The 72,089-nt window shown below is 35.7% G+C and overlaps 1 long non-coding RNA gene across 1 annotated transcript; it reads right to left on the bottom strand.

The window, feature by feature from the left end:
- Positions 1-18,367: 18,367 nt before the first annotated feature.
- LOC126956632 (uncharacterized) lies at positions 18,368-62,858 on the bottom strand. Its single transcript, XR_007726436.1, has 4 exons — positions 62,827-62,858; positions 57,515-57,554; positions 29,383-29,486; positions 18,368-18,517 (listed from the first exon to the last, which is right to left on the bottom strand). It is a non-coding gene; the product is annotated as an uncharacterized LOC126956632 (long non-coding RNA).
- Between the last annotated feature and the right edge of the window lie 9,231 nt (positions 62,859-72,089).

Genomic DNA, 72,089 nt, shown 5'->3' with positions numbered 1-72,089 from the left:
ATAAAGCACATTAGCAATAATACAAGTGATGTTCCAAAATTCTTGTCTATGTTTACAAGGTCAGATGAGAGCCATACTTCCTAGCCCCCACAGTGTGAAATAAGATTTTAAGGGAATTTAATGTCGTCGTCTTTGTTTTTTTCTTAAACAACTGACAAGGACCCCAAAACACCCCCATGATAATTAACATTCAATTCATTTTTTCAATTTCCTCCTTCATTTTCTTTATCTCTTTGCATGAACCAGACAAATCCTATTTCTGTATGTTGGACCTTTGTCTATGCACCTAAAATTAAAATTGTTTCAGACTGTCTTAGCACCAACTAGTTTCCTATGAATAATATGTCTTCTCAAAGGGTCCATTCATCCAAAATATAACACTTTGTGGAATCAAACTTTTGACAATGTCGCTTTGAGTGTTATCAAAATAAATGTAATGATAATAAAAGTAACTACAACAGCACACTTAAGACTGTAAATCATGATATAAAAATCTTGAGTATTATACAGTATCTAATTTGACAACAATAGGGTAGGTGGTTCAGAATCATCCTCCTGCTGAAAACTAGTAAAGCTAGACTATATATGTGTGTATATGCAACACATATGTACTCACATACAGAAACAGGTGTGTCTACTTGCATGGCCTTAAGAATGAGTCCCGGCTTATAACTTCAGGTTCCATGCCTCGCTTGCCTTACCCTCATCTTGACCCCATTAAAACTTCAAAAAACCAAAGACAAACTCATAAAATCATATAGAACAACAGGACAGATTTTCATCAAATTATTAAAAAAATGAGTTTGTCAGCTTATTAATTGACATTAAAAATTAGATCACAGACAATAGTAATATAAAATATTTAAAGTACTAAAATGAACTATCAACCTAAAATTCTATACCTATTGACAATATCCTTCAAAAACAAAAGAAACAAGAAAATATTAACAAACAAAACCAGATTAACTTTTTATTTTTAACCTCATATTATTATCTTTAAACCTCATATTACTATCTTTAAATGAATTAATATGGAAGTTTTGAGATGCAACATAAAATAAAGGGCAGCAGAAAGTATAAAATGTGCTATTTCTGAATGTATACTACTGTCAAAACAGATTTGTGGAGTTTAATGCACGCTCACATAACATGACACACATACACATAGGTGCACACTAGATGGATATAAATACAAAGATAGACAGGTATAATAGAAAACAATAGTACCATATGCAATGGGAGAATGGAAATTCCAATCGAAATTTTGTGATGTTATTTAATTACCCAGTAAGTTGAAAAAACTATAGAGGCAAATTAAAAACTACAATTAACCTCATTAAGAAGCTTAAAATAATGTATAACTACAAAACCATATCAAGGTAAAAAGCAATTTAACAATCCAAATTAGAGTAAGGAAATAAAGGCATATGGTAAAGATGTGGCAAATAAAAAGTAAATGTTAAAAAAAAATCCATAATTATAATCCATTCAATTAAGTAAATTTTATAATTAAATCAAAAACATTTTCCAGAGGGAATATAAAGAAATAACTAACTCTTCATAATTTATAAGAAACCAACTACTACAAGATAAGAAAAATGGAAAACAAATAGGCTTGAACATATATAGCATGTGAGCACTAATGAAAGCTAGTTTAACTCTTGTAAGTGTGATGAAGGCGGCTTTGGAGAAAGATTTAACCAAGGGAAAAGCAATGTTACACCTTAATGATCAAAACTTAATTCTAACTGGTTTAATTTGGCATGTACATGCATTTAATATACATAAAAAATTTGAAAACTAAAATAAATATTCAAACACATAAAAGTTAGTTTTTAACATACTTCTCTCAAAAATTTTTACAGCAAGCATATTACAATATTAAAAAGACGTAGAATTTTACAGCCTAATACACAAATTGACATATATGAAATAATGCATCCTACAACTGAAAAGTACGTTTTTTCAATGTATTCAGAATATTTAACTGTAATTTGCTTGGCCACAGAGTCAGCCTCATTTAATTACAAATATTTTAAAATATGTGCTATGATCTCTCTATATATGGAATTAAGATACAAGAAAAGTAACAAAAAGTTGACTGAAAAATAAATCTCCAGCTGGGCGTGGTGGTTCACGCCTGTAATCCCAGCATTTTGGAGACTGAAGCTGGTGGATCACCTGAGGTCAGGAGGTCAGGAGTTCAAGACCAGCATAACCAACTTGGTGAAATCCCGCCTCTATAAAAAAAACACAAATTAGCTGGGCAGCATAGCGGGTGGCTGTAATCCCAGTTACTTGGGAGACTGAGGCCGGAGAATCGCTTGAACCTGGAAGGCAGAGGTTGTCGTGAGCCGAGATCATGCCTGTGCACTCCAGCCTGGGCAACAGAGCAAGATTATATCTCAAATACATACATATATACATACACACATACATATGTACATTCCCATGTGTTTGGAAATTAAGCAAAACAGATGACTAACTTATACATGAAAAATTTAGCCGCCATATATACACAAAATAATTTGAACTGAATGCTACTGATATTATTTTATGAGGCTAATATAAATTTGATTTAACAAGCTAAGGCATTTTAATTATTAAAGATAGATGAAATATACCAAAGAAAACATTAGCAAATCTAATACAGTGAAACACAAAATTGTGAAAAAAATCTTGCCCAAATTTATTTTAATTTAAAAGTCCACATTTGACTTGCCACAAGAACTGAATGTATTCACCCAGTTAATATTATTAAAATAAATCTATCATCATCTCAATATAAGCAGACAATGTTGATAGTTAACATCTATTTATGGTTTTTAAAAAAATATTAGAACATTCAGAGACAAAAGGATCTTTCTGTATTGAAAACAAACTAGGTATCTATTAATAACCTATAGAAAACAATTTTGTCAGCAATTCATTTATTCTCTGAAATCAGGCAATTTTAAGAATGTTAGCAATCTATGAATTTTACCAGTGTTAAATATTTTACATATGGTCTCAGTGTTTGTAATGAGAAAATAAAAAGAAATCAAAGTTAGATAGATTGACCAAGAAATGTAACTATCTATAACTATCATTGTTCTCAGATAATTGTGATTACAGTAGCAATATTATTTACAATTTAATTATAAAAATTCAGTTAATAAATGACTTCAACAATATGACTGATTTTTTTTCCCCCATAGGGTGGAAACAAAGCATTGGAAAATAAAATTTTCAAAAATAATACTGCTCATTTCATTATTAAACTACTGGGAAACAATCTTATGTCTCTACTAAAAATACAAAAAAACTAGCCAGGCGTGGTGACACGCGCCTGTAATCCTAGCTACTCGGGAGGCTGAGGCAGCAGAATCACGTGAGCTTGGGAGGTGGAGGTGGCAGTGAGCTGAGATCGCGCCACTGCACTCCAGCCTGGGGGACAGAGCAAGACTTCATCTAAAAAAAAAAAATTATGAAAGATATGGAAGATATCTACAGAGAAAGTTTTGAATTATCACAAAGTTAAAAAGAAAAATAACTGAAGAATTTACAATATGTGTGAATGAAAACTCAGTGTTGTGATAATTTGATGCTCCTCAAATTATTTTAGCAATTCAAAAAATCCTAAATTCCCGAAGTTTTTATTGTTGTTTATTTTTCTGTGTTTTGCATAAAGAGAGTGGCTAGTTCTACAATTTACATGGCAATGTAGAGGGATATGATTATTCAAGACAGTATTGAAAAAATACAACAAAATCAGAGGATTACCTCTTCTTACAAATACTACAACATGCTATAATGTCACAGCAAATATTGAGTATTTGCTATCATTTCATGAGTATCAGGAGTCTTGGTGCAAGAAGCGACAAATAGACCTGTGGAACAGAAGGGAAAGTGTAGAAACAGACCAATGCATTTATGTACAGACAGCCTATATCATAGGAGGCACAGAAGAGCAGCCTGGAAAGGACCGTCTTCTCAAAAATGATGTTATATCAATTAGATATTATATATCTATAAAATAATACAGAAAAAATAGCTCCTATCTCACAAATAAACTAAATATTTTAAGTGAATTGTAGATCTAAATGTGAAAAGTAAACAAAAACTTCAAGAAAATAATTTAAATGATTTCACAATTCTGAGGCAAAAAATGACTTGAGACAAAAAAAACCCACAACATCAAACAGAAAGAACATAATTGCAAATTACACCATATTAAAGAACGTTGACTCTTCTTCAAAATAAAATAACTTTAACTCAAGAATAAAGGCTATGAGAGAGTAAAACAGGTATTTTCCTGTTCCATTAAAGATGGACAAATATCCCACCACTTTGGGAGGCTGAGGTGGGCAGATCACGAGGTCAGGAGATCGAGACCATCCTGGCTAACACGGTGAAACCCTGTCTCTACTAAAAATACAAAAAAAAGTTAGCCTGCATGGTGGCAGGCGCCTGTAGTCCCAGCTACTGGGGAGACTGAGGCAGGATAACGGCGTGAACCCGGGAGGCGGAGCTTGCAGTGAGCTGAGATCCAGTCACTGCACTCCAGCCTGGGGGACAGAGCGAGACTCTGTCTCAAAAAAAAAAAAAAAAAAAAAAAAAAAGGACAAATAAATGCGTTACATTAATATCATAAAATACTATGGAAGTAAAAATGGGAAAATGAGTTACGCACAACCACATAAATTTCAAAAATATATTAAGATTAGAAAAACAGATGCAAAGATGCAAAGGTATGCATGCTAAATATTTCCAAAAGTGTATTTTCAAAACGGGAAAAACTTGTCTATCGTATTAGAAGTCCAGATAATATTTACTTTGGGCAAGCAAAGAACAGATAGATACTGGGAAGAAGAAAAGGGAGAATTCAGTATTATTGGCATGAATGTACTTTTTGACCTGACCTAGGTGATGGATAAATGTCAATACTCAGGCTGTTATAACTTATTGATACTATTCCTAATGAACTTTGTACTTTTTATATGTTATAATTCAATAAAAATAAATTAGTAAAATATCAAAAACTACTATTTCCAGCCCCTGTTCTATGATCCTCTACATATAGTAACTCACTTAACACTCACCGATCTATGAGGAAGATGTAATTATGCCTGTTTTAAAGAGTATAAAATAAGATACAGAATATTTTAATAAGGAAGTTGCTGAACCAGAAAGTAAATCTAGACATTTAGTTGCAAAATATGTCCTGATAGCGACAATATTTTACTATATTTCAAATTAAAGGTTTTCATTGATAAAAATCTTTCCAGTCTTGTGTCCCATGTCCTTTGTCTCCCAAGTCTCAATTTGCTTATTGGAGGAGATAAGTTTTAGGTCATGCTTTTCCCTTTCTGTACCACCCACATATCTGCAACACTCTGTGTTTATACATGCTTATAGTTTTTTTTTTTTTAATAATGGCATCTCAAATATAATTTTCGTAATATTTAAGTTTAAATGCTTTATATAAAATCATTGGCCATATTTATACTTGAACAAAAATACTTTCGTATCCCAGGAGAAAGCAAACAACTTGGAAAACATATTTCGGGAAATCATCCATGAAAACTTCCCCAAACTTGCTAAGGAGGCCAACAGTCAAATTCAAGAAACACAGAGAGCTCCCACAAGATTCTGCACAAGAAGATAATCACCAAGACACATAATCATCAGATTTTCCACTGCTGAAATTAAAAAAAAAAAAAAGAAAGAAAAGAAAGAATGTAAAAGGCAACAAGAGAGATACAGCAGGTCATCCACAAAGGGAACACCATCAGGGTAACAGCAGAGCAACCAGCACAAACCCTAAGGCCAGAAGAGATTTGGGACCTATATTCAATGTTCTTAATGAAAAAACATCGTTAACCAAGAATTTCACATTGAGACAAGCAAAGCTTGTTAAGCGAAAGAGAAATAGGATCTTTTCCAGATAAGCAAATGTTAAGAGAGTTCTTTACCTCCAGACTCAACCCACAAAAGATCTTGAAAGGAGTACTAAAAATAGAAAAGAAACATTGTTACCAACTAATACAAAAACACACTTAAATACACAGACCAGTGACACTATAAAGCAACCTCACAAACAAGCCAGCATAATAAGCAGCCAACAACACAATGACAGGATCAAAGCCACACATCTAATACTAACCTTGAATGTAAATGGCTAAATGTTCCAGTAAAAGACAAGTGACAAACTTCATAAAAAAGCTGATCAAATGGGGCCGGCCATGGTGGTTTATGCCTGTAATCCCAGCACTTTGGAAAGTCGAGGCGGGCGGATCATGAGGTCAAGAAATCAAGACTATCCTGGCTAACACAGTGAAATCCCGTCTCTACTAAAAAAAAATAAAAAAAATTAACTGGGCATGGTGGCAGGTGCCTGTAGTCCCAGCTACTTGGGAGGCTGAGGCAGGAGAATAGCATGAACCTAGGAGGTGGAGCTTGCAGTGAGCCGAGATTGCGCCACTGCACTCCAGCTTGGGCAACAGAGCAAGACTCTGTCTCAAAAAAAAAAAAGGTTGACCAAATGTCTGCTGTCTTCAGGAGGCTGATATCACATCAATGACTCTTATAGGCTCAAAATAAAAGGATGGAGGAATTATCTACCAAACAAATGGAAAACAGAGAAAAGGGTTTGCAATCCTAGTTTCTACAAAATAGAATTTTATTTTTATTTTTATTATTTTTTTGAGACAGTTGCGTTCTTGTTGCCCAGGCTGGAGTGCAATGGTGTGATCTCGGCTCACTGCAACCTCTGCCTCCCGAATTCAAGCAATTCTCCTGCCTCAGCCTCCCGAAGTAGAAGTAGCTGGGATTACAGGCATGCACCACCATGCCTGGCTAATTTTGTATTTTTAGTAGAGAGGGGATTTCTCCATGTTGGTCAGGCTGGTCTCAAACTCCCGACCTCAGGTGATCTGCCCACCTTGGCCTCCCAAAATTCTGGGATTACAGGCATGAGCCACCGCCCCCAGCCCAAAACAGACTTTAAACCAACAAAGATCAAAAAAGGCAAAGAAAGGCATCACATAATGGTAAACAGTTCATTCAAAAAGAAATCTAAAGATCCTAAATATATATGTACCCAACACAGGAGCACCCTGATTCATAAAGCAAGTTCTTAGAGACTTGCAAAGAGACTTACACTCCCACACAATACTAGTAGGAGACATCAACACTCCATTGACAGTTTTAGACAGATCGTTGAGACAGAAAATTAACAAAGATATTCAGGACTTGAACTCAACACTGGACCAAATGGATCTGATTGACATCTATACAGAACTCTCCACCCTAAAACAACAGAATATGCATTCTTCTCACTGAAACATATACATACTCTAATATTGACCACATAATCAGACACAAAGCAATCTTCAGGAAATGTACTCTTAGACTACAATGCAATAAAAATAAAATTCAAATATAAAAATTTGCTGTAAGCCATAAAATTACATAGAAATTAAACAACATGCTCCTGAATGACTTTGGGGGTAAATAATGAAATTCAGGCAGAAATCAAAAATTTCTTTGAAAGTAATGAGAATGAAGAATCTCTGGGGCACAGCTAAGGCAGTGTTAAGTAGGAAATTAATAATTCTAAACGCCCACATCAAAAAATTAGTAAGATTTCAAATTAACAACCTAAAATCACAACTGAAAGAATTAGAAAAGCAAGGACAAAGCAACCCCAAGGATAGCAGAAGACTAGAAATAAACCAAATCAGAACTGAACTGAAGGAAATTGAGACATGAAAAGCATTCAAAATATTATGGAACCTGGTCTTTTAAAAAACAATCAATAACATAGATAGGCTACTAGATAGATTAATAAAGAAGAAGAGAGAGAAGATCCAAATAAATACAATTAGAAATGACAAAAAAAATGTTACCATTGACTCCACAGAAATAAAAATCACCATCAGAAACTATTATGGGCCTGGCGCGGTGGCTCACGCCTATAATCTGACCACTTTGGGAGGTCAAGGCGGGTGAATCACTTGACCTCAGGAGTTCAAGACCAGCTTGGCGAACGTGGCAAAACCGCATCTCTACAATAAAATGTGAAAAATTAGCTGGCATGGAGCTGAGTGCCTATAATCTCAGCTACTTGGGGACTCAAGGTAGACGATCACTTGAGCCCATGAGATAGAGGACGTACTGAACGACGATCATGTCACTGCACTCCAGCCTGAGTGACAAAGTGAGAGACCCTGTCACAAATCAGAAAGAAAGAAAGAAAGAAAGAAAGAAAGAAAGAAAGAAAGAAAGAAAGAAAGAAAGAAAGAAGGAAAGAAAGAGACTACTACGATCACCTCTATGCACACAATCTAGAAAACCCAGAAGATATGAATAAATTCCTAGACACATACACACTCCCAAGACTGAACCAGAAAGGTATTAATTCCCTGAGAAGACTAATTATGAGCTTTGAAATTGAGTCAGTAATAAATAGCCTACCAACCAAAAAAATTTTAAAAATAAATAAAATAAATAAACAAATAAAATAAAAAAACACCTCAGAACCTTAGGACAAGATGGATTCACAGCTGAACTTTACCAGATGTATAAAAAAGCATTGGTACCATTTCTACTGAAGCCTATTCCAAATAACTGAGAAGTTCCTCCTCCACAACTGATTCTATGAGGCCAGAATCATCCTGATACCAAAATCTGGCAGAGACACAACAATAAAAGAAATTTTTAGGTCAATATCCTTGATGAACATCGATGCAAAAATCCTCAACAAAATATGGGAAATTGAATTCAGCAGCACATCCAAAAGCTAATCCACCATGATCAAGTAGGCTGTAAGTTTGATTCTATATATGCAAATCAATAAATGTGATTCATTGCATAAATAGAACTAAAGAAAAAAAAAAAACTCATGATTATCTCCATCGATGCACAAAAGGCTTCCAATAAAATTCAGCATCGCTTCATGTTAAACATTTTCAACACACTAGGTATTGAAGGAACATACTTCAAAATAATAAGAGCCATCTATGACAAACCCACAACCAACATCACACTGAATAGGCAAAAGCTGGAACCATTCCTCTTGAAAACTGGCACAAGACAAGGATGCCCTCTCTCGCTGGTCCTATTCAACACAGTATTTGAAGTCCTGGCCAGAATAATCGGGCAAGAGAAAGAAATAAAGTTCACCCACACAGAAAGAGGGTAAGTAAAGCTATCACTGTTTGTAGACAAGATTATTCTATATTTAGAAAATCCATAGTCTCAACTCCAAAAGCTGCTTAAGCTGACAAACAACTCCAACAAAATTTTAGAACACAAAATCAAGGTACAAAAATCGCTAGCATTCCTATACACCAACAGTCAAACTGAAAGGCAAGTCAGGACTGCAATCCCATTCGCAATTGACACACACACACACACACACACACACACACACACACACACACACACACACAAAGATAAATAGGAATACAGCTAACCAGAGAGGTAAAAGACCTCTACAATGAGAGCTACAAAACACTACTCAGAGAAATCAGAGATGACACAAACAAATGAAAAAAACATTTTATTCTCATGGATAGGAAGAATCACTACCATTAAAATGGCCATATTACTCAAAGCCATTCATAGATTCAATGCTATCCATATTAAACTACCAATGATATCCTTCACAGTACTAGAAAAAAAAACTATTTTAAAATTCATATGGAACCAAAAAAAGAGCCTGAATAACCAAGGCAATACTAAGGAAAAAGAACAAAGCTGGAGACATCACACTACCCAACTTCAAACTATACTACAGGGCTACAGTAACCAAAACAGCATAGTACTGGTACAAAAACAGACACATAGTCCAATGGAACAGAATAAAGAGCTCAGAAACAAGGATACACACCTACAATCATCTTATTTTCCACAAAACTGACAAAAATAAGCATTGGAGAATGGACTGTTTATTCAAAAGGTGGTGCTGGAATAACTGTCTAGCCATATGCAGAAGATTGAAACTGGACCCTTCCCTTACACCATATACAGAAATTTTTTAAAAGGCTTAAATGTAAAACTCAAAACTATACAAACCCTGGAAGACTACCTAGACAATACTATTCTGAACATAGGAATGGGCAAAGCTTTCTGTACAAAGACACCAAAAGCAATTTCATGAAAAGCAAAAATAAATAGGATCTAATAAAACTAAGCTTCTGCACAGCAAAAGGAACTATCAACAGAGTAAACATACAATGTACAGAATGAGAGAAAATATTTGCAAACTATGCATCTGACAGAGGTCTAATATCCAGGATCTATAAGAAATTTAAACAAATTTACAAGGAAAAAACAACCTCGTTAAAAAGTGGGCAAAGGACTTGGACAGATCATTTTCAGAAGAAGATATACACATGGCCAACCATCATATGAAAAATAGCTCAGTATCACTGCCCATTATATAAATGCAAATCAAAACCACAATGAGATACTATCTCGTATCAGTTAGAATGCCTATTATAAAATAGTCAAAAGTTAGTATGCTGGTGAAATTGTGGAGAAAAAGGAACATTAATACACTCTTAGTAGTAGTGTGAATTAGTTCAACCATTGTGGAAAGGCACATGACAATTACTCAAAGAGCTAAAACATAACTATCATCTGACCCAGCAATCCCATTACTGGTGTATACCCAGAGGAATATAAGTCATTCTACCATAAGAACACATGCACACTAATGTTCACTGCAGTACTATTCACAATAACATCATCATGAAGTCAACCTAAATGCCTATTAATGACAAATTGGATAAAGAAAATGTGGTACATACACAGCATGGAATACTATGCAGTCATAAAAAAGAATGAGATCTTGTCTTTTGTGGCAACATGCATGGAGCTGAAGGCCATTATTTTAAACAAACTAAGACAGGAACAGAAAACCAAATACTACATGTTCTCGCTTATTAGTGGGTGCTAAATAATAAGAACACATGTAAACACATGTTGCTAACAGACACTGGGACTTACTTGAGAGTGGAGAGTGGGAGGAGGGAGAGGAGTCAGTAAAAATTACTATTGGCTACTAGGCTTAGTAACTGGGTAATGAAATAATATGTACAACAAATCTTCATAACATGAGTTTACCTATATAAAAAACCTGTACATGTACCCCTAAACCTAAGACAAAAGTTGAAAAATAAATAAAAATCAATATATGTCCCTGAGAATACTACCTTTAGAATTCAGCTCATTATATTGTTAAAAATTGGTTGAATTTCTCTTTCCTAATAATTCATTGAGCAGGATATGTACAGATACACTTGCTGCGTGAGTTACACTAAAGTTATTGGCAAATTGCTAGTCCGTGGAAGTTCTGGAGTTAATAACACGTGCCACACTACTTATCCAATAGAAAGTATAACTGTGCTCTAGTGTTTACCTATTTCTCCGTGTGACTAATAATACATACCAGTGTAGCATTTGCAGAAAACAGGATTAACTTGTACAACCTCATCTATAATTTGAATAGATTGCACTAAACAATCTTAATAATAACTTTGAAACTGAACTTCATAAAATTACAGGCTTTCGAGCCTCATTATCATGTGACTGCAGTTTCATCTAGTTGACACTAGGTGGAGTATATATTAAATAAATAACGTTTGACTTGCGGCCAATATTTTCAAGTGCTTTGACTTTCGGAGAATCCCAAGACAGCCATTCTTCAAATATTTGATCATTTTTGATTTATATGAACTTAATTTAAAACCAAAGTCAGAAATAATTAACATACTTATAATTACTAAATTTGAACTACAAGAATTATAAAAAAACTATATGATGAACTCCCAACAGAACATATTCTGAGCACTTTAAATTATCTCTGTGATCTTGGCGAGATTTTTTGCATATCTAGGACTCTCTTGGGTAAAGTTACATTAGTGTTTTTTAAAGATATTTACTAGGAGAATGCTTTTGAAGGAAAAAAAATAATATACCCACACACAAAGCTATTGATGTTTAGGCTAAATTGGGTGTGGAGTATACTTGCTTCTCCCTTTCCTAGTCTTCCATCTGATGTCATTTCAGGTGCTGCTGCTAAAATCAAATTTTCACAAAACACTCTAAAAATCACTGACCCTCACTTTTCCCTGAAGATTTCTGATGAAATATTGTTGCATTTCCTAGGTAATTGCTGCCCAAACCTGCTAACTTTAGCATTATCTGGAGCTTTGTAAAAAAAAAAAAAAAAGATAATAATAATACTGATGCCTGGGTCTTACATCAGAGTACATAAACTGAATATGTGCAAATGGACACCAAATATTGTTACTTTAAATACTTTCTCCTCTAATTTGGGTGTATATTATATACATGTAATATTATACATGTAGCTTTAACTCTTTAATGCCTTTAGAAATCTGACTTTTTTATTAAGCTCTTGTTTAAGTCCATTCTCACACTGCTGTAAAGAACTACCTGAGACTGGGTATTTATAAAAATTAGACTGAGGAGTCCTCACGAAACTTATAGTCACGGAAGAAGGTGAAGGGGAAGCCAGGTACATCTTAAATGGCAAGAGGACAGAGACAGAGCAAAGAGGAAGTGCCACTTTTAAACCATCAGATCTCATGAGAACTCACTCACTATCAAGAGAATGACATGGGGGAAACTGCCCCCATGATCCAATCACCTCCCACCAGGTCTCACTCTCAACATGTGAGGATTACAAATCAAGATGAGATTTGGGTGGAAACACAAAGTCAAATCATATAATTCTGCCCCCAGCCCCTCCCAAATCTCCTGTCCCTTTCACATTTCAAAACTTCTAGTGCCTTCACAACAGTTCCCCAAAGTTTTAACTCATTCCATGATTAATTCAAAAGTCCAAATCCAAAGTCTCATTTGAGACAAGGCACGTCCCTTCCACCTATGAGCCTGTAAAATCAAAAACAAGTTAGTTACTCTCAAGACAAAATGAGAGTACAAACATTGAGTAAATGCTCTTGTTCCAAATGTGAGAACTTGGCCAAAACAAAGAGGCCATAGGCCCCATGCAAGTCTGAAACCAATAGAGCATTCATTAAATCTTAAAGTTCCAAAAAAATTCCCTGTGACTCTAAGTCTCACATCCAGGGGACACTAATGTGAGATGTGGGCTCCCAACATCTTGGACAGCTCTGTCCTTGTGAGAAATAAATCAAAGAAGATTATTTTTACTCTTCAGAGTACAACCCCCACAGTTGCTTTCTTGGGCTGGCATTGAGTGCCTGTGGCTTTTCCAGACACATGGTGCTAGCTGTCAGTGAATCTGCCATTCTGAGGTCTAGAGGATGGTGGCCTTCTTCTCAGAGCTTCACTGGACAGTGCCCCAGTGGGGGCTCCAACCCCACATTTCCGCTCTGCATTGCCCTTGGAGAGGTTCTCCATGAGGGCACCATCCTTGCAGGAGACTTCTGCCTGGACTCCCAGGCATTTCATACATCCTCTGAAATCTAGGCAGACTCTCCCAAAAATCAACTCTAATCTTCTGGATACCCACAGGGCTAACAGCACATGGGAGCCACCAAGACTTGCATTCACTGAACCAACAGCCTGAGCTGTACCTTGGCCCCTTTTGGCCACTACTAGAGTTGGAGCAGTGGGATGCAGGGTGCCTTGTCCCAAGATTACACAGAGCAACCAGAGCCTGGCCCATGAAACCATTTTTTTTCCTCCTAGACCTCCGGGCCTATGATGGGAGAAGGTTCCTGGAAGATCTCTGAAAAACTCAGACGACATTTTCCCCATTGTCTTGGCTATTACCATTTTTTTCTTGTTATTTATGGAAATTTCTGCAGCCTTGATTTCCTCCCCAGAAAATGTTTTTTTCTTTCCTACCACATGGTCAAGTGGCAAATTTTCCAAACCTTCACCCTCTAATTCTCTTTTAAGCATAAGCTCCAATTTCAAACAATCTTTTCTTGAACACATGTGACTGTATGCTTTTAGAAAAAGTCAGGTCACATTCTGAATGCTTTGTTGCTTTGAAATTTTTTTATGTGAGATATGCTGACTGAATCATATCTCTTAAGTTCAAAGTTCCCCAGATCTCTAGGGAAGGGGAAAAATGCTGCTAGTCTCTTTGCTAAGGCATGGCAAGAGTCACCTGTACTCTAGTTCCTAACAAGTTCTTTATCTCCATCTGAGACCACCTCAGCCTGGATTTTATTGTCCATATCACTACCAGTATTTTGGTCAAAGCCATTCAATAAGTTTCTAGGAAGTTGCAAACTTCCCTTCATCTTTCTTTCTTTTTCTGAGCCCTCTAAACTGTCCCAACCTGTGCTGGTTACCCAGTTCCAAAGTCACTTTCACATTCTCAGGTATTTTTATTGCAATGCCCTACTACCTCAGTACCAATACCTTATATTAGTCCATTTTCACACTGCTATGAGGAACTACCTGAGATTGGGTAATTTTAAAAGAAAAGAGGTTTAATTAACTCACAGTTCTGCATGACTGGGGAGGCCTCAGAAAACTTACAATCATGGCAGAAGGTAAAGCGGAAGCAAGGCACATCTAATATGGCAGGAGGAGAGAGAGAGCAAAGAAGAGAGTTCCACTGTTAAACCATCAGATCTCATGGGAACTCACTCACTATCAGGAGAATATAATAGGGGAAACTGCCTCCATGATCCAATCACCTCCCACCAGGTCCCTCTCTCAATACATGGGGATTATAATTTGAAATGAGATTTTGGTGGGGACACAGAGCCAAACCATGTCACCTCCATAAATGATTACATTGACAAATTTACATGTAAGAATATATAGAAAAGATTATATCTCTAATTATATTATTATTATTTTCTTTGACACAGAGTCTTGCTCTGTTACTCAGGCTAGAGTGTGGTGGCACAATCAAAGCTCCCTGCAGCCTTGAACTCTTGGGCTCAGGAGATCTTCCCCCCTTAAGCCTCCCAAGGAGCTAGGAATACAGGTGTGCCATCAAGTCTAGCTATTTTTTAAAAATTTTTATAGAGATGGGGCCTCACCATGTTGCCCAGACTGGTTTAGAACTCCTAGCCTCAAGCAATCCTCTTGCAATGGGCACCCAAAGCACTAGGATTACAGAGATAAACCACCACAACTGGCTTCCATTTATACAATTTATGCCCAAATGTGGACTGCTGAGAGACTTAGCTAAACATGTGACTATCCATGATCAGGTAAGCCTTGTCATACATAATAGGAGTAGAAAGAAGAGGCTAAACCCAAGCCTTTTTAAAGAGACAAAATGACAGCAATTCTTCCTTTGTACTTCATTTACATTTATATGCCTCATATATGTTATTTCATATTGTTACATTTTCATGCACCCTATTATTTTCTGGAATTCTTTTAAATCAAATTTTAAGTTTAATAAAAATCTTAAATTACTGGTTTTGCTTTTTGTTTAGGTGATCAGATAATTTTAAGACAGAATTATAAGAATATATACATTATATTGGGAAAGTTATTGCTTCAGTCACAAAATATTGAGCAAATTTCTTCATATTGGATCATGTTTTTCTCTTCATTTTAATATTTCAAGTAAAATGGTTCCTTCAAAAATAATAAAATTGACCCTAAATATATTGAAATTATTACAGATTTAACTATGACAGAATAATATAATCAGATGTCAAAATGTTAAGTAATACTAGTCACACTGACATGTGAACATATAAATAGAATGTATTAATCTTTATTATGATAATTTTAGTATATGAACCATCTTTTAGAAGCAATACACACTTGCCTTTTAAAAATAGTCACTTTTGAGATTTTTAAAGCACATATCTCTTAAATTACATTGGATAAATTTATTATACCTGTTTTTTAAATTCAAATATGTATTAAATAAACGCAAAGTATTGAAATATTTGGAAATTATAAGCAGTAGAAAGTGTAAGGTGATAAAATCTATTGATATGGTTTGACTGTGTCCCCACCCAAATTTAAATTATTTTGTGTCTCCCAGAATTCCCTCGTGTTGTAGGAGGGACCCGGCGGGGCAGGGGTGTGGGTAATTGAATCATGGGACCGGTCTTTCCCACGATATTCTCCTGAGAGTGAACAAGTCTCATGAGATTTGATGGGTTTATCATGGGTTTCTACTTTTGCTTCTTCTTCATTTTATTCTCTTGCTACCACCATGAAAGAAGTGCGTTTTGCCTCCCACCATGATTCTGAGGCCTCCCCAGCCATGTGGAACTGTAAGTCCAATTAAACCTCCTTTTCTTCCCAGTCTTGGTTATGTCTTTATCAGCAGCATGAAAATGGACTAAAACATCCATTTTATGTTGTTTGAAGTCAAAACTAAACCATGGAATTTGTTCTACATTACAGATGAGTACAAGCTCCTCCATCCTCACTACAAACTCTCCTGTGTCATAAAATATGAGAACAGCCCACCATCCTGTCCCCTTAGACAAATTCAAGTTATTTTGCTCTGCATCACTTTTGAATGAAACCCCTGTAAAGAAATTTATACCACAGAATTTCTGCCAAATTCATTAATTTTAATTATCTTTTGACTTTTATATACTTTGATGATTTAAAAAGATTGAATCAACCACTAATTTAGGGAAAAGGTAAATACAATACAAAGATATTTTCCCCTGGAACCATTTAAGTGTGGGTTGCTACCATAAAGACCCATTACCCAACTTTAGTTTGTATTTTCCACAAATAAAATTTCTATATTGAATGACCACAATACAACCAGTAATATCAGAAAACCAACATTAAGGCCAGGCATAGTGGTTCATGCCTGTAATCGCAGCATTTTGTGAAGCCGAGGCAGGTGGATCATGTTAGGTCCGGAGTTTGAGACCAGACTGGTTAACATGGTGGCACCTCATCTCTACTAAAAATACAAAAGCTACCCAGGTGTGATGACTTACACATATAATCCCAGCTACTCAGAGGCAGAAGAATCATTTGAACCTGGAAGGCTGAGGTTGCAGTGAGCGGAGATCGCACCAGCCTAGGTGACATTGCACTCCAACCTGGGATACAGTGAGACTCTGACTCCAAAAAAATAAAAAATAAATAAATAAAAAAGAAAATCAACATTAATACATTACTACTGTTGACTCCCTAGACTCTATTTAAGTTTCAGTGACTATCTCAATAATGTCCTTCCTAGCAACTGATCCACTTTACAGTGAAACATTCCATACAATTGACATGTTTATACTCTTTCAATATAGAACATCTTCTACCTTTTGTTTTGACATACGTGACCTTCACACTTTGATGATTATAAGCCTGTTACTTTGTAGTATATCCCTCACCTTGTATTTGTCTTCTCTTTTCTCACGGTTAGACTCAAGTTATGCATGTTTAGTGAAAATATCACAAAGAGATGCTGTGCTCTCTTTACACGCTCTCAGGTGATGCATGTTTTTGATTTGTCCTGATGATATTTACATTGATCACTTGATTAAGATATAGCTAGCTAGGCTTCTCTACCGTAAAGAAAGAAACGCTCTATAAATTTACCATTCTTAGGTATTTTAGAGGAGTCTATTTTGAAACTATGTTTCTAATTAATCTTTTAATATATGCATTTATTTATTTATAACAATATGGGCTCATGTTTTTCTCTTTGATTCAATGAGTAGTAATCAGTTTTCCCATTAATTAATTAAATTCTCAAACTGACAACAATTTAATCTTTCAGGATGACCATATTATCCTTTAACATTGTCTTAATTTTTAACAATATATATTCCAGGATCATCTTGTAATTTTTCTGTGCCAGCCCCAGAATCAGCCCTCATTCTTTTCTTTTCTTTTTTTTTTTTTTTTTTTTGAGACGGAGTCTCGCTCTGTCGCCCAGGCTGGAGTGCAGTGGCGCAATCTCGGCTCACTGCAAGCTCCACCTCCCGGGTTCACGCCATTCTCCTGCCTCAGCCTCCCGAGTAGCTGGGACTACAGGCGCCCGCCACTGCGCCCGGCTAATTTTTTCTATTTTTAGTAGAGACGGGGTTTCACCATGGTCTCGATCTCCTGACCTTGTGATCCGCCCGCCTCGGCCTTCCAAAGTGCTGGGATTACAGGCGTGAGCCACCGCGCCCGGCCGCCCTCATTCTTTTCAATGGAGCATGTTATTGAGAACCAAGATCTGGGGACTCAGTGTCCTCATTGCAATTAGGGTATCACTTGTACCAATTGCTTGGCCCCTTCCTCTGTCTGTCCGTTTGTCTGTCCCTCTCTCCATATATGTACACATACACATTTATATTGATATATTTTTTAGATTCCATGATTTCATTACTGATACATCCAGTTTAATCATCAGGCTTCATACCTGTTTAATTCCATTCCATACTTTTAATCCTTTCTCTGGCTTTGAGAAATTTGTCACCTGGTTTTGTTTTATTTTTTCAACTTATTTTCTTATTTCATCAATTCTCTGTTTAACCAATGTCATATCTCTTCCACCTTCTTCCTGACACAGATTCCTCTTCACCACACTTGTGCTCTGACATCCTGTGCCAAAATGACATTTAAAATCCTTAATTACATGAGAAATGAAGAGAAAAATACAACAGATCAAAAAACAAATGCTTAAAATCTTGCATCATTGTAACACTTCGAAGTGTACTCCAGTATTTTTTTCTCAAAAAAAGTGAAACAATGTATGTGACAAGGATAGAGCAAATGTTTTCTAAACTGATGATAGCTCTGAGAGCTTTACCCCAAGTCACATTTGTTTGTGTGAGAGATTTGAAGATCTATCATCTAGTTGTCAGTCCCTAGCATGTCATGACACTCAACTTGTCATCTCTTATTCTGTGCAGTTCATTCATGCGCTCATGCATTCAACAAATGTTCACTGAGCACGTATTTGAAACTGAAGATGCCAGGGATGTACAGTTAGTCCTAATCCCTCCACTCTTGCACCTTGTCTTAGAATGGTGAAAATAAAAATAGAGAGAAATAAACAAATGATAATAGTGTGATGGGTTGTGCTGTGCATTATGTGGGAAGCATTTTTCTGAGAAACAAAATACCTATGGAGACCACATTTGGATTTAGTTGTACAAAGACAATTTCTTTAATACAGTGATATACAAAATTATAGTAAATTGGAAATATAGGTAGAAATTGAAGAAGCTTTATTTTGTCCACTATAGTGTATATGAAAAACCACTGATGTATTTCAAATGAGAAAAGGACAGTATCAGAATTATATTTTATAAATAAAGATCTGCAGTTCTGTAGGGTACACATTACAGGACATTTTAGCTTAGACCAAGGGTCATCAGTGATGGCCTGTAGCTTAAATCTGGCACACTGACTGTTTGTGTAAATAATATTATATTGGAATGTAGCCATCTCAGTCTGTTTTCTGCTGCTAGAACAGAACACTACAGAGTAGGCAATTTATAAATAACAGAAGTTTATTTGGCCAGTGCTTTTGGGTGCTGGGAAGTCCAAGAGTTTCTTACAATTTTGGGTTGGCAAATGGTAAGGGTCAACCTATAGTGGAGGGGCAGAAAATGGACAGGTGAGAGAGAGTGAGAGATGGCAAGAGTACATGAAGTAGAGAGGAAAAGACGATGAACTCCCAAGACAACAGACCCAGTTTTGAAAAAATGGCATTTGCCCATTTAGGAAGATGAGGTCCGCTGGTTTCGTTGACTCACACCTGTAATCCCAGCACTTTGGGAGGCTGAGGCGGGCGGATCATGAGGTCAGGAGATCGAGACCATCCTGGCTAATATGTTGAAACCTTGTCTCTACTAAAAATACAAAAAATTAGCCAGGCATGGTGATGGGCACCTGTAGTCCCAGCTACTCGGGAGGCTGAGGCAGGAGAATGGCGTGAACCCGGGAAGCGGAGCTTCCAGTGAGCCGAGATCAGGCCACTACACTCCAGCCGGGGCGACAGAGAGAGACTCCATGTCAAAAAAAAAAAAAAAGAAAAAAGGAAGATGAGGTCCTTAGAAACTAATAGCCTCCAATAAGCTCCATCTCTTAAAACTGCTACAATGGCAATGAAATTTCCAAATTAAGAATTTTGGGGGGCACATTCAAACTGTAGAAGTAGCCATCCTCACTTTTTTGTATATTGTATATGACTGCTTTTTTCACTCCAATGGCAGAATTAAATAGTTGCCACAAAGATCCAATGATCCACTAAGCCTAAATATTTATTGTATGTATCTTTCTAGAAAATGTCTCTTGACTCTTGGTTTAGGCAAAAAATAATAGTAGCTGGTTACCAAGGTTTTGGTAATATAAATGGAAACACTTGGACAGATTTGAGATCTAAATTGGTAAAGATGAAAATAGAAGATAATTCCTAGTTTTGCAGATTTACATGTTGATAAATTGTGGTATTTTTTACTGTGATGGTGCCATGATTTTTATATTTCACATTTCAATTTTTCTTTTCCTTATACTTTCCATCTCTGTTCTGAAATTTCTCATGTGTTTACATGTGTTGCCCTCCTAGCAACTTTAACATATGAATCCCAGTTATTTTGTCCCACTACTCAGAAGTTGAGCAGGTTTGGGATTTTGTCTTTGTCTTCCTTGCATTATTACCTTCAAATATCTTCAGTGTCACCATGTGCTTAATGTGGGCTATGGTTTTCCAAAGGATTTCCTTGGTCTATGCTTAGATTTAGGTCTTCATTATGTGCTTGTACCTAGAGGACATCATTCCATGCTCTTTTTTCCCTCCCACAGCTATAGATTGCTATTGTTTGTTAATTAGTGCTGGCTAACCTGGTGGGGGTTGAAGAAGGTGAATTTTCTCTGATGTCCAGTTTTAGTCTCAGTCTTAGGCAGATCCTGTGTTACTAAGTCTCAGATATGGGGTTTCATCAGGGTTTCTGCCACTTTCATATCACTAAGAGGCTTCTGATTCTCTTGGCAGATATATATTTTTTCCCTTTCCCAGGGGTAGAGGACTTTTTTCTTTTCCTTTGTCTCCAGCTATAGCAAAAATTATCCTGTTCCCTCGGAATAACAATATTGTTGCTCCTGTCCCAGCAGTTTAAAGCTTTTGCTCCTTGGAAGAAACATGACGAAAACAAGACTTTCTCCTTCTTTCTGCAGTAGCAGCTGCTCCCCTTCTCCAGTACAGCTCTGTGGAAGCAACTTTTTCCAATCTCACTACCTGCCCCCAGCTTCGTTCTTTCTCATGAGCACCTAGCGGAGGTCACTAGAGCAGAGCCTGAAAGTAGACGTGAATCCCCCTATGACTGTGGCAATGAGATATTTCATGCTTTCACAGTAGCCAGTATTGGTACAGCCTTACAGTTCAACCACTTATTTTAATCATTATTGTACAATCAAGACCCCAAATAGTGGGCTTATTGAAAACAGGAGGCATGTAGTAACTATTTTTTAAAAATTAACCCATATTTTACTGATATTAATTCATTATATGGTTATATAATACGTTTCAATAATTTCCCTATATGTGAGAATTCTAGTTTTTAATTATCACGAAATATGGTGCATTTGTTTTTTTGTGAGTGTTCATTCTATGTTTGCAGTTAAATTTATTTCTGCAGAATAATTTTCCAAAAGTAATATTACTTGCTTGAGCATATAATAAGCACATTTAATTTAATTTAAAAATATGCTTCTGGATAATATTTCTAAACACTATAGCATTTTACAGTTCCACCAGTAACGTACGAGGACTCCCATGTGCCCTGCTTTAACAGGCACTGGATACAATTACATTGTTTGATTTTCCAAACTATTCATTGATATTGTAGTATTTTTGATAAGCTTTTCCCTAATTAAATAAAGACTTTTTATATGTCAGTTGGATATTTGCATCATTTTCTGTGGAATTTGTGTTTTTAATTTTGATCAATTTTACATAGGATTATTTCATTTTTTTATCATTGTTAAAGGTTATTTTAAAATATTGGTATCTAATATTCTCCATTCGATGCTTTCTATATCTACTTTTGACTTTAAACTTTGGGCTAAATCTTATATAATTATAAATCTAATACCAATGTATAATGGGAGAGGATGAATATACAAGGAGACCTATTATTAGTCTTTTTAAAAATATTAATTGGACAACATAGTTGTAATATACCTGGAATATCTTTATTACACTCTTCTTTAAACTTTGGTATGTGTCCATATAGCACTTTTCATACCAAAGTTTCTACCTGTTTTCAGTAGCCTTTTCAGATAGAAATCAAAGGAAGACTATGCAATATAGATCCCTAACACAGAGAAAAGATCTGAAGCAGGAAATCAAAGAAGTTCCCCTGAGATTTCATTTTCTCATTTATTCTCACTGTGGTGAAGAATAAAAATGTTAAATTCCAAATTCTAAGGAAAAGATTAACCAAATATTGCACCGTAACACGTTCAGTGTTCAGATTTTAATCTACCAACAAATTGATCATTTAGTATTTTCATAATTTTTCTATCACCGAGATTATGACTTTATCTGCCTTTTTCATATATATATATTACAAATATGTATGTGTGTGCTTGAGTTATTTGAAATACTGTACTGCAGACCAATATCTTATGCAAATTGTTTCATTTAATCCTGATAGTAATTTTGAGATGTGAATAATCTTTTTCCACATTTTACAACTCAGAAAAATACCACAAAAGGCTGTGCCACTTTCAAGATTACACAAAGACTAGAATAAGAGAACTGAGACTAAAAGTCCATTGTTATATTTTTGAGTGAATTTATCTTTCCAAACATAATTGATCATATTGAGATGACTACTTCATATATCAATCACAGAGATAATGTTGTTTTCTTTCAAGATATACTTGCATGTTACTTCCTGTCTACATTACTACACAGTTATTCTGATGCAAAGATGGTCATCTTCCTCCCTGCTACCAGGCAAACTCTTCTGCCTTGCCTATTATTGTATTCCAATATCTGGCATGGAGCCTGGATTCAAATAGAGGAGTTCTGTAATAAATGTATTTGAACAAATGCTATTAATGAATGTCGAACGGTACAAGCATAAATAAAAATAACAAAAGCCTTCTCTGTAGTGGCTAGAAATTGTTGCAACAGTTTTAAAAGAAAATTTATTCCATATATGCTTAATTGTGTTTTTCAACTACTACAGAAATAAAGTTACCTATGATTTTATCTTAGTTTTGTTAGTGGATTAAATAACCAGGACACATACGAAAAAATCAACATTATGTTATCACTGCAGAGTATCTCATATATTGTTTATTTAAGCATATATAAAATTTGTATGCCTTCAAGCCTATAGTGAATTAAATAAACATTATATATAGTGTATAGCTAATGTAAAATAAATTAAAAACATTAAAATTTTAAATGCAGCAGGGCGCGGTGGCTCACGCCTGTAATCCCAGCACTTTGGGAGGCTGAGGTGGGTGGATCACAAGGTCAGGAGACAGAGACCACGGTCAAACGCCGTCTCTACTAAAAACACAAAAATTAGCCCGCGGTGGCAGGCGCCTGTAGTCCCAGTTACTTGAGAGGCTGAGGCAGGAGAATGGCGTGAACTCGTGAGGCGGAGCTTGCAGTGAGCCGAGATCGCGCCACTGCACTCCAGCCTGGGCGACAGAGCGAGACTCCGTCTAAAAAAAAAAAAAAAAAAAAAAAAAAAAAAACAATTAAATGCATGTGACTAATTCGTTATCTGTATCAGTATAACCCATTCACTACTATAAATTATCCAGCTTGTTAAACATTTTATTTAACTAAATTTTAATTCACTTATTCTTCCTTTAAATGAAAAAATAAAAATATTCAATTTTTACATTAAATAATCCAAGTATATTATAAAATACGAACTCAATTATTAAAAATAATTTGATGGTTTCTATAAGTTTTGTACATGATTGTATAAGATTTACATGTATATGTATAAATATAGTCTAATTAAATCATCAGATTATGTTAATAAATCAAGTTGTGAGAAACATTTTTTTCTATTTACCCGTTGTAAGACTACTATGTAACATTTGTATTCAGTAAAATCATAAGTCACAATCTATTCTGCACTTATCATTCTAAACCTGCTAAGATTTATCGAAAACATTTGTTCTAGTTATTCAGAAGTAAAAACATTTTGGTTTATTTTTCTTGAGTCAATATATATATATATTTTCTTAAACTAAAATAACTGTCTAAAAATGCTTGATTTTGGGACACAAGAATATATCTTTTTATAATATGTCTTTTCTCTGGGAACTCGAAGGCCATGTTTGTAAATAAAATAGAAATAATCAACATATCTCGACTTAAATTATGATTGATAAATTCCAAAGGAAAGATAAATCCAAAAATTATGATGAAACAAACAATGAAGAATATTTAAAAACTACTAAGATGTATTGATAATTATAAAAAATGTAAAAGTAGACATGGATTATGTTGAACTGGCTATATATGTTTATAGACAGATAAGGGTATAATTTTGGAGAAGGTAGAAATATATATTCATCTGGAGGAGAAGTATATTTTATAACAAAAGGACAACAGTGTTTTGATATATGGTATGAGGGCAAAACTAGGTTGTACATTATACAGTTTTTAAAAAGACTATATTGACTAATAAGTAGAAAATAGACACTATCTTAAATTGCATTAGCCTTTTTAAAGTATCACAAATGGGAACAAATATGCTCACAAGAAAATCTCCTAAAAGAAGTGAGTACATTCTCTGATCAGTCCTTTGCTCCTAATTATAACATAATGGTGGATGTCTGGAGTGGCAACTGATTAAATTTAATAATCTCAATTTCAGTTAAATAACAGAAGCATCATTAGGGGAATAAGTGGAATGTTCATAAACCAGGTCATTATTATTGTTTAATATTCATTATTTATTTATCTAGGGCTAACTTAGCATCTTGCTTTTACAAGTGTGTCTGTATAATCTATATTAGGGAAATAATAAGACAATTTAGACCTTTAAAAAGTTCTCTAAATGGCTACATTCAGAACCTTCAAAAATTGTCCTAATATTTTATTTTTTGATTTTAAAAATTATTCTATCACTGAGTCTACAAATATTTATTCAAATTCCTCTTAATGTATGTGCTGTAATCCAGCCACTAGCACAGTTTTGAAGAAAGATGACGTTGTGTGCTTAACTAGATTGGGTGCTGATGTCAGAGTAAAAAGTATACAATTAAAATGCTCATTAATTCTTTAATTTCAGATAGTGATAAACATAGAACAAATAAAGCCAGACAATTGTTTCCGGGAGCCAGAGGTCAAATCTATTTGGGTGGTTATGGAAAGTTTTGATGAGCAGGTGAGGTTAGAGTTAAAATCTCAGTAACAAGAAGGACTCAGTCATGGGTAGAATTGGACTCAGACATTCCAGACAAAGGAAATGAAAAGGACAAGGCCCTAAGCCAGAAATAAATTTAGAGTAACACTGTGAATTTTAGCATGGATTAAACATAATGAGGAAGGGATGGCTGGCTATTGACATAAACAGAAGTAGGAAATACACCCTATCTTCTTGAGAGTGGTGATCTAAAATATTTAAGGGCTGGAAGAACAAATATGCTTCTATGGGTTGTCATGAAGTATCACTTTAAGTTAAAGCATATTTTCCTCTGATATAGCTTGCATATATCCCCATCCAAATCTCATTTTGAATTGCCATGTGTTGTGCAAGGAACCTGGTGGGAGGTAATTGAAACACAGGAGCAAGTTTTTCCCATGCCATTCCAGTGATAGTGAGTAAGTCTCATGAGATCTCATGGTTTTAAAAATAGGAGTTTTCCTGCAGAAGTTCTCTCTGTCTTTGCCTGCCAAGTAAGACATGACTTTCTTGTCCTTGCCTTCCACCATGATTGTGAGGCTTCCACAGACATGTGGAACTGTAAGTCCATTAAACCTCTTTTTCTTCCCAGTCTCAGGTATGTTTTTATCAGCAGTATGAAAACAGGCTAATATAGTAAACTGGTACCAGTAGAGCGGGGTGTTGTTGAGAAGATACCAAAAAATATGAAAGTGACTTTGGAACTGGGTAACAGGAAGAGGTTGGAACAGTTTGGAGGGCTCAGAAGAAGACAGGAAAATGTGGGAAAGTTTGGAACTTCTTAGAGACTTGTTGAATGACTTTGCCTCAAATTCTGATAATAATATGGACAACGAAATCCAGATTGAGGTGGTCTCAGATGGAGATGAGGAACTCGTTGGGAACTGGAGCAAAAGTGACTCTTGTTATGGTGTAGCAAAGAGACTGGTGGCATTTTGCCTCTGCCCTAGAGATTTGTGGAACTTTGCACTTGAGAGAGATGATTTAGGGTATCTCACAGAACAAACTTCCATCAACAAAGCATTAAAGAGATGATTTGGTAGATGTTAAAGGCATTCAGTTTTATAAGGGAATCAGAGCATAGAGGTTTGAACAATTTGTAGCCTGATAATGCAACAGAAGAGAAAATTACATTTTCTGAGGAGAAACTCAAGCCAGCTACAGAAATTTGCATAAGTAACGAGGAGCTGAATGTTAATCCCCAAGACACTGGAGAAAATGTCTCCAAGGCATGTCAGAGGTCTTCATGGTAGACACTCCCATCACAGGCCTGGAGGCCTAGGAGGAAAAAATTGATTTGTGGGTTGGGTCCAGGGTCCCCATGCTATGTGCACCCTAGGGATTTGGTGTGCTGCATCCCAAACACTCCAGCCATGACGAAAAGGGGCCAAGGTACAGTTAGGGCCATGGATTCAAATTGTGCATGCCCCAAGCCTTGGCAGCTTCCATAAGCTGTTGAGCCTACAGGTGCACAGAAGTCAAGAATTGAGGTTTGGGAACCTCCACCTAGATTTCAGAGGATGTTTGGAAATGCATTGATATCCAGGCAGAAGTTTGCTGCAGGGGCAGGGCCCTCATGGAGAACTTCTGCTAGGTCAGTGAAGAAGGGAAAGGAGGGGTCAGAGTCCCCACACAGAGTCCCTACTGGGGCACTACCTAGTGGAGCTGTGAGAAGAGGGCCACCATCCTCCAGACCCCAGAATTATAGATCCACTGACAGCTTGCACTGTGCATGTGGAAAAGTTGCACACACTCAGCACCACCCCATAAGAGCAGCCAGGAGGGAAGTCATACCCCACAAAGCCAAAGAGGCAGAGCTTCCCAAGGCTGTGGGAGCCCACCACTTGCATCAGCATGACCTGGATGTGAGATATGGAGTCAAAGGAGATCATTTTGCAACTTTAAGATTTGACAGGCCGGGCACGGTGGCTCAAGCCTGTAATCCCAGCACTTTGGGAGGCCGAGACGGGCGGATCACGAGGTCAGGAGATCGAGACCATCCTGGCTAACACAGTGAAACCCCATCTCTACTAAAAATACAAAAACTTAGCCGGGCGAGGTGGCAGGCGCCTGTAGTCCCAGCTACTCGGGAGGCTGAGGCAGGAGAATGGTGTGAACCCGGGAGGCGGAGCTTGCAGTGAGCTGAGATCCGGCCACTGCACTCCAGCCTGGGCGGCAGAGCGAGACTCCGTCTCAAAAAAAAAAAAAAAAAAAAAAAAAAAAAAAAAAAAAGATTTGACAGTCCAGCTGGATTTCAGACCTGCATGGGGACTGCAGCCCTTTGTTTTGGACAATTTCTCACATTTGGAATGGCTGTAGTTACCCAACCTCTGTACCCCCATTGTGTCTAGGAAGCAAATAACTTGCCTTTGATTTCACAGGCTTATAGGTGGAAGGTTCTTGCCTTGTCTGAGATGAGATTATGGACTATGGACTTTTGAGTTAATGCTGAAATGTGTTAAGACTTTGGGGGAATGTTGGGAAGGCATGAATGATTTTGAAATGTGAGGACATGAGATTTAGGAGGGGCCAGGAGTGGAATTTTATAATTTGGCTGTGTCCCCACCCAAATCTCAACTGAAATTCCCATGTGTTATGGGAGGAACCCAGTGGGAGGTAATTGAAACATGGCAGCAAATCTTTCCTGTGCTGGTCTCATGATAGTGAATAAGTCTCACAAGGTCTGATGGTTGTAAAAATGGGAGTTCCCCCGCATAAGCTCTCTTTTCTCTTGTCTGTTGCCACATGAGATGTGCCTTTCACCTTCTGCCATGATTGTGAGGCCTTCTCAGCCACGTAGAACTGTAAGTCCATTAAACTTCTTTCTTTTGTAAATTGTCCAGTCTTGGGCATGTCTCTATCAGCAGCACGAAAACAAACTAATACATCCTCTAACCACGAAAACCACAGCAGCTCCTATCCAGATTGTGCTAGCAACTTTTTCCAAGTGAGTGTTTATATTTCATACCATAATGAGAAATTCTGATTTTATAATTTTAATGAAAACATAGAAACAGAGCATATGTTTCACAAATTACATAGTTATACTCTGTAATTTTGACACTTTGTAATATTTAATAGAGATACCACATGCTTTATTCCTTTGAGAATTTGTGTGTGGTTGAGAAAGGCACACAAACCCTGCCTAAGTCTACACTGGGTAATTATGGATTGTTTGGGCACTTGTATTCTGAGGAATGGAAAGAAATGAACTGAAGGCTAGAATGGCTCTTCCAGAGTTTATCTTAAGAAACATAAAGCCACTAGTTATTCTACATTCTTAGGTAAGCCAATAGATATTTTCTTAAGACAGAGTCTTGCTGTATTGCTCAGGCTGTAAAGCAGTGGTGCAATCTTAACTCACTGCAACCTCTGCCTCTTGGGGTCAAGACATTCTTGTGCCTCAGTCTCCCAAGTAGCTGGGACTACAGGTGTGCACCACCACTGCTGGTTAATTTTGGTATATTTAGTAGAGAAGTGGTTTCTCCATGTTGACCAGGCTGATCTCAAACTCCTGTCATCAAGCAATCCACACTCTTTTTTCTTTCAAAGTGCTGGGATTATGAGCATGAGCCACTGTGCTTGGCCACCAGTGGATAGTATTTTAGTTGATTATGTCTTGAGATGTCCCTGATGAGTTATAAAAATGTCATAAGCTTTGGCTCTGGGCGCGGTGGCTCAAGCCTGTAATCTCAGCACTTTGAGAGGCCGAGGCCTGTGGATCACTTGAGACCAGGAGTTCGAGACCAGCCTGGCCAACATAGTGAAACCCAGTTTCTACTAAAAATACAAAAGCTAGCCAAGTGTGGTGTTGGGCGCCTGTAATCCCAGCTACTCGGCAGGCTGAGGCAGGATAATCGCTTGATCCCCAGAGGCGGAAGTTGCAGTGAGCCAAGACCCCACCATTGCACTCCAGCCTGGGCAAAAAGACCGAAACTGTCTCAAAAAAGAATAATGTCGTAAGTTTCATAAGTTACTGAAAATCAGGTAACAACATGCTAAGATTTTCTGCACCAATGTAGAATTGAAATATGATAATTCTCAGAGTGTCACATTGAGCTAATAAGGTAAGTTGGAGAAATGTTGATGGTCACACTACCTTCTGATTCAGGATCCTTTCAGTTGCCAGTTTTGCCAATTGCGTATTACTTCACTCAGAATAAACTCTAGGATTTTCTGTAGTGCCTCTTTGTGCCACAGAGTCTGGAAAGGAAAGAAAAACATTTCCAATATTTTCTCAAAGCTAAGATCCTCAGAGTAGACACACAAGATATAAATGCAAAACTGAGCAATGTGAGATAACATTCATCTGGGAAGAGGCCATCTCTTTTCGAGTAGAGCAGTAGTAACATATGTTTTTTTCTGGGGATGCCACAGTGGAGTTTCTAGTACACAGTTCCCATCACCATGGAGGTTGCAAGTTGGACAATGATATAGCACAGTCACTTTTCCTGATGGGGAGACTCAAAGTTTTTTGCTTCTCTATTCCATAAATTCTAAAACTTAATAATCTGTAATATATTTCTGTACGATTAAGCTAGTTAGAGATTGCAACACAATAAACAAATCTGCAATAGAATAAAACAGTTTCTGACAAATCAGATTATATGGCTTAAGCAAATAAATTTACTGAGACATGAAAATATAAAAGTAAGTTAGTTACGTTCAAAAATGCCTGGACCCAAAGTCTCAAACAGTGTTTGATTTTCCTCCTCTACTTCCATGTAGTGTTCACTCTTAGGCACTATCTATGTGGTCTCACAACTCAAATCTATGCATCTTACAATCCCAATAAAAAAAAACACTTTTACCCAAATGTAATTAAATTTCATGCAACTCATTCTCACTGGATTAAGTGTAGTCCCAGACCCATCCCAAAACCAAGTACCATGGCTAGGTTGTAAAATAAACAGACCAGTGCAAGGCCATGAGCCCACCTCCGTAGCAAGGATGAGCAGGGCTTCAGTCCCATTTGGACTATATATATGAGCATGAAGAGGGATGGTTTTTTGAAAGAAAGTAGCTATTACCAAAACAGAAAATGGATGCAGGGCAAGAATATACAAGCACACAAAACCCTCTCCCAACAACCTCCCTCACTATCTTTCACACACACACACATATTACGTTAAGAATCTCGGCCGGGTGCGGTGACTCATGCCTGTAATCCCAGCACTTTGGGAGGCCGAGGCAGGTGGATCACCTGAGGTCAGGAGTTCGAGACCAGCCTGACCAACAAGATGATACCCCGTCTCTACTAAAAATACAAAAATTATCTGGGCATAGTGGCGGACACCTGTAATCCCAGCTACTCAGGAGGCTGAGAAAGGAGAATTGCTTGAAGGGGTGGAGGTCAGGGGAGGAGCTGAGATCACGCCACTGCCCTCCAGCCTGGGTGACAAAGTGAGACTCTGTCTCAAAAACAAAACAAAACAAACAAAAAAAACCTTAATTTCAGAAAAAAGGAAATTCAAACATTGTTGATAAAATCTATGTGTTTTGATATATAATGTCAGTTATTGCAAAACTTACATGTCATTTATTGCAAAACTTAAAACACCAATAGGTTTTGTTTTTGTTTTTTAAAGAGGAGTGTTACTTAAAAAGCTGCAATTCTAAAAAAGTCTTGATATCTAGAAACCCTCTCTATGGCTTAATTATTTTAATTACTATTTATGAAATAAAATATTTCTAGGTTTATATCCAAAATCAGACACTTACTAATGTATGACCTTTAATAGTATAATATAAATAAACTACGGTTTATTTAGTTTCAAAATATCAGTAATAGCACTGTCGACTGAGCTAGTGTAAGAAATGAGGTAAATTCCTTGGGAAAATTTAACTGCCTAATATATAGTGTCTTTGGTCACGATGACTATATATAATTGGGGGGGGGAAATAAATGTATTAATTGAGTAAGTGAAAGGTGATATCCCATAAAATTAGAATTTCACAAAGTTCAGTATCATAAAAAGTTGTGTTCTATTGTTTATATGATGTGCCTTATATATTTCTTGAAGTTTAAATAATTATTTATTAATGGGCGCTATATGACATTGATTTGTATATCTAAATTTGCAATATCATGTAGTAGAATCTCAGCAAGTACAGATAACGTGTATCAAACATATCAGATTTCTTCCTCAGCCTTTCTGTGGCCACAAGAGCATTCGTATAAATCGAATAAAATGAATGAACATTATTAATGTGTTAGTCAGTATAAGTAAGGCATGAGGAGCTTAAAATACATTATATCATGTCCTCCCTGTGGCGTGAGGAGCTTAAAATACATTATACCATGTTTATTCCACTAATACTATTTTGTGGTGAAGTTAAAGCTAAATTAACCATGTGTGACAAATTTGATGGCCTAAAAGAAGCGACTAAAATCATACGAGAGATGTGAATACAGTTGCCATTGTCTTGGTAAATTTGTGGATACAGTTCTGTTCAGATTATATATGAACTGCATGAATCTAAATTTATCATTGTCATCTTCTGGAAATAAATTCTACTTTGGTAATGGATATGATAGTGATAAGTACGAATTTAAATTAAACAAATAATAAAATTAAAAAAAAAATACTGGGCACAACACGATGACCTTAAAGAAAAAATGTAGATACATATATGCCTTTAAAAAAGTTTCATCAAAAATTTCTATAGTGAAATGAGATACCAATACAAATCTGAAAATAATTAAATCAAAAGTAGAATATAGTCATCCTTTCACATACACGGGATTGGTTACAGAACCCAAGTGATAATACAAATCCATGGAAACTCAAATTCCTGACATAAAATGGCACAGCATTTGCATATAACCATTGCTCATCCTCCAGTATACTTCAAATCATCTCAAGATTATTTATAATATGTAATTCAATGTAAATGCCATATAAACAGTTACACTGTATTTTTAAGTATTATTATCTTTGTATTATTGTGTCGTAATTTTTATTGTGTTTTTTAAAAATACTTCCAATCCATAGTTGGTTGAATCTGTGGACGGGGGGACCTGTAGACTCCCAGCAAAAACTGTACGTGAATATAGAACAGTAATCAGAGGCCCCCAATGTGTCTTTCCTTCCTGCTGTACTTATCCTTTACCTGCTCTGAGCACTTACTCTTGTCACTCTTTGCTCTCAGATCCTACTCCATTGAAACACAATAAATGAACAAAAAATGGAAGGCAAAGGGGAATCAAAACCAGAAGCAAGTCAGAAGAGTGAAAAGAAGAAACATATTTCAAAGCAATGTGGTTTTGGATAAAATAATTTGGATAAAGGCAAAATAATGATAACAAAGAAGTTCGCCCTAGTATAAAATAAGGAAGCCAGGAATAAGCTCTAGAATCTAAAATTCTCTAGGAAATAATATGTCTCTTAGTCACAGTTGCAGGCACTCAATGTCTTTCTGGAATATTCCCAGTATTTCTCAGCTTTTTAATTACAATGTGTGTTTAATTATTAAGTGTGATTTTACATTATATAAGACACAATGTACTAAGAACAAGGCTAAAATGATAAATAAAATGGGCTAATTCTTATTAAATTGGCTTATAGTGAGTGGGAGGGGATTCTGATACCCTAGATGTAAACAGTCATGAAGGTGCAGTGTTGTTAGCAGCCTATAGTGGACAAAGTATCCATGTTCTCATTCCTGAAACTGAGGAATATGTTATCTCATATGACAAAGGGAAAATAAGTTTGCAGATGAAAATAATTTTGCTAACGAGCTGATCTATAAACAGAAAAATTATCCTTCATTATTCTGGTGGGTCCAATGTAATCAAACTGGTTCTCATAAATGAAAGAGAGGGGCAGGAGAGTCAGTCTGAATCATCCATGGTGAGAAGCAAATGCCACATCCATTGCTGGTTTTGAAGATGAAATGGGGCCAACAGCCAAGGAATGAGGGAAGCACCCGGAAGCTGAGAAAGCCAAGGAAATGAATTCTATCCTACAGCCTTGAGAAAGGAACACATCTCTATTGACACCTTGATTTTAGCCAAGTTAGAAATGAGTCATATTTCTGATCTACAAAACTGTAAGATCATACATTGTTTTAAGCCACCAAATATGTGGTAATTTGTTAAAGGAGCAATAGAAAACACAGCCCATGGATTTCACTGAGGAGTCACAGAAGCTATCTGAGAAATAAGCGCCATTTTAGCAGACAACTGAATGCTCCAAATATTCTGGGCAGGACGCAATAAGCACATTGTACAAAGTAAATAGGAATAATTGTGCAGACAATGGAATAGGAGAGAGAGCAATACACATTTTGAAAAACTAAAAAGAAGTTCAGTGTAGCTGTATCTGTTGTACTCTGTGTGGTGTCTACTGAACAGTAGCAGGAAGCATCCGGAAATGAAAAATTAGAAATCTGAGAAAATGTACGAAAAGATAATGAGGCTTTGAAAGCCATGATAGCAAATTTAAAATTATTTCTAACAGCACAGGAATGTCATGGCACTTTTTTTTTTTTTGAGATGGAGTCTCGCTCTGTCACCCAGGCTGGAGTGCAGTGGCCGGATCTCAGCTCACTGCAAGCTCTGCCTCCCGGGTTCACGCCATTCTCCTGCCTCAGCCTCCCGAGTAGCTGGGACTGCAGGGGCCCGCCACCTCGCCCGGGTAGTTTTTTGTATTTTTTTTTTTTTTGGTAGAGACGGGGTTTCACTGTGTTAGCCAGGCATGGCACATTTTTAAAAGGGAGTGTGTGTAGGTGTTGGGGGCAGGGTGATCAAATGTTCATTCTAGACATTTTGCTAAAGCTGCTCCTGAAAGAGGCTGGCGAGGGCCGCTAAAGTTAGGAGGCCTTGCACTAACCCAGGACAAAGTCATAATCGAAGTCTTGGCTAGGACTGTGACAAGTAGGATCCAGGCATGGGACTTGAAATCCTCAGGAGTTGCCTTGTTTTTTCGTTTTTTTCAAGAAGGAGTCTCGGTCTGTCACCCAGGCTGGAGTGCAGTGGTGCAATCTCGGCTCATTGCAACCTCTGCTTCCTGGATTCAGGCGATTCTCCCGCCTCAGCCTCCCAAGTAGCTGAAACTACAGGCGCCCACCACCATGCCCGGCTATTTTTTTGAATTTTTAGTAGAGACAGGGTTTTGCCATGTTGGCCAGGCTGGTCTTGAACTCCTGACTTCAGCTGATCCACCCACCTCAGCCTCTCAAAGTGCTTGTATTACAAAGGCGTGAGCCACCATGCCCAGTCCTGTAGTTGCCTTTTCTTTCAATATCTTGATTAGAAGGAGGCAAATGTGGCTGGGCGTGGTGGTTCAAACCTGTAATCCCAGCACTTCGGGAGGCAGGAGGTGGGTGGATCACGAGGTCAAGAGATCCAGACCATCCCAGCCAATGGGACGAAACCCCGTCTCTACCAAAAATACAAAAAATTAGGCGCCTGTAGTCGTAGCTACTTGGGAGGTTGAAGCAGGAGAATCACTTCAACCTGGGAGGCAGAGGTTGCAGTGAGCCAAGATTGTGCCACCGCACTCTAGCCTGGGGACAGAGCAAAACTCTGAAAAAACAAAACAAAACAACAAAAAAAAAGGAGGCATGTGGCCCCACCTGAATTTATATCCTTAGGCTTAAGAAAAATGTATCCTGACATAGAAATAGACTAGCTGTCTAAAAATTCCCAGCATATTTTTTATGCACACAAACTCATAGGTGTTCACTCCAGTATATGATTTATAAACAAGTTTTTACTTGATATTTTGTAGAATAAGCCAGAGTATTTTAATAGAAGTCAAAATGTCCTGCTTCTATTTCCATCCTGTTATTGAATTACTGTCAACCTCAGAAAAAATTTGAATCTCTTCTGGGCCCCTGTTATCGTTTGGGGGAGATTAGACAAATTGAATTTGATAGTATAGGTTAAATTAAATAAAATTGGTAATATTTGATCGATTTCAATTTATAAAATCGGCAAATTTATATAGCTCCGCTTACTATTTTTTTCACTTAAAATAATCACATGTAATTTTTCAACATGGTAGAGAACCACAAACCAGGACCCTTGTTTTTAGTCTTAAGGTCAGTGGAAAACAAAGAAACATGCCTCTATATTTACTTAAAAATGATTGATGAAGACATATCTAAATATCTATAAATTAAAATTATGTTTTTCTATTACAAATAACTCATAACACCAGCTCTTTAATTCTGCCACAATTGCAGATGCCTTAGGCACATCTCTAAGGGTAGATTATTGTTTAATAAATATGTACTATATTCATAATTATAGGAACAAAATGTTAAAATTAATTTCTTGGCCATTTTTTTTTCTTTTTGTAATATTAACAATGTGGAGCCCTATGTTCATTATTTCTTGCAATAAAAGTACTCAAGAATGCCTTAGGTAATTGACCTATAATGGTGATAATTTTCTCTCTGCCTGAGAAAATTACTTTCAATTTTAAATTTCTTCCTAATCTTATGGGACTGATTCACCTTGTCAATTCACTTGTTTTTGATTTCCCATTTTAATTAGTCTCAATTTAATTACAATTGATTGAGTTGAAATATCAAACATAAACTCCCTGCACGAATAGAAAAATATCGTTTTCTCAATAGGCATCAACTTACATGTTAGAGAAAAATATACAAGTAACTCCTTTGCATGTGGTTTTGTACATGAACTTCCAAGTTTATTTTCCAGAGATTTTAATAAATTGATTTTTTATAAGAACAATAACATCATCCCTGGGGTCTAAGTTACTCTTCTTCACTCTTCTTTTGCAGACAGAGAGCAAGACCAAGAGACAGAGAGAGAAAACCTACAGGTGATTCTTATACATGATCAAAGTTAAGAGCTAGAAATTCTATACATTTATTCTCTGTCATTAATTCCCTCCTCCATTTTTTAGTCTAATTAGAATATGTTGATATAGTTAAGCACCTTTTTAAAAACATAATTGCAATTAGACAGTGTTAGAAAATTAGGTTTAATTTGTTTTTTCTTTCCCAGCTGATTATCACAATAGCTGTCATTTATCCTTATTCTATGTTCATCCATTTTTCCCTGTTGTATAAATGAGATTTAAGGAATTAGTGCCAAAATAGTATTTTTAAGAGAAAGTCTTATTACACATTGCCACGTGGGAGACATAAATCCAGGGCAATTCTACCAGGACAGCAACCTCTCTTTATTCCCCATCCTGCCTCAATACCAATTTATCCACTTAGTATTCATTCCCAATTGTGAAAGAATATTTTAAGTTTTATTATAATACTTTTTATAAGATTCCCAAATTATGAGTATAAAAATGTTTAGTAGAATACAATATATGTGAAGATTAGTATTCAATATCTAGTTAAAACAAAAGTATAACCATGACTTTTTAATTACAATTGCAGTTGACTGTCACACTATCGGGCAGTGAACAATCTTAATATTCTATATATTTTTTAATTTTTATAAAATATGATCAGTTTTCAATGGAATACTTTTTTAAAATTTCAAAAACTGTTAATCTGCTAAAATGAAAGGCATTATGAATCAAGAAATACAATTAAGCAGACTTGGAGGTGAACGTGTGTGTATTCTGTAAGTAATGTATTTTGTATTACATATGTATAAAATAAGGTGCTTATTATAAATCAACTCTTCCATTTTCATGTGTCTAAATAAATGTTATGTATTTTATAATGTTTCCTTTGCAAGTATATGTAGTTTAAAAAAAAAGTATGGCCAACTAGCTTTTGACAGCTCTTCGACTGAATGGTTCTTACAGATTTTACTTGTTTTCAACAACAGGCAAGAAGAGATATCATGAATGAACTCACATTCACAATTGCCACAAAAAGAATACAATACTTAGAAATACAGCTAACAAGGGAAGTAAAGGACCTCTTCCAAAAGAACTACAAGCCACTCCTTAAAGAAATTTGAGATGACACAAACAGATGGAAAATCATTCTATGCTCATGCATAGAAAGAATCAATGAAAATAGCCATACTGCCCAAAGCCACTTATAGATTCAATGCTATTCTATTAAACTATCATTGATATTCTTCACAGAATTCGAAATAGAAAACTATTTTAAAATGTATATGGAAAAAAAGACAATTCTAAGCAAAAACAAAACAAAAACAAACAAAAAGGACAAAGCTGAAGGCATCACACTACCCAACTTCAAACTATGCTACAAGACTACAGCAACCAAAATAGCATGACACTGGTACAAGAACATAAGCCAAGAAAACAGAATAGAGAACCCAGAAATAAGATGGCACGCCTATAACCATCTGATCTTTGACAAACCTAACAAAAAAAGACATGCAATGGGGGAAAGGATTCCCTATTTAATAAATAGTTCTGCCTGGCCATCATGGTGAAACCCCATCTCTACTAAAAATACAAAAAACGTTAGCCAGGCATGGTGGTGTGTGCCTGTAATCCCAGCTTCATGAGGCTGAAGCAGGGGAATTGCTTGAACCCAAGAGGCAGAGGTTTCAGTGAGCTGAGATTGTGACACTTCACTCCAGCCTGGGCAAAAAAGCAAGACTCCATCTCAAATAAATAAATAAATAAATAAATAAATAGTTCTGGGAAAACTGGCTTGCTGTATGCAGAAAATTGAAACTGGACCCCTTTCTTCCACCCTATGCAAAAATCAACTCAAGCTGCATTAAAGACTTAAATGTAAAGCTCAAAACTATAAAAAGCCTAGAAGAAAATTGGTGCAATATAATTAAGGACATAGGCATGGGAAAAGATTTAATAATAAAGCACCAAAACCAATTGTGATCAAAGCGAAAATGGACAAATGGATCTAATTAAAGAGCTTCTGCACACACACACACACAGTCATCAGAATGAACAGAAAACTTACAGAACGGGAAGAAAAGTTTGCAATCTATCCATCTGACAAGGGTCTAACATTTTCAGCATCTACAAAGAATTTTTTAAAATTTTGCAAGAAAAAAACAAACAATGCTATTAAAAAGTGGGCAAAGAACATGAACAGATATTTCTCACAATAAGACATACATGTGGCCATTAAACATGAAAAAAGGCTCAACATCACTGATCACTAGAGAAATGTAAACCAATACCACAATGAGATGCCATCTCACACCAGTCAGAATAGCAATTAAAAAGTGAAAAAATGCCAGGTGCAGTGGCTCATGCCTGTAATCCCAGCACTTTGGGAGGCCGAGGCAGGCAGATCACAAAGTCAAGGGATCAAGGCCATGGTGAAACCCCATCTCTACTAAAAATACAAAAATTAGCTGGGCATGGTGGCATGCACCTGTAGTCTCAGCTATTTAGGAGGCTGAGGCAGGAGAATTGCTTGAACACAGGAGGCAGAGGTTGCAGTGAGCTGAGATCACACCACTGCACACCAGCCTGGTGACAGAGCGAGGCTCCATCTAAAAAAAAAAAAAAAAAATAGTCAGAAAGCAACTGATGCCAGTGAGGTTATGAAGAAAAAAAATCACTTTTACACTGTTGCTGGAAGTGTAACTTAGTTTAACCATTGTGAAAGACTGTGTGGCAATTCCTCAAAGACCTAGAGGCAGAAATACCATTTGACCCAGCAATTCCATTACTGGTATATATTCAAAGGAAAATAAATCATTCTATTATAAAGATACATGCATTTGTATGTTCTCGCAGCACTATTCACAATAGCAAAGACATGAAACCTACCCAAATGCCCATCAATGACAGAGTGGATAAAGAAAATGTGTTACATATAAACCATGGAATACTATGTAGCCATAAAAAAGAAAGAGATCATGCATTGCAGGAACATGAATGGAGTTGCAAGCCATTATGCTCTGCAAACTTACATAGGAACAGAAAACCAAATACTGCATTTTCTTACTTACAAGTGGGATCTGAACAATGAGAACACATGAGCACATGATGGGAAACAACAGACACTGGGGGCTTTCAGAGGGTAGGGGTTGGGATGAGGGAGTTTGTGAAAAAGAATAGCTAATGGATGCTGGGCTTGACATGTAGTTGATGGGATGATCTGTGCCGCAAATCAACACGACACAGGTTTACCCATGTAACAAACCTACACATCCTGCAATGTACCCCTGAACTTAAAATAAAAGTTGAAAAAAAAAAAAAAAACCTAAGAAGAAACAAACATAAGTAAGTCTCTTTTAGCAAAAGGCATTCATTTCAAAATTATGTGCTGAGATATATGTTTCTGGGATGAAGGATGCAAGAGATCAAATCCTACCCTTCTGGTACTCTTTGTTTAGTGGAAACAAATGTCAAATTAAGTTTGCAAAATGTTCAGCAATAGTAGATTGTTTGAAGATTAATTATAAGACAGAAAGTAGAGTGTTGGTTGCCAGGGCTGAGGGGAGAGGGGATTGGTGAGTTGATATTTAATAGGTATGGGATATTTCTTTTTTAAGATGAAAATAGTTCTGGAGATAGGTTGCAAAACCACATGAATGATACTTAACACTACTGAACTGTACACTTAAAATTGATTGAGAAGATAAATTTTATATTACATATAGTTTATGACAGTCAAAATTATAAAAAATAATTACAGCACTTTCATAAAATGGACCAATATACAGTGTTTAAAATATAAAACATAAGAATACCAAAAGACTATAATCCATGTGACACCACAATTAGAACTTCCTAAAACCTAATAAAATAAAACCTAATAAAATAGAAGAAGAGAGAAGAAGAAGAAGAAGGAGGAGGAGGAGGAGGAGGAAGAGGAGGAGGAACAAGTGGAATTAAAATTTTATCAGGAAGTCAAATAAATTCAAAGAACTAAATGTAGGAATAAAATATGGACTGGACAAGTGACTTTTTTTCAGTAGAGATGGGGTCTCCACATATTGCCCACGCTGGCCTCGATCTCATGAGCTAAACCAATCTGCACCTTGGCCTCCCCAAGGGCTGGGATTACAGATGTGGACCACCATGCCTAGCCCATATCACTACTTATTTTTTTTAAATTTTATTTTAAGTTCAGGGATATAAGTGTAGATTTTTTACATAGGTAAATTTGTGACATGCAGGCTTGTCGCACAGATTATTTCATCACCCAGCTATTAAGCATTAAGCCCATAGTTATTTTTGCTGATCCTCTCCCTCCTCCTCATCTCAACCCTCTGGAAGGTCCCAGTGTGTGCTGTTCCCCTCTATGTATTCATGTGTTCTCATCAGACAAATGGCTTCTTCACTACCATTAAGATATGTACTGAAGAGAAAAAGGTGATTAGACAACCTTCCTGTCTTAGTCCATTCAGACATCAATAACAAAATACCAGAGACTGCGTGCCTTAAACAACAAACACTTCTTTGTTATAATTTTGGAACCTGAGAAGATTAAGATCAAGATGCCAGCAGATTCAGAGTCTGTTGAGGGCCCTCTTCATGTTTATAGGTGTTTGTCTTTTTGCTGTAACCTCATATGAGAGAAGGGATGAGGATGCTCTCTGTTACCTCCTTTATAAAGGCACTTACCTAATTAATGAGTGTTCATCTCATCATGACCTAGTCAGTATCCAAGAGCTCCACCTCCTAATACAATCCCACTGAGTGTTAAAATTTATACATGACTCCACATCACCAAAGAAACAAGTTATAAAAAAAGCTAATAAACAACAGATACACAAAAACTTCTCAGTCTGATATCTCCTATTGAAGAATTATAATAATGTACTTTTGATTTTGCCACATGATTAATAACTTATAATCCCCCAGATACTGAATAAAATACTAAAATATTACATGAAAATATATTTTTTTTCTCTGGGAAAAATTAGAATAATATCAGAAGAGTAATTTTCTCTTTAGTAATTATCTAAATATATTTTAGATAATTTTCTCCATTTTATTATCTCCATTACCATTATCATTTCAAGAGGAAAAAGAAAAGACAAGAACAGCAACACATTGCTGTGGTTTGAATGTTTGTCTCCTCTCAAATTCATGTTGAAGTTTAGTTTCCATTGTAACAGTATTAAGAAGTAGAACCTTTCAGAGGTCCATGAAAGTTCTACCCTCATAAATGGATTAATGCTGTTAATTAAAGAGTGAGTTCTTTATAGATGAATATTTCAGTTCCATCTTTTCTCTCTTTCTCCACCCCATCCTTGCCCTTCTGCCATGGCATGACACAGTAAGAAGTCCCTTGACAGATGCTGGTAGCTTAATCTTAGATGCTCCATCCTCCAGAGCCATAAAGCAGTAAATCTGTGTTCACTATGAATTTACCAGTCTGTGGTATTCTGTTATAGCTGCACAAAATGGACTAAGACACATGTACATGTTGCCATAAACATAGTACCAAAGCTTCAAAGATTTGGAGATTAGAGCTCATATTAATATTTTAAATAAAATAAAGAACGTTAACACTTAGAGGCTAACACTGTACTAATACTAAAATTTATCTAATCCAGAGATGAATAGAAGGAATTTTTAGAAATATCTTGAAACAAAGGAAAATGGATATACAACATAATAAAATCTAGGAGATATGGCAAAAGCAGAACCGACAGGGAAGTTTATAGCAATAAATGCCTATATCAAAAAGTAAAAATAAGCAAGCTAACAATAACACCTCAAGGAACTAGAAAAGCAAAAACAAACCAAATCAAAATTAGTAGAAGGAAAGATATAATAAAGATCAGAGCAGAAATAAAGGAAATGAAGACTAGAAACATAATACAGAAGATTCAAGAAATGGAAAGTTGGTTCTTTGAAGAGATAGAATTGACAAATCTTTAGCTGGACTATGAAAAAAGAGAGAAAACCTAAGTAAATAAAGTAAAAAACAAAGAAAGCATAATAACTGAGACTTCAGAAATACAAAGAACCATTAGAGACTATTGTGAACAACTATACACTAACAAATTGGAAAACCTAAAAGAAATGGATATATTCCTAGATACATAAAACCTACCAAGATAGAACTATGAAAAAATTGAAAATCTCAACAAGCCAAAAACGAGTAAGAGATTAAGACTAAAGAGTCTCAAAAAAAAAAAAAAAAAAAAAAAAAAAAAAAGAAAAGAAAGCTCAGACTTGATGGTTTTATTGCTGAATTCTACCAACCATACGAAGATAAACTAATACCAATGCTACTCAAACTCTTCAAAGATATTGAAGAGGAGGGAATAACTTTCAACCTCATTCTATGAGCCCAGAATTACCATGATAACAACACCACAAAGGAACACACAACAAGATAGAAAACTACAGGCCGATATCACTAATACTGTTTGGCTCTGTGTCCTCACCCAATCTCATCTCGAATTGTAATCCCCATGTGCTTAGGGAAGGACCTGATGGGAGGTGATTTGATCATGAGGGGCAGATTTTTTTCCATGCTGTTCTTGTGATAATGAGTTCTCATGAGATTTGATGGTTTAAAAGTGTTGCACTTCCTCCCTAGCTCTCTCTTTCTTCTGCCACCATATAAGATGTGCCTTGCTTTCCCTCCTGCCATATTTATAAGTTTCCAGAGGCTCCCCAGCCATGGGAAACTGTGAGTTAATTAAACCTTATTTTATTATAAAGAACCCCATCTCAGGTATTCTTTACAGCAGTGTGAAAATACTAGCAAATTGAATTCAGTGATGCATTAAAACGATAATACACCAAGATCAAGTGGGATTCATCCCAGGGATGCAGAAATGTTTTAACATACGCAAATCAATAAACACAATACATGATATTAACAGAATCAAAAACAAAACTATATACTTATTTCAATAGTTGCCAAAAAAGCAATTGATACAATTCAACATCCCTTTATATGACAAAAACCCTCACCAAAATAGTTACAGATGAAAAATAACTCAAAATAATAAATATCATATAGGACAAACATACTACTAGCATCATAATGAATGGGGCAAAATTGAAAGTCTTTCCTATAAGGACTGAAACAAAGCAAGGATGCCACTTTTACCACTTTTATTTAATATATAGTACTGGAAGCCCTGGCCAGTGCAATTAGGTATGAGAAAAAAATAAAGGGCATCCAAATTGGAAAGGAAAAATTCAAATTATCTCTTTGTTTTCAGGTGACATGATCTTATACTTCAGAAACCTAAAGACTCCACTAAAAATTTTTACAAATGATGAACAAATTTGGTAAAGTTGCAAGATAAAAAAATCAATCTACACAAATCAGTAGCATTTACATGTGGCAACTACAGACTATCTGAAAGGAAATCAAGAGAGTAATCCCATTCACAATAGCTACCAAAATCAAATATTTCAAATACATCTAACAAAAAAAAGATCTATACAAAAAAAGCTATAAAATGCTGATGAAATAAATTAAAAATCACAAAAAGAAAAGATATTTCATGCTCATAGAATGGAACAAAGTTAATATTGTTAAAATGACAAAACAACCCAAAACAATTGTACAGATTTAATACATTACCTATCAAAATAATAATATTCTTCACAGAAATTATTAATGAAGTTCTAAAATTTATCTGGAATTACAAAAAACTCCAGAGAGCCAAAATATCCTTGAGAAAAAGGAACAAAGCTGGAAGCATCAAACCAACTAACATCAAAATTTACTACAAATCTATAGAAATCAAATGGTACTGTCATCAGACACACAGACCAATGGGATGGAATAGAGGACTCAAATAAAAATCTATGCATTTACAGCCAACTCTTCTGTGACAAAGACACCAAGAACATATAATAGGGAAAACTCAGCCCCTTCAATAAATGGTATAGGGAAAAACTGGATGACTATGTGCAAAAGAATAAAACTAGGCCCCTGTTCCTCATTATACACAAAAATTAAATCAAAATGGATTAAAGACTTAAATCTAAGACCTTAAACTATGAAACTACTAGAAGAAAACACAGGGGAAGTGTGGTAGGTCTTTGGTCTGGGAAAAGTTGTTTTGTGTGTAAGACTTCAAAAGCACAATCAAAGCAAAAATTAAAAAAAAAAAAATAGGATTCTAAAAAGCTTATGCACAGAAAATGAAACAACCAAGAAAGTGAAGAGAGAGCCTACAAAGTGAAAGAAAATATTTGCAAACTATCTATCTGACAAGGGCTTAGTAACCAGAATATATAAAGAGCTCAAACAATTCAATAGCAAAAAAAAAAAAAAAACCCACAAAAAACAAGAGCAAAAGCACCCAAATAATCCAACTTAAAAATGGGCTAAAGTTCTTAATAGACTATTTTTTTCAAAAGAAGACATACTAATACCTAATATAAGCATATGAAAAAACATTCAACATCACTAATCATCAGAGAAATGTAAATCAGAACCACAATGTAGTATCACGTTGCTTGACTTAAAATGTACTGTATCAAAAACACAGACAGTAACTGATGTGGGTTAGGATGTGGAGAAAGGGAAACCATCTTACACTGTTGGTGAGAATGTATTTTAGTACCACCACCATGGAGAACAGTATAGATGTTCCTCAAAAAACTGAGAATAGAACTACCATATAATCCAGCAATTCCACTAGTGAGTATATAATCAAAAGAAAAGAAATCAATATATCAAAGAGATAGCTGCACTCCCATGTTTACTACAGCACTATTCACAATAACCAAGTTAGGGAATCAATCAAAGTGTCCATCAATGGATGAATGAAGAAAATGTAGTACATAAAGACAATGGAATGTTATTTAGTCATGAACAATAAAATTCTATCATTTGCAACAAAATGGATGAAATTGAAGGCCACTATGCTAAGAGAATTAAGCCAAGCATAGAAAGACAAATATTGTATCGTCTCACTCATATGTCAGAGCTAAAAAAGTGGACCGCAAGAAGCTAGAGAGTAGAATGATTGTTATGAGTCTAGGAAGGCTAAGGGGAAGGGGAAATTGAGGGAAAAAAGAATATAAATATATTTATTACCACTGAAGTGTACACATGAAGTGGTAAAGATGGAAAATTTTATATTATATGCATATCTTACTTTGACCAGTAAATACAATTAAAAAATACATACACTTAAGATAAATACATAAAAATAACTGCAAATAAAGTTTACATAAATAAAATAAATAATAAATAAAGCACATGAATATTAGAAATATTAATATTTGGCCTTGAACCAAAGAGGCTAAATCTGAAAATTAAAAATAAACAATGAAATAACTATATTTGAAACTAAAAAATTCCATCACACACAGACCTATGAACAAAATAATTTTAATGCTTTGTTAAAAAAGAATTAAAAGATAAGATTTAAGATTTAAAAACATTACAATTTAAAATCATTAGCTACATAGCCATGTATTAAGGCTAAATCTTCACTCAGAAAAAAATACATATCCATAATATCTTACATTTGTAAATACACCAAAATGGGAATATATATATGAAATTTTTTCCAAAATAGTTAAAAATTATAAACAATTACATGGTAAAGAATAATCTATGGAAGAATAAAAATAAAATTAGAAATGAATGAAATGTTAAAAGTTCATTACTAAGTGCTCAATAAATAAACTGCTAAATAAATGCCAAAATCTAACCACCTGAAAACCTAAATTTTTGTCTCTTCCACAAAAAATGCAGTAATACAAAATGAAATGAAATAAAAACACAAATAGAATTAATTATAAATGAAATTAAGTTAATTATAAATGAAATTAAGTTAATTATATATGAAAGCAAAGAAAAATCAGAAACACCTATCAAAAAGTAAAATAAATGAGCGGTTTACACACTTAAAAAATATTGTTCATAATACAAATGAAATTAATGTCTTCAAATAAAAATATAGAGTATAAAAATATACTGAAAGGCAATAATAAAGCTATGTATATTGATTAAGACACTGAAAATATCCTGAGGAGTTTTATTACATTCACTTTTACCACCTACCACTTAAAGCAATAACATATTTTTGATTTACCTTTTCCAAAGACATAGTTCTGTTACGAAAAATGTAAGAAAAACTAATAACAACAAATAAAACAAAAACCAAGAATGTGCCGATGTCTTACAAAACTATATTAACGAAAAAATCATTTTAAAATATTTTCACAATGACACTATTATAGACTCAGAACTAGTACATAATTCTCAAGTTGTCTTAATTTTGATTATGACTCTTGTTATTAGTAATTGTGGTGATATAATGCACCATAGCATTCATTTAAAAGAAAAATATATAGTCGTCCTATTAGTTATACATGTATTTTTGATAAAGTATGTTGCTCAAATTCAAATTAAGACTAAACTACTCAAACAAAAATTACATACTTTTAGTAAATGAGAGACGGATGCATAAGTAATTGCTCTCTGGATTGCAATTGTCATGCAAAAAGGTTACTTTTTGTTCTCCTTACATCTCTAGGACTGCCCCGGGATCAGCCCCAGCTACATTGCACAACTTCCTGTGAGCTCAATCATTTTGACACCTCTACTTCTTACCATCAATTTCTTGCCTATTTTTTTTTTTTTTTTAAATCCCACAGTCTTTTCCAAAGTCTAGGGAGCTACTTGATCAACACTGAAGCACAGCAAAGTTAAGTTTTCCAGGGCAATCCTCAAGTAACATAGGATAGGAGGCAATGGATGTAGGTACAGGACTTTTCCTTAGGATGGGCAATTCTTAAGGTCATTCTTTATGTTTCCAAAGAGTTTTACAAGAATTGAGCTATTATTTCCCAAGTAAAAAAAAAAATCCCCCAAATACAACCTAATACTAGCTTTGTATTATGCCTTTTCTAAGTCTTTCTATTTCCTCATTCCTGTATGGGATCACCTTCCAAATTCAAACGAATAGGTGATGTGGGACTGAGATATGCACCCAAGTCGTTGTCTCATAAATGACTTTCAGGGAACCCAAACTAACATACGTGGCAATAAACTGGTTTTAGGAAAGAGACCATCATTATGGAATTCCGGAACTGGACCTTACTGGCTAGATGACAACAGGTTCCTATCATTGTTAATAAGTGAGTAGTGACGTCTCCTCTATTATGCTATTATTTCAAAATTACAAAGACTTTAAATTTTAGTCTATTGCATCATATATGGAAGAAAAGTTTTGGGTTGTCCAGAAACTATAACAGTTTAACAATTTTAGAGCAACAGGAATTATAAATACTGTAGAGTTAGATAATTTTTGTCGACTTATCTTAAAAGCCTTGAAAAAAGCAAGTGGCAGATTCATGTCAGCCAACTATTAACTCAGTTGGCAGTGAAATCCAGAATCCCTCCATGACAGTTTACAGAGTCTCTCATCTTTTACAGTCAGAAGGCAGATTATTAAAAGTCAGACATGCAAGTTAATTTTAAATCTGCAGAGTTGCCAAAGGAAGTGTATGCCAAGCTCACCGTGAATCCTGTGTTACGATCGGGGGCCTCCTAAGCAGGAGTAATTCCCTTAGACATCGAATGGGGATGATCTGAAGGGGTAACAAAAACCTCCTAATTCTAAAGTTCTCCTAAAACATCCAGATTACCAAAAACAAACAAACAAAATCCTCTTCTTACAGGAGAATGGTAGCCACTCATTGTCTGGAGATGTTAGAAATTCTAATCTGAGGCAGAAGTTCCTGAAGATGATGCTTGTCCTCCTCTAACCCTGTTCCTATCTCTCTTAAGACTTCCAGACCAATCACTAGAGTCAGATTACTCCCTGAAGATTTGTAAGTCCTGGCAAACACGTATTAGCAGGAGCTCAGGGAAAGTGTGAGGGAGCAAATTTTGAGAATTTTTGACCAGAAGTGGGAGATATGGCTCAGATAATCATTTTCCTGTGAATCCAAACTTAAGGTTCAGGCAAGAACACCAGGAGAGGAATTTTTTAAATGTTGCTGCTGAGATGGCTTTTAGTAGATGAGTTGGAGATGCTGTCCTCATTTCACAAAGGCTATCAGCATGCACTATTGATTAGGACATCCAACATCTCAGTAACTGTTGTCATGATTTGGCCAGAGTTGTTAGTACGAAAAGGTGCCATGAAACTATTCTGCCAAATGATAACGGGACAATATTATTTTCAAATATCTCAGACTAGGTGGTAACATCTATCATTAGAATTAATATGGGTATGGTAACTGAATTTAGCAGCAATGCCAGAGGGATAAGCAGGATGTCTTTTATATAAGAGTCTTTTATGATATATAACATTGATTTTCCTAGGGGTGAAACGGATAGCCAACCAGGATGTTTATGGTTTTGCAATTAGAACAAAACCTGAACTGGCAAGCAAAAGACTAGCATTAGCTGCTGTGATGAAAAACCACCATTTCTCACCCACCTACCCAGACTGAGCTGGTTCTCAGAACCGGAGCCCATCTCTTGAAGTGAAGTCATAACAACCTTGCGGAAGGACTCTACAATGACAGTACAAGTACCAATAATAAATATTGAGAACCTACAGCCTTATACCTCAGTGAATGTATACAAGGAAAAGAACACTATTCAGAACTTTTAAGAGCTGTTGGACTTGAAGTCTGAGATTTTATTGATACAACATAACCAAATTCCCTCTTCAGTTAGATTGAGTGCTCATGAATAAAAAGTACTTAATGGACACATGATTGAAATCAGATTCCAGTCCATAGTTATCTCCCCAGATGCTAAGTGCACAGTTGAGATGGATAGACTTAGTTGCTCAAAGAACCTGCACATTGGTTACCTGATTTCTGTAGTAATATGTACTCATAGGATTCATTATGTGTTGCATATTAAGTATGATCAAATATAAAACCTTGAAGCTTCCCCAACCCTTTCCTAGCCAGGGCAAGAAATCAGAAATAATACTTAATATCAGAATTAAATTACATAGATTCATACTACCTTCAAACAATTAATGAATTGGTGGTAGTAGTGATTTTCTTTATTCCCCTGTTCAATTTAACTGTAAGATCACTGGAAAAAAAAAAAAAAAAAAGAGCTGGTAGTGGACTGCTGTAAACTTAACCAAGGGTGAGTCTAACTTACTGTTATTATACTAGATTTGGGAATTTTAATAGAACAGATCAATTTTAGTACTTTATATGTGGCAATAGTCTGGAAAATATGTTATTTTGTTCTTTTTGATCTTCATTAATAGTAAAGATTTTAAAAAACATTTTATGTATTTGTGGAAAAACAGTATTAGTAGGAGGACAGGAAAAGTGCGTGAACACACACCTTCTCCTAGGTCTTAGGTATATGTCAATTCCTTTGCACTCCAAGAGAGTATAGTCTGCAGAGGCCTTGATCAACTTTCCATTCTGGGAAATGTTATGATAATCCAATAAATTAATGGCATTGTGCTAATTGAACCTAGTGAATAGAAAGTGGCAAGTGCCTTGAATGTCTTAGCAAACTACAACACTAACGTAGACGAGAGCAAAACTTTAGGGTCCAACAATCTCTGGCATTCTGGGGCATCCACTCTAAGGTAAAGTTTGTATTATATACTTTGCATAACCTACCACTAGGAAATAGACAGAAGATTTTGTAAATATATTTGACTGTTGGAAACAGTATCTGTAGCTTTTGGGAATGTTGTTTAAACTTTTATATTAGATACTTAGAAGAAAATATTTTTAAGCGGGTCATTTGGAAGAAGAGGGCTTTGCAGCAGGTTTAGGTTACAGTGAAAATGGCCCTTCCCCTTAGAATATAGTAGGGTGCTAATAGTACACATGGCAGCCAAGACCCTATGAGAAACCCCCTGTGGAAGAGTTGCAGCAGAAACCACTGGGGTTCTGTATCTGTTCTCTGCAGCAGATAACTCCTTGCTATTTGAAATGCTGCTTCTGATGTACTACAAGACCTTAGTAGGGACTGAGCGCTGGATCTTAGAATATCAAGAGATTATGAGACAATGGCTTCCATCATGCACCAAGAATCAGTCTATCCCATAATAATAATAATGCATTTTTAATCTTCTCAAAGTATATCCAGAGGCACTCATGACCTAGACCCTCATGTCACCAGCCATTGTTTCTTTTTAATCTCTTCCTCTGATCACACCATGACCTCATGGATAATTCATTTTGATCAAAAATGAAGAAGGGAAAGTTTTGTACCTGGTTTGTGGATGGATTGATTGAATATGTTAGTGCTAAATGATAAATGGACCATTGGCACACACAATCTTAATGAGAATTAGCCTTAAAGGCTCTTTGGCAAAAGGATAATCCTCCTCATGGGCCAAGCTATGAGCATCACATTTGGGTTTCCATTTACATGGAAGGAAATTTATTGGAATTACAATGTGTTTAAATGCTTGGATATGGATGAATGACTGACCTGATTGTACATAGACCTGGATGGAGTAAGACAGAAAGATCAGATGTACAAAGAAGGGACATGTGGATGGATCTAGAAAAGTAGAAATAAATTATGCATATCTTTGGTTTTCTTTTGCTTCAATGCTTGCCTGAGATCATGCATAACAGTGGCCACTGGACAACTGAAGCTATGTGCCCAACCTGTAAGCAGTAGAGACTGGGATTAAGCCTTTGATAATGTTCCATTCATTATATGAGAGCAAGCAACCACTTAGAATAAGTCAGTTACTGGACACTTTCAATTCTAGAAGTGGGTCATAATTCATCTTTGCTGAAACAAACTCTTATTTTAAAATGTATTTATGTTTTTTTGTTCACAATGTCTTTGCCAATACTATGATTTGGGAGCTTACTGAAAGCCTAATTTAATTATATAATGTCCTGCATAATATTACTTGAGGTCAAGTAATGCATTTTATGGTAGAAGAGGTATAACAATAAGCATATAATGATGGGGGCCTTCTGTTCCAACCATATGCCGTATTTATCAGCATAACCCAGTCTAATAAGATAATGAAATGATATACTAAAGTTTCAGCAGAGATGTCAGCTCAGGGAAGGTACCCTGCAGTGGGTGCCAGTCTCTAGGATGCAAAATATACCATATACAACGGGTAGTTAGCATACACAGTTTGAGAAACCAAAAAAGTAAAAAAATAGGAATGAACAATTTTTATATTAGTTTTCTTATGCCAGTAGACCTGAATCAAATGAATGAATTACTACATTGGAAGACAAAATTATGGATCATTATTTTGAAATACTAAGATGAACAATTTTCTCTAGATATAATTCTATAGAATCAGGGCAGGTCATTATCTCTAGATCTCAGGGAATCAACTGATGTGCCCCTTGCAGTGAGATTGAATAAGCAATTATTGCATCAAAAATTGACTAGGACTAGTCAAACATGCCTGGTTTATTTCATGATAGGGAAAATCCAGAATAGCTGCTACAGTGGCTAAGTTCTTGGAAGAGATGGAAACGTGTTAAAGAAAAGGAGATGGGCAGGATATCAATTTCTGCCTTTGGGCCACTTATAACAGCAGATACTGTGGTTTATTTCTTTAACATTTTGATATTTTCAGAGCTCAGACCCAGCCACCAGTTTCAAAATATATGACAGAGAAGAATTTACTGTGTAACAGCATAATCAAACTCCGAGAGCCCTCACACTTGATACTCAATATCACATCGCATTGGCCCTTTTCAATTTCATCCACAATGGAAGTAGACAACTACTGGGGGACACAAACTCCTGTTTATTACTTGAAGACCAAAAAAAATATTTCCCTGCCTTTTGTCCCCAGGACCTTTCCCAAAGCTGAGAATAGTCTGCATAAATACAGTCTATAAATATAGTAAATTTAATGACCCCCAAGGTAACCCTCAAATAATGAAAGATGGAAGTTAGTGGATAAAAACTCCAACCTCTGCCTTTGTATTCCTGGCAGAATTATGCTCTCATTGACTACAATCGGTAACCTCTATTACAGAGCCTTATATCAGTTTTTCATTCTTACTTATCTAATGCTCTTCTCTGTCACTCCTCCTCCTTCAGAGTATTTGCTAAACTATCTGCAACTAAGTTCTTGTCTCAGATTCTTCTTTTAAAGAAATATAAACTAAGATATCTGTTTATAGATATACTGAAACTAAGATATACTGAAAATCTTTTCTAATCCAAGAAGAGTAACATGTAGCAGCTTTCATGAAAATTTTATTGAACAAAGAAGTTATATTATGTAATACCAAAGCCAGAATTGTATGTAACGGCCAAACACTAAAAGGGTTTCAATTTATTTCAGAAGTGAGAGAAATATGCTTACTATCATCACTATTTTTAATATTATTTTAGAATTAATAGTAAATGCAATAAAAAATATAATTGATATGTAATGCTATGGTATGACAAAGCATCCCAAAATATAGTCTCTTTAAATAACATAAATGTATTATTTCCCAGATTCTTCAATCTGGATTGCACTTGGCTCTTCATGATGACTGCTGAGATTAGAATATCCAAGATGGCTCCTCCACTCACGTGTCTGGTGCTTCATATGGAAGAGCAGAAACAACTGGAGGTTATTCAGGTCTTTCCCCTCTCTCCATAAGGTAACTTTTCTATGTGGCAGTTAGATTGCCCTAGCTCATACTATGGTGTCTCATGATGGTACATTTCTTACATGGCAGCTCATTTCCAGAATAGAGAAAGCAAATGCTTCTTCATATGAGTGAGGGCATATGTACACAGGGAAGAGAGGAAGTGATGACAGCCATCTTTGAAGATTATCCACAGCAACTCTTATTGAAAGAAGAAATTTCATCATTGCTTTTTAGAAAATAAGTTGAAAAACTGAGAAATTCAAAATGCAAAATTTAAAATAACTTTTGTGTGGTAGCCAGATACATAATTTATATATAGAATTGTGGATACACTTAATAAAAATATAACTAAATGGAAATATTATATGAGACTTTGAGTTACACATGATAGATTAAGCATAACTCCTTCATGCCATTTCTTTTGCAATTGAAAGGATATATTTAAAATTTTCATAGCAACTATATTTCTAAAATATTTGAAAGTAATAGGGAATATCAGTGGAGCAATATTGATACATTTCTGAGAAAATTGGAATTATATTGATTAATAATCCATTGCAGGAGATCCCATATAAGGCACATTCACAAAATTTTAGCAGCTCTATTTTAGAGCAAAGCTCCCAAATTTTAAGCACTATGGACACTATGAAAAAAAGGAAAGATGGAAATCAAGGTGATTAATTGAAGGTGCAGCCAAAATCAAAATTATCCTTAGGGTAAAATAAGAGAAATACTCTCAAAAGAAGGTGAACACACTTCTTTGAGGAGTCCACTGCTTCTAGAGTGGATATTGTGATGCCAAAGAAACAACCTTCATATTTTATCTCAAATCAGTTTTATCTAATATGTATTACCATTGTTTTCTCAAACCAAGGTTTCAGAAAAGAACACATGTTGTGTTTGGTTGCTATGTCTTACAGAGTTCATTATATTACAACTGCTCTGTTTCTCCATGACCTTTTTTCCCCATGCCATTTATTTGTTAAAAAAAATTGTATATGTTTGTAAATGTGGATGGATTTCTACAGTCTAAAATTTTTCTTTTATATTTTCATGTAATTAATATGTTCCCAATTCATCCCTATTCCTCTTAATAGGCATGTAGAGACTTGATTAGATCCAAATAATTCTTTGCTTTTGTTGTTTTGATAAGATAAATTTATAGTTGATTCTTTGTTCCATCATTTTTATTTGTCCCTCCATTGGTGATATAAAGACTGGCTAATGATTTCATGCAGTTTCACTGTGCCAACCTTTCAGTGAATGGTTTACATAACATTAATGATTAATTTCTGTATCCATTATTTATTATTGTTAAAATGTATTAATTTTCTAATTCTGGCATTCTTTATGCACTTATTATTTTTGAGTTCTAAATAGGAAAAAATATTCTCATCAACTATCTTAATACCCTGAAACAAAACAAAGACAGAAAAATGCTTGAGTTTTTACCCAATTTTCAGAGAAAAAACATCTGCACTTCACAGAATATTATGTTGAAGAAAACATTTCCTTTGGGCATTTAAGAAAGCATTGTTAGTATCAGACCACAACAAACAGAAATTGAGGGAGAAAAACTTATATGAGCTGAAAATGAGTTGAAGGAGAATGTTATCATTTTGCACCCTTAAAAAGAGGAAAAAACCTGAAAATGGCGAGATACAATAAAAGTTAAACATGTGTAAAAAAAGTTAAAATCTCTAATTTTTAAGAGTAAATCGATTCCTGAAGAAAATTTATTTGTTGGTTTCTTTTTTTTTTTTAATAAATCCTCTTATTGTGGCTTATGACTTACACAGACCCTTCATGACATGTTTGAACTTTTTTATTTGTCCTGAACATCTCTTTCTTAAACAACCATTTTATTATAGGAATAAATCTACCATATAATATTGTTTCTCATATAAAATTATTTCTTTTTAATCTTTCTTACCAAAAAATCATTATTTTTAAAATTTTCTTTACGTCTCTCTTATTTTCTGGTTTCTTTTACACAGTTTTTACCTAGCTTTAAATAAGTTTTGAGATAGAAAAAACTGGTTCCCCTTTTTAAAAGGACACACTTTTTTTTAGAAAGAATGTTTTCTAAATATATATTTATAAATATATTTTATAATATATAAAATAATTTGGATATGTATAATATATAATATATTTTATTATATATCAAGTATTTATAATATTTAATATATTTTATTGGAAAGTATCCATATAATAAAATACCTATTATTAAATTTAATACAACTTTAGATTCTAAATTATGACTAGTTTTTCTACATGTATTTATACTATTACATTTACCTAATTATTTTATTTTAATCATTTACCTGCCTAATTTGTGAAAACTGTGATAGTCATTATTTAAAATTATAGAACCGCCATTTCAAAATTATAGCTGAGACAATGAAAAAGATCTGACCTAACTGACTCCATCTTGCTTCTAACCTCAAGGCTGTTCTTGTTCATTCCTAGGCCTAGGCTGACCTAACTTTGGGAGTAAATTAATTTATAATTTAGGTTTGAAACAAAGACAATAACAGTTCCTTCCTAAAATAAACCTCACTGCCTGTGGACTAGATTGCCTAAAGCCACAAGATTAGAAGTTGTGGTAATCTTACTAAGTGCAAGATGTAGCTATTGTTATAAAACCAATATCAACGTCTTGTTTATTAAAGATTACACAAGTAAAGATCATTTTGCTTTGGGCTCAGATTATACATTTGTAAACCTGATGCCAAATTTTGACATATTATATTATTTGGCAAGAATAACTAATAAATTGCTTGATTAAATTTAAACAACAATGTCTGCTGGCAATTTTTAAGACATTTCTAACATTACTTAACCAATAATTTTAAGACTAGCTTATTTATTAAATATTTTACTTAAGTTACGTTAACTTGAAAAAGCATTTCACTAGTTTTTTCCCTTTTCCTGATAAAGTATTTGATTCAAGTGCTTTTATTTTCTTAAGCCAATGAATTACAGTTCTTTTATTTTCAGCAGTGAAATGTCGTGTACACAACACATAAATACATAAATGTATTAGGCATGCTGATAGAAATACATCTTATAGATTCATGATAAACTTTTTTTTCTTAAACTTTCAAAGTCTTGGTAACATGTTTTACTACCCTAGATAGTTGTTAGCTAAATAGCCTCAAATTTGCATATTAAAGGAAATAACTCAGTTGAAAATCCAAGAGCAAAATTTACATCATAAGATTCAGTGAGACAAATTCTGATGTGCTAGAGTGAAATTAAAATAGGTTTAATTGCCAATTGAATATAAAATTATAGAATTATAAACACACACACACACATACACACACAGAGAGAGAGAGAGAGAGAGAGAGACAGATCCTAAATCTTTTACTCCATAACTTTAGCCATGAGATAAATACAAATTCACTGACTTGCAAGAAGAACCTTTTGGAACCAAATAGTGGTTTTTATCTTAATGAAAAAAATAACAGCAGATTTAAGCAGCCAGAAAAGAAAAATAGAGAAAAAGATAACTTAGGAAGTCTATAGTTTGCAGGTCAACCTTAGGGCTCTTTTACTTTAAGGTAAATGTGCACAAAGACCATATTACTTCCATTTTACATAAACTCTGGCAAGTAGAAATACCATAAAACCTATGGAATGCTTGAAAGGGGGTCATTCTCCTTGTTTTCTCCTCATTCTTAGATTCTTTTCCACTCTTTTTCTTAAAAGGAAGAATTGAGCTGTGGCCCAGGGTTTTTGTGTGGCGGATCAATGTGTGCTGCTTGTGGGCAGGACTCCACAGTGTATCAACACTGAGTCATTTCCACCCTCTCACTTGTCTCAGTTTCTCTCTCCAGAGGTCTATGACCTTAGAAAACACTCAAAATGGCAGGTGATCAGCCCTTATATGCATTTCCTGGACAAGTAGGTTTTTTTATTGTTGTTGTTATTGTTGTTTTGAATTAATTTTTGTTGGGGATTTCCCTGTGGGGCTGCTGCACATTGTGGGGGTTCAACTACCCAGACAGTTCCACGAGGCCCCCAGTCACCCAGGGGTGCCTCTTGGCTGGGAGGAACAAATGCACTTTCTCTTTGGAGGGGAGAAAACTCAGCCTCTCATTTTGCTACGAAAACAGCAGTTCAGTTCCTCACACCAATGCACATAGACAAGCTGAATTGAGAGTAGTTTGGGAGAAAAAGCATTAGAGAAGACCCCTTAGAATGTATCTCCAAACTAGAATTAGAATCCTTAAACAATAACTTCGTAGGGGAGAGAAAAAGACAACAGCCAAGACCGCTTTATTTAAATTCCTGCTCAGCCACTCCTACTTTGCAGCTCTCATCTGCCATTACACATGCCAAGTTCAAATCCCCTCACAGTACAAGGTAATCTCTGTGATTCCCAAAGCCAAAGAGGCCAGGTCATGCAATACAGGAAAACAGAGCTTTAGACCTAAGAAGAATCTGCCCATGACTCTTGAAACTCCACAAAGAAAACAGAATACCCCCAAGCAGGTGAATTCTTTAAAGGGGTTCAAGTCTAGGCGTTTTGGTACTACAGATGGCAAAAGGGGTAGGAGGTATAAGGTGGAACAGAAACTCAGAAACTAAGTGCATGTTTTCCCTCCTTTGCAGTTGCAAGGAATGTTGTACAAATTAGAGGGACTTAGTTACCCAAAACTTGGAATTCTCACTCAGATTTGACCAAATCAGGTAAAATTGGTCAAATCTGGTGGGTGAAAATCCAGAACAAACAACAACAGTAAAAGCCCAACAATATGATCACTGAGTGCTCTAATGGTAAGTAGAAATTAATAGCAGCTGGTTGTTAAACTTTAGCCAAGACAAAACTCCAATTCAGGTACTTACCTAGGGATGGGTCTCAGGCTGAAGGCTGCTTTCTCCCATTCTAGAAGCAGGAAAACAAAAACAAAAACAAAAACAAAACACAAACTCATCTTCTCTGCTAAGAGGGAGCTCAAACGCCATAAAGAAGTTACCTGCTTTCCATTGTGATGGATACAGGAAATCTTGCCTTCTTTGTTTGGAGCAAGTAAAACTCCAAAATAGAAGGGAGGTGTACAGCAAAATAAACTTTAGATCTTGACCAAATTTTTGGAGATCAGAGATTCTCTGGAGGGGGTGCTCCTAGACCTCTGCAAATTCTCCCACTGGTTTGAACCATAAAGTTAGCTCACGCTGGTGAGAGGAGGTGCCAACTGGGCTTCCTGGGTGGAGTAGGAAGCCCCTGCTCAGAAAGCTGTGAAACTCACTTATTTCCTGCATCAGGACTTACGTCAGTCCTGGATGAATAATATTGAAGATATATGCTTAAAATATTCTTAACACCAGGACTTGTGCGTGTGTTTTCTTCTTCAAGAAAGCTATAAACAGCTAAAAGTTTGCTGTAAGTTTCCCTGTGTTCTCTCTCCCTTCCCCATCCGCGGAAACTAAAGTAAAAGAAATGTTAACTTCCCGTTTTTCTGCGACCAGCAGACCTTATCTATACTCCCTATTCCAATTCCTTGTAAACATACTTTGTTAAGTCCTATAAGATTCTGTCTCCTTTGCCATGCTGCTGCAAGGTCATAAAGTAGATAAAACCGAAGTTGCAATTCTGGTTTTCCTCAAAATCTAAGATATATCACAAAATAATTTACTGCCTTTGTTTCTCATTCCGGTAACATCTTCCTGCTGCACGTATTTCCTGCCTTAACGAGTTTAAAAGGCAATCACCCAACACCAACAGTGCCTACCAGTTCAGCACCCCTTCCACGCTGTGGAAGCTTTGTACTTTCACTCCGCCCAATAAAGCCTACAGCTTTTTCTCTCTATCGCTCCGTGTCTCTATCACTCATGGAGGGCAGCCGCCACACCAATTCTTTGGCATGGCTAGGCAAGAACCTTAGGCGTTACACGGGTATCAAGCACTGATAGATTTGCCAAAGGTCAGGGGCATCTCCACCCAGAATTCCTCTGGGGTTACCAAAATGTGAATCCCCAAAATCTAAGACAGATCTCAGTGAATTTAGAAAGTTCATTTCACCGGCAGGGTGCAGTGGCTCAGGCCTGTAATCCCAGCACTTTGGGAGGCCGAGGTAGGTGGATCACGAGGTCAGGAGATGGAGACCATCCTGACTAACACGGCGAAACCCTATTTCTACTAAAAAATACAAAAAAAAAAAAAAAAAAAAAAAAAAATTAGCCTGGCATGGTGCAGGAGCCTGTAGTCCCAGCTACTCGGGAGGTTAAGGCAGGAGAATGGCGGGAACCCAGGAGGCGGAGCTTGCAGTGAGCCGAGATCGCGCCACTGCACTGCAGCCTGGGCGACAGCGCGCGAGACTCCGTCTCAAAAAAAAAAAAAAAAAAAAAAAGACAAAGAAAGTTTACTTCACCAAGTTTCCAGACACGCGCCCATGACGCAACTCAGAAGGTCCTGATGACATGTGCCCAAAGTGACCAGAGCACAGCTTGCTTTTATGCATTTTAGAGAGACATGAGACCCCAATCAATAAGTGTAAGATGTACATTGGTTCAGTCTGGAAATGTGGGAGTACTTGAGGCAAAGGCGGGACAACTCGAAGCTGAGAGGGGGCTTCCATTTCATAGGTAGGTAAGAGTGGTTGCATTCTTTTGAGTTTCTGATTAGCCTCTCTAAATGAGGCAAACAGATAGCATTCATCTCAGTGAGCAGAGGGGTGACTTTGAATAGAATGGGAGACAGGTTTGCCTTAAGCAGTTTCCAGCTTGACTTCTCCCTTCAGCTTAGTGATTTGGGGGCCCCAAGATTTATTTTCTTTTCGCAATAGTACACTATACATACTTTTATCTATATTGCATTCATCATTGAACAATATATTTTGGAGTTAACTACTTAGTAAATTATGGAGTTTATTCCATTTTCCAGCAGTACAGCATACTTCTTGATTTTTCATTGTTTACTCAGTTTCCTAAGCAACGTAATTTATCCAACCAGTCAACCTAAACAGCATTTAGGTTGTTTCTGGTCTTTTGCTATTTTAAATAATGCTGAAATGAATGTTCATAAGTCATTTTCTATTTTTTGTCAATTTAACATTGAATAGATTCCCAGGATTCTGAAATAGGTTTGCTGGTTCAAAGGATAAAGGAATGTACAATTTTGATAAACATTGCCAAATCCCCCCTAAAGAGTGATATGCCAGTTTGCATTTCCATAGTGATATATAAATGTCCTTGTGATCTACAACTTCAACCTTCAGATTTGTAAAAGCTTGAGAGATCATGAATGATATTCAAATGAAGTTTTATTTGCTTTTCTCTTATTATTATTGAAGTTGAACATATTGTCATATGTGTAAAAGCCACTGACATTTCTTTTTCTGGCATTTAATATTCATACAATTTGCTCTTTTATTATGATACGTTGTTGGCTTTTTCCTGATTAATTTTAGAAGCCCTTTATAAGTTTAACAGTCATTTTCTTTTAAAGAAGTTGCAATTTTATTGTTCAGTTTGTGATTTGTCATTCTTATCTATGGTGTTTTTGTGATGAAATATTTAGTATAATCAAATTTATATTTTCCATTACTGTGCTGAATTTTGAATACTTATTAAATTTTACTACTTGTGCATTACTAAGAATTCACTTATTTACTAATTTTTCTAGTAGCTTCATAACTGAAATTTTATACATTTATATATTAATCTGCTTACAATATATGCTAATGAAGAGATGAGACATGGATCCAGTTTTTCCTTCTAGATCCACCCAGTTATCAAAACATCAGTTATCTTTTTCTCATTGATTTGAGATGCCTTGTTAGCGTACACTGAATTTCCAAATATAATTTGTCTGATTCTGGGTTTTCTACTTTATTTCATTGGTATGCCTGTCAGTTCTGATGTTGATACTAACCTGCTTTAACTATACAGACTTTTATTATATTTAAAAGCTTGGTGTGGTTCGCTTCCCCACATTGCTTTTCTGAATTTCCTAACTACTCTTTTAAACAATTCTTCTGAATAAAATTTACAATTGGCTTCCTCAGCTCTTAAAATCAAAGTGAAAATATTTACTGGAACTGAATAACTCATCAATTAACTCAGAGGGAATTTCTATCTTTTTAATATTAAAACTTCCTATAGAGAAACATGGTTTATTTATTTATTTATTTATTTACATGTTTTATTTTTTTTGAGACGGAGCTTGGCTCTGTCACCCAGGCTGCAGTGCACTGGTGTGATCTCGGCTCACTGCAATCTCTGCCTCGTGGGTTCAAGTGATTCTCCTGCCCCAGCCTCCCAAGTAGCTGGGACTACAGGTGCATGAGACCACGCCCAGCTAATTTTTGTATTTTTAGGAGAGATGGGTTTTGCCATGTTGGCCAGGCTGGTCTCAAACTCCTGCCCTCAGGTGATCCACTCCCCTCGGCCTCCCAAAGTGCTGGGATTACAGGCATGAGCCACTGTGCCCTACTGGTATCACTTTTTTGTTGACGAAGTTACCGAATTTTCAGTAACATTCATGATTTTTTTAAAAACACATTTTAAAATATATTCAGAGATAAGATGTTATTAAAAACAAATTAAAGGACAAGGAAAAGAAGGGCTGGAAGGAAAACCGGAGAAAAGGCATTTAACTAGAGTAAAAATACCAAGATGGGGAAATCTCAAAGGAATGTTCAAATACAGGGGGCAAAATAAGATGGTACATACACTAAGTTCACAAAAGCAAGAATAGGATAAACCCATGATTTTTAGAAATAGGAATAAAACAAAATACCCACCTATATCACTGGGATATTTCAGATCACCAGAGATTGTTTTTTAATCCTTAAGAGAATTTGGTGCTTGTTGGTATTATAAATTTGATTAAAAAATACAAGATTATTGAATAAGAAATTATTGAATAAGAATCTAATTGTATTAATATCATGTTAATAATCATGTTAGTTGTTTTGATTAGCAATTGTGTTAATATAAAATTAATATTATTTTAGGAAAAAATGATTCATATATACTTCTTATTTCTCGTTACACAAATAACTGGTCCTTAGGACAAAAGGATGTCTAAGTTCAACACAACAGTTCAATAAGAATCATAAAATGATGGCTGCATAGCAAACATAAATAGCAGATTCATATGGCAGAATCAGTAGAAGTTTTTAAAGTTGGATGATCTTAGGCATCTTAATGATTATTTAACGATTAGAAAAACGGGCAAAAAGAAGAAATCATGGATGGGGAAGTGAGGAACAGCATTAAGCTATTTTGAATAATCGATGAAGTGTGAGAAAATATAATCTGTTAGATCTCAATGCTTAAGACACTCTCTGAATGATATTAATAAAAGGCTTTTGTGATAGATCAATTGAATTTGCCTGATTGTGCAGAATGTAAATATAATATTAAAATTAAAAGTAATATTTAAAATATTAAGTTAAAATAATATTAAAATCTTTCAAATTGATTTTCTATTCTCAGAATAAAAATAATAACAAAATTTATAAAAATATATAAAGGTAATGTAACTATTATATATATTTAATTATAAATAGTACGGCTGACATATTTGCAATGGAAGATAGAAATTAATGGGGAACATAAGGCTTCCGTTACCTTACTGAACAGCAATCAAAGAGTAAGTTTTAAATTTTGTAGATAATAAAGCAGAGATTTTGTTTTAAAAGTAAAAAGCTTATTAATAATCTTTGTGATCAAATAAAAGTCAAGGGGTGAATTAAAATTAAAGGTATACTATGAAATTTGTGAAGGGAAGTTGGAAGAAGATGGTTTCTTAGTATAATTCTTCGTCTTTTATTGAGGGAAGACATTAAATACCATGTCATGTTTTAGGAAGAAATCATGGTACAATAATATATTTGAGAATTTTATAACAAAAATCATAATATAGTTATGTGTTGCTTAATGAAGGGGATATGTTCTGATGTGTTCTTAGGCATTTTTGTCACTGTAGAGTATAATTACACAAACTAGATAGGAGAGCCTATTACACACCTAAGCTATACAGCATAGCCTATTGCTCCTAAGCTACAAATTTATACAGCAGACTACTCTATTAAATACTGTATGCAATTATAATACAATTGTATTTGGGCATCTAAAAATATCTAAATCTAGAAAAGGTACAGTAAAAATATGGTATAAAAAAATGTGATACACCTGTATAGGATACTTACCAGGAATGAAGATTGCAGGACTGGAAGTTGCTGTGGGTGAGACAGTGAGTGAGGGGTGAGGAAACATGAAGGTCCAGGCACTACTGTATACTTTATAAACACTGTACATGGAGTCAACACTAAATTTATTTAGACATGTTTCTTTCTTCAACAATAAATTAATCTTAGTTTAGTATAACATTTTTCTTTACAAACTTTTTATGTTTTTAACGTTTGTTTTGTATTAACACATCTTAAAACACACACACGTTGTACAGATGTAAAACAATATTATTTTTATATCCTTATTATTTGTGTATTTGTAACATTTTTATATATTTTTTAATATTTAAATTTTTTTGCTAAAAACTAAGATATAAAAATACACATTTACCTCAGCCTAATCAGGGTCAGGATTATCAATATCACTGTCTTCCACCTCCACATCTTGTCCCCCTGGAAAATCTTCAAGGGCAATAACATGCATAAAGCTGTCATATTTTATGACAACAATGCCTTCTTCTGGAATACCTCCTGAAGGACCTGCCTGAGGCTGATTTACAGTTAATTTTTTTTTATAAGCAGAAAAGTATAACTTTTCAAAGTTTAACACTAAAATAATGATATAAAGTATAACATAATAAATATACAAACAAGTAACAGTAATTTATTATCATCAAGTATTACATAATATACACAATTACATGTGCTATACTTTTAAACAACTGGCAGTGCTGTAGGTTTGTTTATACCAGCATAGCCACAAACATGTGAGTTATGCCTTGAACTGAAATGTCAGAATGGCTACAATGTCACTAGAAGATAAGAATTTTTCAGCTCCATTATTATCTTATAGGACCACTGTCCTATATGTGGTATGTTATTAATTGAAATGTTGTTATACAGCACGTGACTGCACTTAAAAAAATAAATGGTGACCATGCCAGAGAGTGGCAAGTGTATTAAGAATAAAAAACTGGATATTTGTATACAATAAACATATACAATTTATGTCAATTTAAAAATTCAATTAAAAAAGAAAAGAGTTGATGAGGGATAAAAGGTTCAATGAAAAAATGGGCAAAGGAGGTGAACAGGCATTTCTTAAAAGAATACATACCAGTGACCAACAAACATAAGAAAAAAATAATAATTAACATCACTAATCAGCACAGAAATGCAGATCAAAACCACAATTTAATACCATCGTACACAAATCAGAATGGCAATTATTAAAAAGTTAAAAAACAATGAAAGTTGGCGAAACTGTAAAGAAAAAGGAATACTTTTAGACTGTTAGTGGAAATACAAATTAGTTCATCAACTGTGGAAAGCAGTTCAGAGATTTCTCAAAGAACTTAGAACTACCATTGAACTCAGCCATCTTGTTACTGGGTATATACTCAGAGGAAAATAATTCATTCTATTGATAGGTGACAAAGTGCTAGCAGCCCTCACTCTCAGCGCCTCCTCGGCCTCAGCGTCCACTCTGGTGGTGCTTGAGGAGCCCTTCAGCCTGCCACAGCACCGTGGGAGCCCCTCTCTGGGATGGCTGGTACCAGAGCCTCCTCCCTCTGCTTGTGGGGAGGTGTGGAGGGAGAGGCGCGGGCGGGAACCGGGGCTTCGCTAGCGGGCCAGTGTGAGTTCCGGCGGGTGCCGGCTCGGCGGGCCCTGCACACGGAGCGGCTAGCTGGCCGGCACCGCCGGCCCAGGGCAGTGAGGGGCTTAGCACTTGGGCCAGCAGCTGCAGCGGCTGTGCAGGGTCCCCCAGCAGTGCCGGCCTGCAGACGCTGCACTCAAATTCTCGCCGGGTTTGCCTGCCTCCCAGCGGGGCAGGGCCCGGGACCTGCAACCCATCGTGTCTGAGCTCCTCCCCCTGCGGTGGGCTCCCGCGAGGCCTGAGACTCCCGGACGGGCGCCGCCCCCTGCTCCGTGGCGCCTGGTCCCATTGACGGCCCAAGGGCTGAAGAGTGCAGGCATGGCTCGGGACTGGTGGGGAGCTCCGCCTGCAGTCCTGTAGCTGATAGTTTATAAGGTGTTTTCCCTTTCACTTGGCCCTCATTCTCTTTTTTCATGCTGCGATGGAAGACGTGGATTTTTTCTTCATCTTCTACCATAATTGTGAGGCTTCCCCAGTCATGTGGAACTGTGAGTCAATTAAACCCGCTTTACTTTATAAATTACCCAGTCTTGGGTATGTCTTTATTAGCACTGTGAGAACAGACTGATACACCATCTATCTAGGGCTCTCTTCTATTTGAAATCTTAGTCCCACATTTTGTTAAGCTTAATGCTAAACAAAATGACACGGTTTCAAAAAAAAAATCTGAATTTGAATTATAAATAACATAGTTTCAAATAGAAAAAAAAAATCTACTTTAACATTTTAAAATGACAAATTTTACTTAAACAATTTAATTAGTATTAATACTAATTTAAAAGCATTTCATAATTTTTTTACCCAGAAAAATTATTACTTCATGGAAAATTTGGTTTTCTATTGGAAAAAGCAATAATGAACCAAAAATAATATGAACAAGAAAATACACAATAAATATTTTTAATACATTTCCAGCCATTGTTTTAGAGCTTTTGCCTTTAACTTGTCCAATAATTTTCTCAAAGGTATTGTTATTTTTCCTTGCAGATTAAAAAATATATATCGAAACACCCAAAAATGTCTAAGTATTTCCCTCTTTTTGTCCCTCCCTCTTCTTCCTAAATAGACTCTCTGCTCATGGTCTGTCATTAAGTTCTACTATTCTTAAATAATAAATGCTTATCTCACTCTTGATCTACCTCTCTCATTTAAAAAGCAAGAGAACAATTTTCTCTTGAACTGTTAGTTCAGTGAAAAAGAGCTTACATAACAATGCACACAATTTCTTAATGCTAGCAAATTTCTGTTGCAGAGATAAACACACAGATAAATGATGGCTTGATGACTTTGATGCATTTAATATTTCACTCACCTAGTAACACTTTACTCATGTTAGATTCAAGTCTTGGAGATCACAATTCTATAATCATGTTGAGATAAAATTAATTAGAATGAAATAATATCTATTCTTTTTCTCACACCACACATGCAACTAATTAAGCTTTATCAAATGAAGTTCAACAATATTTTCTTAATAACATACACAAAGACATATTCCAGCAACACCCTTTCCAACGTAATAAGGGAATTACAATATAGACATCTGCATTATAAATATTTCAAAAGTAAATAAGAAAGAAATTATTCATAAGCAGGCAGAGAAAAGTAGAATAAGAGAAGGATGGCTTGACTTGTTAAACTCTTCTCCATCCTTAATTCCTCTACCATATACTTGTGAAAAGGAGAGAGAATTCTAGAGACTGAGGGAATATTACATGAAGGGCAGCAACCAATTTAGAGGCTCAAAAAATAGATGTGCTTATTTTTAATAAATATTAAATATATATAAGCTACATATTATTAAAGATGATTTTTATAATCATCAAAATTCATCCTGAATAAGACTATGCATAAACATGTTTTTAAAAATGAGTGAATATATTTTAAAAGGAACAACACAGATACACCATATATTATAAGATACACTTCATGCAGAGGTTTATTTACTTATTTATTATTTTACTTTAAGTTTCAGGATACAGGTGCAGAATGTGCAGGTGTGTTACATAGGTATACATGTGTCATGGTGGCTTACTGCACTTATTGACCTGTCCCCTAGATTCCCTCCACTAGATTCCCAACCCCCAACAGGCTCTGCTGTCTGTTGTTCCCCTCCCGGTGTCCATGTGTTCTCATTGTTCAACTCCCACTTATAAGTGAGATCATGTCTTGTTTGGTTTTCTGTTCCTGTGTTAGTTTGCAGAGGATGATGGCTTCCAGCTTCATCCATGTCCCTGCAAAGGACATGATCTCATCTGTCTTTATGGCTGCATAGTATTCCATGGTGTATATATACCACATTTTCTTTTTCCAGTCTATCATTGATGGACATTTGGGTTGATTTCATGTCTTTGTTATTGTAAATAGAGCTCCAATAAACATACATGTGCATGTGCCTTTTTAGTAGATCATTTATATTCTTTTGGGTATATACCCAGTAATGGAATTGCTGGGTCAAATGGTATTTCTGGTTCTAGACCTTTGAAGAATCATCACACTGTCTTTCACAATGGTTGAGCTAATTTACATTACCACCAACAATGTAAAGCGTTCTTATTTCTCTGTAGCCTTGGCAGCATCTATTGTTTCTTGACTTTTTAATAATCGACATTCTGACTGGCATGAAATTATATCTAAGTTTGGTTTTGATTTGCATTTCTCTAATAATCAGTGATGTTGAGCTTTTTTAATTTGTGTTGTCCACATAAATGTCTTATTTTAAGGAGGGTCTTTGCCCACTTTTCAATGGGGTTGTTTGTTTCTTGTAAATTTGTTTAAGTTCCTTGTAGATTCTGGGTATTAGACCTTTGTCGGATGGGTAGATTGCAAAAAACTTCCTCCATTCTGTAGGTTGCCAGTTCAATCTAATAATAGTTTATTTTGCCGTGCAGAAACTCTGTATTAGATCTCATTTGTTAATTATGGCTTTTGATGAAATTGCTTTTGGCGTTTTCGTCATGAAGTCTTTGCCCATGCCTATGTCCTGAATGTTATTGACTAGGTTTTCTTCTAGGGTTTTTATGATTTGGGGTTTTACATTTAAGTCTTTAACTCATCTTGAGTTAATTTTTGTATAATGTGTAAGGAAGAGATCCAGTTTCAGTTTTCTGCATATGGTTAGCTGGCTTTCTCAGCACCATTTATTGAGTAGGAAATCCTCTCCCTATTGCTTCTTTTTGTCAGGTTTGTCAAAGATCAGATGGTTGTAGATGTATGGTGTCATTTCCGAGGTCTCTGTTCTGTTCCATTTATCTATATATCTATTTTTGTAGCAGTAGCATGGTGTTTTGGTTACTGTAGCCTTGTAGTATAGTTTGAAATCAGGCGTGATGCCTCCAGCTTTGTTCTTTTGCTTAGGATTGTCTTGGCTATACAGGCTCTTCTTCGGCTGCATATGAAATTTAAAGTAGTTGTTTTGAATTATATGAAGAATGTCAATGGTAGTTTGATGGTAATAGCATTAAACCTATAAATTACTTTGGGCAGTATGGCCATTTTCATGATATTGATTCTTCCTGTCCATGAGCCTGGAATGCTTTTCCATTTGTTTGTGTCCTCTCCTATTTCCTTGAGCAGTTGTTTGTAGTTCTTCTTGAAGAGGTCCTTCACATCTTTTGTTAGCTGTATTCCTAGGTATTTTATTCTCTTTGTAGTAATTGTGAATAAGAGTTCATTCATGAGTTGGCTCTGTGTTTGTCTATTGTCAGTGTAAAAGAATGCTTGTGATTTTTGCACATTGATTTTGGATCCTGAGACTTTGATGAAGTTGCTTATCAGCTTAAGGAGTTTTGGGGCTGAAGCGACGGGGTATTCTAAATATAGAATTACATCATCTGCAAAGAGAGACAATTTAATTTCCTCTCTTTCTATTTGAGTACACTTTCTTTTTTGTTGCCTGATTGCCCTAGTCAGAACTTCCAATACTATGTTTCATGGGCGTGGTAAGAGAGAAGGCATCCTTGTCTTTCACTGGTGTTGGAAGGGAATGCTTTCAGCTTTTGCCCCTTCAATATGATATTGGGTGTAGGTTTGTCATGAATATCTCTTATTATTTTGAGATATGTTCCATCAATACCAGGTTTATTGAGAGTTTTTAACATGAAGGGATGTTGAATTATATCAAAGTCTTTTTCTGCATCTATTGAGATAATCATGTGGTTTTTGTCTTTTGTTCTGTTTATGTGACGGATTACATTTACTGATTTGCATATGTTGAACCAAACTTGCATCCCAGAGATGAAGCCAACTTGATTGTGGTGGACAAGTTTTTTGATGTGCTGCTGTATTTGGTTTGCCAGTATTTTATTGAGGATTTTCACATCGTTGTCCTTCAGGGATATTGGCCTGAAGTTTTCCCTTTTCTGTTGCATTTCTGCCAGGTTTTGGTATCAGGATGATGGTGGTTTCATAAAATGAGTTAGGAGGCTGGGTGCAGTGGCTCACGCCTGTAATCCCAGCAATTTGGGAGGCCGAGGTGGGTGAATCACGAGGTCAGGAGTTTGAGACCAGCCTGGCCAGCATGGTGAAAACCCTGCCTCTCCTAAAAATACAAAAAATTAGTCAGGCATGGTGGCACGCAACTGTAGTCCCAACTACTTGGGAGGCTGAGGCAGAAGAATTGCTTGAACCCGGCAAGTGGAGGTTGCAGTGAGCCAAGATTGCACCACTGCACTCCAGCCTGGGTGACAGAGTGAGACTCCATCTCAATAAATAATCAAATAAACAAACAAATAAATAAATAAAATGAGTTAGGGTTAGGGAGGAGTCCCTCCTTTTTAATATTTGAAATAGTTTCAGAAGGAATGGTACCAGCTCCCCTTTGTACCTCTGTTAGTATTCGACTATGAATCCCTCTGGTCCTTGGCTTTTTTTTTGGTTGGTAGACTATTAATTACTGCCTCAATTTCAGGGCTTATATTGGTCTATTTAGGGATTCAACTACTTCATGGTTTAGTTTTGGGAAGATGCATGCATCCAGGAATTTATCCATTACTTCCAGATTTTTTAGTTTATTTGTGTAGGATTGTTTATAGTATCATCTGATGGTAGCCTGTATTTCGTGGGGTCAGTTGTGATATCTCCTTCATCATTTTTTATTGTGTCTATTTGGTTCTTCTCTCTTTTCTTCTTTATTATTATTCTAGCAGTCTATTTTGTTAATTTTTTTTTTTTCCAGAAAAACAGCTCCTGGATTTTTTGGAAAGTTTTTCATGTCTCAATCTCCTTCAATTATGCTTTGATTTTAGTTATTTCTTGTATTCTGCTAGCTTTGGATTAGTTATATCTTACTTCTCTAGATCTTTTAATTGTGTGTTAGGGTGTCGATTGAGACTATTCTAGCTTTCAGATGTGGGCATTTTAGTGCTATAAATTTCCCTCTTAACACTGCTTTAGCTGTATCCCAGAGATTCTTGTATGTTGTCTCTTTGTTCTCATTTATTTCAAAGAACTTCTCGATTTCTGCCTTAACTTCATTATTTACTTAGGAGTCATTCAGGGGCAGCTTGTTCAATTTCCATGTAATTTTGTGGTTTTGCGTGAGTTTCTTAATTCTGAGTTCTAATTTGATTTCACTGTGGTTTGAGTGACTGTTTGTTATAGTTTCCATTCTTTTGCATTTGCTGAGGAGTGTTTTACTTGCAATTATGTGATCAGTTTAAGAATAAGTGTCATGTGGCACTGAGAATAATAATGTATATTCTGTTGATTTGGAGTGAAGAGTTTTGAAGGTATCTATTAGGTCCACTTGATCCAGAGCTGAGTTCAAGTCCTGAATATCCTTGTTAATTTTCTGTCTTGTTGATCTATCTAATATTGACAGTCTTGTCAATATTAGATATCATGTCAATATTAGATATCTTATTGATCTATCTAATATTAAAGTCTCCCACTATTATTGTGTTGGAGTCTATCTAAGTCTCTTTGTAGGTCTTTAAGAACTTGTTTTATGAATCTGAGTGCTCTCATATTGGATGTGTATATATTTAGATTAGTTAGTTCTTCTTGTTAAATTTATCCTTTTACCATTATGTAATGCCCTTTTTGTCTTTTTTTTTATATTTGTTCATTTAAAGTCTGTTTTGTCAGAGACTAGGATTGCAACCCCTGCTTTTTTTTTTTTTTTCCTTTCCATTTATTGGGTCAATTTTCCTCCATTCCTTCATTTTGAGCTATGTGTATCTTTGCACGTGAGATGGGTCTCCTGAATATAGTACACTGATGGGTCTTGACTTTTTATCCAATTTTACAGCCCGTATCTTTTAATTGGGGCATTTAGCCCACTTACATTTAAAGTTAGTATTGTTATGTGTGACTTTGATCCTGTCGTCATGATGTTATCTAGTTATTTTGCACACTAGTTGATGCAGTTACTTCATAGTGTCATTGGTCTTAAAATTTTGATGTGTTTTTGCAGTGGCTGGTACTGCTTTTTTCTTTCCATATTGAGTGCTTCCTTAAAGACCTCCGGCAAGGCAAGACTGATGGTGATGAAATCCCTCAGAGTTTACTTGTCTGGAAAGGATTTTATTTCTGCTTTGCTTATGAAGCTCAGTTTGGCTGGATATGAAATTCTGGGTTGAAGATTCTTTTCTTTAAGAATGTTGAATATTGGCCCCCACTCTCTTCTGGCTTGCATGGCTTCTTCTGAGAAGTCCAATGTTAGTCTGATGGGCCTCCCTTTGTAGGTGACCTGGCCTTTCTCTCTGGCTGTTTTCCAGCTTGTTTCTATTCTGCCTACCTCCTTCAGGTAGTCCAATCAATCATAGGTTCAGTCTTTTTATGTAGTCCCATATTTCTAGGAGGATTTGCTCATTCCTTTTTATTCTTTTCTCTCTAATTTTGTCTGCATGCCTTATTTAAGCAAGGTGGTCTTCAAACTCTAATATCCTATCCTCTGTTTGTTTGATTCACCTATTGATACTTGTGTATGTTTCATGAAGTTCTTGTGTTGTGTTTTTCAGTTCCATCAAGTCATTTATGTTCCTCTTTAAACTGGTTATTCTAGTTAGCAGCTCCTCTAACCTTTTATCAAGCTTCTTAGCTTCTTTGCTTTTTTGCATTGGGTTAGAACAGGCTCCTTTAGCCCAGCAGAGATTGTTATTACCCATCTTCTGAAGCCTACCTCTGTCAATTCGTCCAGCTCATCCTTCAACCAGTTCTGCGCCCTTGCTTTAGAGGTGTTGCAATCATTTGGAGGAGAAAAGGCACTCTGGCCTTTTGGTTTTTTAGCGTTTCTTCACTGATTCTTTCTCACCTTCATGAGTTTGTTTAGTTTAGATCTTTGAGGTTGCTGAATCTTGGATGGAGTTTTTTTGTGGAGGCTTTTGTTGTTGTTGATGCTGTTGTTGTTACTTTCTGTTTATTTGTTTTTCTTTCAATGGTCAGGTTCCTCTTCTGTAGGGCTACTGCAGTTTGCTGAGGGTTCACTTCAGGCCCTATTCATCTGGTTTGCTCCCGTGCCTGGAGATATCACTCAAGGAGGCTGGAGAACAGCGAAGATAGGTGCCTGCTTCTTCCTCTGGGATCTCTGACTTCGAGGGGGACCAACCTGATCCCAGTAGTATCACTCCTGTGTAGGGTGTCTGACAGCCCCTGTTGGGTCTCACCCAGTTGGGTGGCATGA

This window comes from Macaca thibetana, chromosome 6 (genome assembly GCF_024542745.1).
Source record: "Macaca thibetana thibetana isolate TM-01 chromosome 6, ASM2454274v1, whole genome shotgun sequence".
In the NCBI taxonomy this organism is placed as follows: Eukaryota; Metazoa; Chordata; class Mammalia; order Primates; family Cercopithecidae; genus Macaca; species Macaca thibetana.
The sequence above is the reverse complement of the archived record's forward strand: the minus strand, read 5'-3'. Positions and strand labels throughout refer to the sequence as shown.